The following is a 62,916-nucleotide window of genomic DNA, read 5'->3' as shown; positions in this document are numbered from 1 at the left end:
GAGTATGTCCATTACACTTACCTTGACATCTGAAATGATAATTACACTTCCTTTCATATGAAAAAAGGCCATTAAAGCTTTATAGGATAGGGAGTATCTCCTGTGCTTGTAGGGTTATATAACAAGAGAAATACAGGGATCTGGAAAATGAGTGACATCTGATATCCCCGGACAGAGCAGATCTGGCTTATTATGCCCATTAATGTAATAATAATGGGCTGAGTTCCAGCTTTCACAACCCGACATTACATTTTAGAAGAGTGCCTTTCAAAAGAGCCTCAAGCCATGATACAGAAACATTTAATTCTGAAATTCTGCACAATGACTCACACGGATTTTTTTTTTTTCATGCACCGATTCAATTTCCAAGCACTTTTCCTGACAAGGAGCCCTTATGCAATAGAGCTCATAACTCACAATCAACGATCAGTGAGAGGAGGAGATAGAATAAAACGCATTTTGGCATTGAGGGTTTCTCAAGACTCTTTGGCTGGAGAGGGTAAAAATGTCTATTTTTAATGGAAGGGTCAGACTGCGGGTCCTTTTGCGCAGGTGTCAGTGTGGGAGTCTGGCAGTGAGTCAGAGCAGGCTGTGGACCTGACGTGACTCATGAGGGCTGTGGGAGGCGGCTGTGCTCTGACTCCCCTCTCTCCTCTCCTCCCTCTCCCTGATGCAGTCCCCACGTGCAGGAAGACATCACTCCAACTCAGAGCCTGGGACTACCTGCACCATGACCATATAAGGAGAGGGGCTCTAAGCCACAGTCTGAGGAGAGGGGAGGGTGACAGACTGGTGACTGACATCACTTCCTGTAGAAGAACATCCATGATGTGAATAATGACCAATTCTCAAGATAAATCAATGAGGAAAGGAGAGAAAATATAAGTAATACAGGATACATAGTTCAATCCATAAGAAAATCTTTTCTCATTTCTTGTGAGGCACTTTCCAAGCAAGGAATTTGAACAAGCTTAAAACATCCAAAACAAGAATAAATATTTATTATTCTCATCACGCAAGTATTACATCAGCTTCCAAAAAGGTAAATAAAATCAAACAAGCTCATTCATGAGAAGTGTATATACATACTCTGAGCTGTATAAAATGAGAACAAATTATTGATTTTGGCTGAGTCTGCACCAATTTGTTTTTCAGCTGATGAGGCACATTCCTTATGGAGGCATTTTATTTACGGCAAATTCTCAGATAAATAAGACAATTTAGAAATACTGGCACAAAGCATTGAGGCAAGGCTAAAATATGCGAAATTTAAAATATGCATCAGACACAAGGCAGCTCTTAGTTCCAAATGCATGTATGATTGGGTCACATAAGTAAACTTGTAACAAAGATGCCTGGAAATGTTGGCTGCACAGCAAACAAGACAGTGTGTCATTGTTTTGCCTAGAACACACAGCACCCGATCCGGAGGGTCAGGCTGTCTCAGTAATGCGGGAATGCTATTCTCACTGCATGCCCACATCATAATTGCACCTCCTGGGTCAACAAGCCTTTAAAATGGCAGAAAATGTGTTGTGGAGATTGCTGGGGAACCACAAAATGTAAAAAAAAAAAACAGTGCATTGTGAACAGGGCTTTAACAGGGTGTACAGTAAAAAATTAAAATTGTGTGTATGGTTAGTGTTCAGAAGTTTTAAGTGCATTCAAACTTAAACCTAAGTTTACGGATATCTTTTGTGAGACAGTCAAAACCCACTCAACCAACTATTTAAAACAGTAATGGGTAATTCCAGACCGCTGCAGACACAGACATGGCTACCATTCAATTAACAACTGAGCCACACCTGGCACGAACAATGAGTTCACTTCCTTTCCACGTAATGACTTCAGTGCAGCAATTAAAAGCCGAGGCAGAACAAAAGCTAACAGGCCTCGGGACTAGAACAGCCCCTCCTCGACAGAACGTGGAAACAGCAAGCACAAGCAAAGGAAGACTCAGTACGCAGCGGAGTCTGCGTTCTCCTATGAGGCTGCATAGTAAACACAGAGCTGCTAAAAGATAAAACTTATCTATAGTTTGTCACAACAGCTTTTGAAGGGAATGCTTTGTCCGTGAACTCAGATTACTGCCACGGTCAACAGCTGCCAATTTTCTATGTCTTGGGGGGTGGGGAATTATCTTTAAAAATGATCCGAAAATGTGCCCTTCTTAAGTAACGGCCCTCAGAAACAGGGGGTGAGTTTCACAAAAAATGGCAAAGGTGTGCTCCGATAAAACACGGACCAGTGAAGAGGAATGGAGCCCAGAGAGAGAGAGAGAGAGAGAAACGCTTTGTCAGCTTTTTCTTCTTCGGTCTTATCGTTCGGTGAGTAAGATCATGGAATTCCTTCACGGACAATAGCTCTTTCTCACAGCGCTGTTGACCAGGAGCACATCTCATGAGTGCAAACTCACAATGAGAAGTCATCTGCTGTCCGCAGCTCAGATTGAAACAATAAAGGTGTGATAAATCTCCTGTCATGCTGTTTTCTGCAGGTTTCTTTGTGCAGATACACCGATACTCAGAAACAGACGTGCACAGATTTACCCCAGAATTTTTTTTTCTAGTTAAGTTTTTGAGAATAAGTAATGCACTTAACCTCTGGAAAACACCACAAAAAAGAAATCAAAACATTTCGGCTGTTGAAGCATATATGATAAATAAGAGAATATGATAAATAAATGAAGAATGTTTTCAAAGGCATTAAACGTCAGGTGCATTTAATTGCCGCGGGGCCTGAAACATTCAAAGTGTCTCGTTTTCTGTCTCCCGCATGGAGTGAGAACTAAATAATTCAGCTGAGGAGAGGGTCGTGCAGCTCCCTCAGACAGACACAAAGGTTCATTTACACAGAGTCTGGTGCTGAAACACATCAAAGAGACAAATCACAGCAGCTCAGAGCCTCCAGGAACATTCACTCATATAAGCACAAACACACACACACACACATAAACAGACACGCACACTGACACTGACATGCACTGTATACTATAAGCACTCGGTTGACTGAGATTTGTGAGATCTGATCTCATGCTTATGGAATTCTAATCAGCTTCCCTGCATTGATTCATCACTTTGTTTATATGCAGAAGTTATCTCCTTTCTGTGTGTGTGTGTGTGTACATGTGCGGTTAGATCTGGATAGGCAGAGATAAGCATTTCTCTCCTGCATCAATTCATCATATGCACATCATTGTGTATATTCAGGAGTTATCTCCTTTCTGTGTGTGTGTGAGAGAAAGTGTGTGAGTATATAAGTGTATGTGTGTGTGTGTGTGTGTGTACGTGTGGGTGTGTCTGGACATGCAGAAGAAGCATTTCTCTGTGTGCATGTGTGTTTTGTACACATGTGGGTGTGTCCAGGTATGCAAGTGTTAATTTATGTGTGCGCTTGTGTGTGTGTGTGTGTGTGTGTGTGTACATGTGCTGTTGAGTGTGGGGTATGCAAAAGAGTGTATTTATGAGAGTGGGTATGCAAAAGAGTGCATTTATATGTGCGAGTATGGCCGTGCGTGAGTGTGTGGTTACATGCGCGGGTAGGTGTGGGTATGCAGTATATCTCAGAGCACAAAGCCTTCTGGCTTAGACTTACTCATCATCACAAGCCCATTAACAGCGTGGTTATCAGCTCACCTCCACAGCACTTTTCAGTATACCTCTAAGCAGAGGCCATCACTGCTCCACTGATGTAACAGACACAGCAGACTGTCTTATCTGCAGAGAGGACTAACTAACCAGCTAGCATTCTGGGTACTGCAATGTTCTCCACCAAAAAAACCCACTCCCTGTGTCAATACAAATTCACGAGCAAACACACCCTTTACATACTATGCATGTGCTCTACATGTTACCCATGTCCACATGGTCTTATCTGTACTGAAAACTACTTAAAAAGAGCAGTGGGTCGAAAGCTCATTTCCAGTGTGACAGGCAGCAATACTTATGGACATCATTAGTGACGGGACAGCTGTTTGCAAGCGCTGTGGTTAGCGAGAGGCGTTCTGTTGATGACAGTGTGATTAAAAGAGCACACAGTAATCTTCACAGTGCCAATTAACTGCTCCCTGGCACATGGAAGGCTGGGTGAAGGGCTGTCATTGTGGCAGAATGTCTGCCCTCACTCTATAACTCATCATCAAATCACAACAAGCCTGGAACACACACTGCTTCAAAACCACACACATCCAACACCAGTGACATCCAGCTTTCTTAACACTTCGGGACAATGAAACCCCATCAGGGGTTTGCACATAAAAATGACAAAATTGTGTGTTTTACCACACTATGATAAAACTTGTCCAAGCATCAAAACATCAGGACTGCCCTCCTGGTATTTGCGAGGTAAGAAGTTCTCTACTATTTTCAAATGTCCAAAATCAATGTTTCATAACAGCCATGATTCAAAGTGCTCTGACACCTCCTCTTATTTCATGTGATCCCATCCTGAAGGCTTACTTCCTAACCTGCACAGACTGTAGTCAAATAAACATCCAACATTCATACAAAGCAGGACAACACATTCATTTACGGGTTCTTCAGTAAACACATATAGTGTCTTACTACTAACTGTATTGGATTTCGTAATGCCATTCATAACAATTCTAACATACCATTCAATAATTAGTAACATTCACAACACATTCACAAAATTCATTAGTCTATAATTATTTGGGAACCATGATTCATAATTATAATTTCTTGGGAACAATGATTCATAATTACATCCTATATCTGATGTAAACTTACATTGTGATCTCCAAGATCTGTTATGCCAGTCATAATGTGTGTAATTATAAATAATTTCAAACGGCTGCAAATGCTGTTATGTACTGTTTTGAATGCGGTTATGCAGCCTTATGTAGCACTGTGTAAGGCGATTACGCTTGTACACACAACTCCGCGAGTAAAGAGCAAAGGACAAAGGAAGAGAAATGTTTGCGGCCTAAGAGCCGATCAGGGTCCGGTTTAAACACTATCTGCAGAAAGTGTGAAAAATCTCTCCTGCTGCATTCCGAGGCATGAGCACAGTGGCCCCCTTGTCTGCGTCAGATGTGCTGTGACGCACGCCGCCAGATTAGCGGTTACGAGCGCACTGCCGCTTGCATTGTCTCGGTGCTCAGCTCTGAGAGGCACCCAACTGCAGTCGCGGGGCAGTTCTGTTCACAGCCCCCCGGGGCAAACGTTTAAGGCCCCCCACGTGTGCAAATCTTACCATTTGCATATCTAATCATTTCTTTGCGCTCAGAAGTGCCGTGCGTTCTTGCGTGCCCCTGCTGCCGTTAACGCGGGTTGTAAAGCTAATCTCTCTGCCGCAGTGTCGTCCAGTACCCCCCACCCACTGGCCTGGGATAATGGAATGACTGCGCAGCTCTCTGCCTGGAGGAAAATGCAGAGGTTTAAATATCACGACCATCTGCTTCCACATACTCCAGCGAGCGGATCTGGGTCAGCGTGGAGGGAAAACAAGATGTGCAAAGTTAACTCATTATCTGTGTGGGAAGCCGATGAGACGAACGGCAAAAACGGGTTTGCTGATTATCTCTGGATTAGTATCGCAGGAGCTGTGACCGTTCCAGTAGCTTTTCCGTTTCCCAGTTCTGGCACTTGGGAGATTTTCACTGTGGAGATATTGCTGCAGCTTTCAGAAAACAGGCTTTGTCAAGCTGCTTAATTAGTGTTAAGACTTCTTTGCAGGCTGCATATAAGACAAGCCATTTAATTTCATGAAAGATGAAACCTTGAGAAAAGCCCTCTGCAGTTTGCAAGCCTGCCGTTGGAATTGAGTGCAGCTTCAAAAACACACACACGCATACACACACTCACACACGCACACAAACACATGTATGCACACAAAAATGCATATATAGAGAAACACAACTCACAGAAACATAATACAGATGCAGCCATGTCCAAAGACACACACACACACACACACACACACACAGACACACAAACACACGTATGCATGCTTTCTCACAAAAATGCTAATACAGGGAAACGCAACATACACACAAAAATAATGCAGATGCAGCCGTGTCCGAAGAGACACACGCACGCACGCAGGCACACACGCACGCACACACACGAGTGCACACAAACGTGCACACACGCACGCACACACGCGCGCACACAAGCACGCACGCACACACGTACACACACACGTGCACACACGCACGCACACACGCGCGCACACACGCACACACACACACACACACACGCACACGCACACGCACACGCAAACACACACTCTGAGCTCTTTTGTCTCTGGCTCTCTGTGTGAGAGCGTGACGCGAGTGGGAGTGAGAGAGGGCCTGATGAATGAATCAGCTCTGCTGTGTTTTCTCGGTGACTACGTGCTGAGAAGTGCTGGAGCTGCTGCTGGCGGAGGACTGCAGAGAGCGGGGGGGGGCAAGGGGGGGGCGCCGCCGTGACGCTACGCACACCACCTCACATTGCCTTCCCTTTTTCCCCGGACTTTATCAAGGAGCGGAGATCCAGGAGCGCTCTCGAGCTCTTCTCTCTATTATTAGTGCCTCCATAAGTGCAACATTCGCACTCCTAAAATAGAGGCTGAAACGGGGCTCTGAGGCCCTCACCATCTGTGCAGGAAGATAGAAACTGAAAATGAAATGACAGGAGACAAAAGCTCAAATCAAGCCTATGAAATGACGCGACAGCTAAAGCTTTTTAAAACGGCAAACCGGCAATTTTCCGTTGTCATACTATCAAGAACGTGCAATCACTGCAGCTCACTGCCCAGTGCACCAGAACCTGAGAAAATGAGCTTTTAGGAGTGTGAGGGGATAAAAAAATCTAACAGCAACTTGGTCTGTGACTCAGACTCTGCATGAAAAATCTTGACATAAGGTCTGCAAAATGGACTCAGAGGCAGGTATCTTGCAGAGTGGCTTGCTGTGTCCCAAATACACTTCCAGCACGGCCATCCGCTCTGCTGACGGCTGCAGGAGGGAGCTCTGATTTTTATGCAGAGGACTGAACTGACCCGTGTCCTGATGACGCACAGAAACGTGAGACGGCGATAAAAACCACTGCAGTGGAACCACGGCATCGAGACTCGGCGAAGACCCCGCGTGGCGCCTGAGGATGAAAGTAGGGGGTGCTGCCTGGCGCTGATGGTTACTGACGCACCTCGTTCAGCGTCGTCATTAGGGCCTACACACTGTAGAGGGATGGTCAGGGCAGTAGGTGCTTGTGTTTTCACAACCGTGTCCACCTGTGTCCTTCACTGCAGCGTCAGCTGGCCTCCGAGGCTACCGGGGCCTGCAGTATGCCGGCTGGCCTGGAGGTGGCGCTGCAGAGCTCCTGGTCCTTCCTCCTCAGCTGCTGCTTGAGCACCTCGATCTCGTACTCCCTCCTCCTCAGCTTCTCCTGCAGGCTGGCCTTCTTAGCTGCAGCCTGTTGAGGGTACCGCAGACACTGAGAGTGAGGGAACTGTGTCAGAGGAAGGGGCAGAGCCACGTCACCTCAGTGGCAGCGTGGCAAAGCGCTCAGTGAGCTGGGCTTGTGACGTGAAGGTTGCGGGTTCGATTCTCAGGTCGTCCAGTTCAGCCTGAACTGCCTGCACTGCTTCAGTGAATACAAACGCCCATAAAAACGGATAATATCGAAAAATATAAGCCCTTACAAAATGTTCTGGATAAGGGTCTCTGTCACGCACATAAATGATGAAAATTACATAATGGATACTGATACATTACATAACGCTGAAAAAAATAAAACATTTAAGTGGACACTCACTCACTGGCCTGTTGCCGGTTATAGCATTAATCACGCAGCTTGGCAGGATTCCGTCAAGAGGAGGGATCAACCGACCCACGACAGAAACCACGCAGTGAGGCATCCCTCTCCATGGGGATTCCTGCCAATTACTTCCCTCTCTGAACAAGGAGCCCTGTGTGTGACTGGCAGTTCTGGAGGAGCCGTGATGCTGGTTTATGAATTATTCATGTGGAAAGTGAGGCTGCCAGTGCAGCTCTCAGAGGAGTACGGGTTTGAGAACGGCAACAGCACTCCCAGTGAAAAGCAGTGAGAGCCATTCCAGGTTTTAGGTGAAGCAGGTCAGTACAGTGAGTGGAGAGGGACTGTGTATGGTGCAATAACCTGCTTCTAGTAAGACCTGGAATATCTCAAAATGCATCAAGCGAGCAAATTCCTTTCCTGTGGCTTTAATAATAATGAAGACAGACAGTTTCTGTTTTTTTGTGTCTGCATGTAGCAGAGTTGCAGGGTGTGAAAACAATACTAATTAAAGATGAGGTGTGAGGAAAGGTCACCCAAGACAGAGAACAGTGGTGAACTTGTGGGAAATATAACATCAAGTTGTGTGTTAAATATGATGCACTTCACTGAAACTCTGCTTCCAAAGAATAGACCTTGAAAACCGACAGGACCCTCTAATGGGAGTTCATATAATAGGATGATCGCATCACTTAAAAAACTGATTGGTCAACTCCTCAGGGCTCGCAGTCTCAGTCTGTAATACTTAACACAGGCATTGCAAAACGTCGACAGCGAAGTAATCTCTCAGGAGCAGCTCTGGCCTAACATGCAGGGTAAGAGTGACAGTGATCGTCAGTGGTGGAATCATCCCGCCAGGAGGGAGTGAGCGAAGAGCTGGCCCAACCCCAGGGTTAGGTCACGCTTGGCCAGCATGCTGAGAGCGCGGCCTCGGCTCACCTTGTCTCGGATCTCGTCCTGGACGCAGCTGTGGGAGGGCGTTCTCGTGCTTCTCTTCTCCGGACGCTCCGCGCTCAGCGCCTGCAGGAGAGGGGACACCCGTCAACACCCCACACTCGACAAGAAGCACCGACAGCATGCCCTCACTACATCCACACGCCAAGACTTCCACGGACCACACCACTCTTTTAATGAGCTGCTGGCATTGATGAACTGTCAGTGCCTTGGCACTGTGACCAGCTCTCTGTCAGAGTACATTTCCAGAGTAAGGCTTTTCAGTGTTGTGCTTGAAAGTGTTGCTTCAAGAGATTAAAGAATCACTGCCCCCCCACTGCTGCACCACCACCACACCAGACGCAAAAGCTGCAGTAATGTGCATTTGTCATGTATAACACTGTCATGATGAAAAGTATTATTGAGGAAGTAAAATATAGTAGGCAGTGGGAAGGATCAGACTTGCTATCATGTATAAAGATTTCCATCCCATCGATTATCTTCAAATTTTCCTTTCCTTTGCGGATGAAAAATTTTGGTAATAAAAACGCAGACAAGTTTTATGCTGAAAAACTGCAGCAATCCCTCTCAGTACGACCTGCAAAACTCACGATTCACGACTCCTAAAGACCCGCTTCACACAGAAAGAGCTGGGCTGAGGGGCAGATCTGATTGGCTCTCTGTGTGACTGGATGAGGAGCTGCAGACTCTGGGCTCAGGGTGTTGCACTCTCCTGGCAGTCTGACAGCAGGATCTGTGATGTCTCTCTCAGGAATCCAGCTGGACCTGCACTGCCTGGCACTGAATGTTTTAATGCATCTGCACAATGTGGAAGAACACCTTTAGCCAGAACACATTTGTTCGCCTGGTGCACTTGAATTCCAGTTAAGAACATTCACTTTTGATTCAGTGGAATTCTGGCCAGATGAGTCATCTAAAGCTGTTTAACTGACATGCACATTTTGCCAAATAATAAAATAAAAATGGACTGTAAGAATATGTATGATATGGTATCCACTCAGCTTACACAAACACATATACACACACAAGCACACACACACACACACACTCACTCACACACGCGTATACACATATACTCACAGACACACTCTCACGTATACACATGTACTCACTTAAATGCACGCACGCACAAGCACAGCATGGCAAATGATTGTGCCCTTAATCTTACTGTACATTCCCCTAAGGTCAGGTTTTGCCAGTACTAATTAAGCCAAGACTAAACAGTGCTTTTAAATCCATTTTAAAATATTGATTGGAGCTGATGTGTCCTTAGAGGCTAGTGAACTGTGTTGTGCACCAACATAAATCTTTCCCTTTGATTAATGAGCATCGTCGTGAGGTTGGCCCATTGTGTTATGCAAGGAGGCACGGCCTCTCTTACGGAACAAACAACACAACAGCAGGATGAGAAAGTAAACTTTTTTTTACAATATCGTGCTGGCAGCCTTATAAACGCCATATCCACTGCAGCGGAACTACAGACCAGGAACAATAACCAGGGGTTTAAGCACAAACCCCACAGGTCCCAGAGTTTTTCAGTTGTCTTTCCAAAATCAGAGCCCTGGCCCTTGAAATTAGTTTCCTACGGACTCCAGTGTCCCCTCTTAGCTCAGGGGTATTAGCGAGGCTAGAGGTGACACTAGTGGTCTCCCTGTGCCCCAAACAGAGAATAAGGAGAGTAGGCTTTGTGAGCAACCCATGAGGAAACATCTGCGTCAGAACCACTAGACTCTTCTCCAAATTCAACTTCATGAGCTGGAATGTTCAGTTTAGGTCATGATCTCATTAAATCACAAAATAACCTAAGGTTGTTACATTTTTACAAACAATATCCATTGCATAACAAAAAATCTTGTCTTATGACACTGGCCTCAAGCCACAAAGACTTCAAGATACCATAAAAGAGTTGGTATGTTACTTTCAGAATGTGTGTTTTCACCAGGTAATAAAAATGTAATCAGATCCCATCCTTTTAATCTTTCTCTTCAGAACAGAACTGTGACTTCTTAACATGAGCCAAAGGGTTTTTTTCTCCTATGAAGAGATAATTTAAGCTTCAACCTGACACCTAACAAGATACCATTAATGTCCCCTGAGGCACTATGAGTTTAATTAAAGAGTAGAAGATTGTGGGAGTGTTCTCCTCAATAAAATACTTAGACTACAACCCTTTCAGCGCACAGGGCACAGGAAATGTCTGGGGACAAACACAATCATAAAACACTCCTACGCTAATTCTAGGCTTATCACATAATTCAGAGCCAGCCATAAATGGCTGTTTCAAAAAAGAAATAGGTAGGAATTGGTAAGAAGAAGAAATAGTAGAAATAGGTAAGAAATATGTAGATGATTTTGATTTTGCTGTTAAATCCATACAACACAGCCTGAGAGAGGGGGCTCCGAGCAATGATGCGCATTTGACACGGTCCCCTGCCACACACACACACACACACACACACACACACACACAAACACACACAAACACGCACACACTGTGACCCCAGGTAAGGTCTGTCACCTTGCGCTCCTTGACTGCTCTGTTGAGGCCTATCTCCTGCTCCAGACGGGCTTGTGTGCGCCGCAGGGCCTCACGAAGCAGGGAGCTTTCCTGACACTCCGTCTGCAGCTCTGCCCTCAGGGAGTCCAGTTTGGCCTGCAGCTGCTGGCCTGCTGCCTGGCTCTCCCTGTGTGGGGGAGAGAGAGATGAGGACTACACTGTTCATTTCAGTCGGGGATCATTTATTCAGAAAAACATCACCCTAACACCAGCCAATGCTCAAAACTACAAATGAATTACAGGAAGGAGTCTGGTAAGTTTGCACTTTGGCAAATTGGTATCTTCCAAATGCATCAGTTTGACAATCATTTATTAGGTTCTCCTAGACAGCTAAAATGTTTAAAAATCTAACATGGCAATCTCTTGAGATCATTTAAACTTTTAAAAGATACTTTCATATGCAGACATCTTAGTACTAAAGTCCACAGGCTACTTTTTAAAGATACACATAAAAAGATGACAAGAAAAAAAAAACACTCAAAAAAGTCCCATGGGGTTTAGTTAGAGGAAGTGATTCTGGAATATGGCAGGGTCCCAGTGAATATCACCAACAGGCTGCAGGTACTTCCCCATCACACTTCATCACATGCAGTTACACATCAAACTGCCAAAACAAAGTGCACCTGTGGCGTTTCATTTACAGTTGCGTTTTCCCATAACCAGAATCACACAGTAGATGTGATAAGGTGGTGGATCTAACAGTCAGTCTGCAAAACAACAAATGTGTTCCTAACCTGGTCATGTAGAAAACACCATGTGATGAGACAAAACCAGGCGGCAGTGTAGCATAGTGTAGTGTAGCATAGTGGTTAAGGAACAGGACTCGTAACCAAAAGGTTTGGCGGTTCGATCCCCGCTGGGACACTGCTGTTGTACCCTTGGGCAAGGTACTTAACCCACAATTGCCTCAGTAAATATCCAGCTGTATAAATGGATAACATTGTAAAGAATTGTAACCTATATAAGTCGCTTTGGATAAAAGCGTCTGCTAAATGAATAAATGTAAATGTAAAATATCACACACAGCTAGGGATGGAGCAGATAATGAAAAGTCAGACGGGCACAGTGTGGTAGGTGTAGAAGACACCACAGACTATCATGAAATAGGCAATGTACGTCTTTTTCAGCCATTTAAAACTGCCTGTTGGTGTGGAGGGCATATTGACAGTGTAAATATGTGTAACAGGTGCTTAGCACAGCAGGTATAAAATGACTGGACAGAGGATGGGCTCTTAGTCATAATACAGTAAGACAGAGCAGCAGGGTCACGGCTGCAGGTACGGGCTGCGCGGAGCAGAGGAGGGTGTAACCTGTACCTCAGAGTGCACATGTCCTTCTGGTACTCCTGCAGCAGCTGCTCTCTACGCCGGGCCTGGCTCTGGAGCAGGCCCAGACGGGCCTGCAGCAGGCCCTGGTCCCTCTGCCGGTGGGAGGCCAGCTTCTCCCTCTCGTCCTGGGGCAGGTGCTTCAGGGAGGCGCAGCCCGAGAGCTGGCCCTCCCCCAGCTCCAGGGCCTCACACAGCGCCCTGGCCAGGTCCAGGTACTGAGCGCAGAGGAGGCAGCATCAGGACGTGTCTCAGAAAAGAGTGTGGAACAACAGCAGCCTACCCCCCCCCCCCCAAACTGCGTCAAACTCACTGTTCTCTCACTCAGGTCCAGGGCATCAGACAGGTCCAGTCGGGCTGTGTGCTCCAAGGTGTCTTCAGCCAGAGATCCGCAGAGAAGGGGGCCAGACTGCAGTATCAAGACCACAACATTCAACCCATCACACTCTTTCTCAAGCTCAGTGTATGCACTGAGATACTGTGCTGAAAGGATGTTGGATGCGGCAGTGTAGCGTAGTAGTTAAGGAGCAAGACTCGTAACCAAAAAGTTGCAGGTTCGATTCCCCGCTGGGGCACTGCTGCTGTATCCTTGGGCAAGGTACTTAACCCACAATTGCCTCAGTAAACATCCAGCTGTATAAATGGATAACATTAAAAAAAAAAATAAAAAAAAACTGTAACCAATTTAAGTCCCTCTGGATAAGAGCGTCTGCTAAATTACAATAATGTCATGTAACGTATTGTAGGTCATAGTACCATAGAGTTGATGGTCCCTCTTTGCGCTATGGCCTTCTGGGCCCTCAGCTCACACAGCTCCCTCCTCATCAGCGCCACCTGCTGGATGCACAGTTCTGGGGAGGACACTGTGGGAGAAATGAGGGGATTGTTTCTGGGAAAGTTCTACAGAATAGCCTGAGAAACGCAGATTGCAAATGACATTATCAGGAAATGACGCTATTCTAATGATTCTCTTCTGACTAAAGATCTTGGAAAAGCATGTATTTACATGCGTTCGGATTATAATGCTATATGCTCCTAATCAGTACGTTGACAAGGGTCTGGATCTGAAGCTTGATTTGCTCATTCATGCCACAGCCATCCGATGTCTGGCTCACTCACTCATGGGTGCCGTCTGCTCCAGGGCTTTGACCCTAGCCCTCAGCTCGGCCAGTGCTTCCTGCTGACGCTGGATCACTTCCTCATGCCTGTGACCTCTGCACTTTGACCCCTGGTCTGCCAAATCAGCAGCAGCCGCCGCCAAGGCTGCTTCACCCTGTGGAAAACAGAGAGGACACGGGAATGATCACTGTCTCCTCAAAAAAAAAACCAAAAAAAAAAAAAAACGCTGAACTCATGAAATGAGTCACGGACGTTTGGATTAATAAATCAGACAGTGATGGGCTGGCGGTGGTGAGGACAGCACTGACATCACTCAGAATCTCTCCAAGTTCCATTGTGACATCAGTCAGCGGCCTTCCAAGTTCCACAGCACCGACTGCAGCTGGCAGGAGCTGTGACATCATTAGTTAAAGAGTTTTTCTCGGAATGGGGTCAGGGATTTTGGCAGATGTGGAGAATATCCTCACATCTTCCATGACTCTGCACATGTGTATCGCTTTGTTCTGGTTGGGCCGGAGGCCACAAAGGATGCCTTTCACTCTCTGAGGATTGACTTGAATGTCCCTCCCTGCTCCTTATTAAGCATGTCACACAGCCAAAACTACGGTATAAAGAAAGCTACAGCAAAACAGCAGCTTCAGCATTATATTTATGCCATGGTAAGACGGAACTGTAAGTCCTTCTTCATAAATACTCTGGTTATTTATAAAGGATTAGGTTGCCAGTGCCCTTCCAAACAATGCTGCCACAGTGTTTCTGGAGAGCTAATGTGTATGCCATATATGTGCTCACACCAAATACCCTGTCCTTATTGGTCCAACTAGTTCATCAGAGATAAATTAACTGGAAAGTCAGTATGCTCAAATGTATTTCTCAGTATAGGCGGCCAAGTAATATTTGACAACAGGGAAATGTACAATCTTCAGCTGCAACGTATCATTTAAGCATAAAATGACATCCAATTAAATGATTGGCCTAATCGAGTTAGACCAAGAGCCAACATTCGTGTCAACCCTCCACGTAATGAGGCTGACACCCCTGGAAAATTTCAAAAACATCAGGAGTACGGGATACTCCTCTCTGAACATGCATCCTCCCTGCGATCCGCATGGTGCATGTTCAAAGCAGCACTCAGCACAATGACCATCTTCAAGGGCTTTCTGCCACATCAGTGAATGCAGGTACGTCTCTTTGCCACTTCATCTGGTGCTAAATATAGCAAAAGCATTTTCACCGCATTATATGCGTCTGATGCAGGAGTAGGAGAGACAGACCGCGGAGTGGCTAAAGTGCACTTTATGAAAGGAAAGCTGGCGGTCTGGCTCTGGAAAGGTCCACTACACGTATTATCTCAGGGAGATAGAAAAGAGATGTTGCCCTGGAGATTTCAGCCCCCTCTCAGTACTTTCCACACCTCAAACCTCTCATAAGATCTGGATTTAATCTAACCTCAAGGTTATTTGTCCTTAACTTCAAGTGCCTCATTAAAGCCAAGAGTACATTCTCTCAATCCTTACTGAACACTGATTTTCATTAACAACAGTGGCTGGGATGTTGTGTGTGTGCATCTTACTACTTGAACTTTAAGGTCAACGTGCATGGCAGTTCTGGGTCATAACGAGTCAGAAATGGTTGTGTAATGCAAGCGGCTTCCGCAGTTATGTCACTGGAGGCCGTGACAGTGAGGCTCACTCTCTCCCACTTATGATGTCATAGTAGAGCGAGTCACGCCCCCAGGGTCTATTCACAGAGCTCTACAGCTCTCTTGCCCACCTTCATGCTGCATATCATATGCCGGTTCTAGAGGCCTGCCTTTGAACCTTTCCTTTGTGTGAAACTGTTCACAACGCTGAAATGCTAAAGATTTGGAGGGAGGGAGAGAGAACGACTGCATTCGGCTCAGAGGAGTTTCGGTCACCACCACATCACCGAGATATGAGGATATTATCCTTTTCTTCGTAACAAAGGAGACGGATGAAAATGACATATCAGAAATCCTTTGATCCCATATCTTTTGTAAGTCTTGAAATGTAATAAAATATTTTGTCTGATTCCAATCAAAGCAAATCATTATGAGTTCTGTATTTTATTAGGAAACGACCCGATCATGTCACCTATGCGTGTGAAAACTGGTGCAGTAACCAGAAAGAGGCAGAGTATATTTTCTGCACATCATACAGTGCGAGACAGGAAATTTTCCCGATTTTATGAGCCTTTGGGGAAACCCCAGTGTACTTTTAGATAAAAATGACACAGAAAAACAAAGTGGTATTCCGAAAGAGAAACAACATGCCTGTCCCTTTCTGTTCAAGGGACTAAAAATATGCAGGCGTACCGCAGTAAAGAACATACCTTATGCTTGACTGGGTATGATTGACTCGGATTAATATGTCGTGAACTTGTACCTTATGGGACACACACGTCACCGCTGTCAACAGCTTACAAAGAGATGACTGAGTGTTCAGCATGCTTTTCTGACAACAGTGAGATGCCCCACGGCCATTTCTGCATGTTTCTCTGACAGCAGCGATGGGTGGCTTAAAGCCATTTCTACAGCACTCTTTCTGACACATTAAACCTACAGGAACAGAGCAGCAGGAAGTCATTAGACCATCACGAGGAATTACTCTGCAGGCCCTCCACTGTCCTGTGGATCCTTCCATTTCACTTTCGGCCGACAATTCTCGAATCCACTTACAACTGCAAGGCCAGGAAAAGCCAGCTGGGCAAAGAAGCTTCAGCCCTCTGGTTATGTGGAGGGAACCTCAGAAAGGGTCTAGCACACGAGGCTGGTCACTCCCAATACTTCACCAAGCCCTGAGCTTGAGTCTGTGTTTGTTATGTGAGAAAAGGACATTTGGATGTGGATTTCTCTCAGTGCCCTGCTGACCTGTGTGCTTGCTGGTGTCTGGATGAGGGCGGGGCTGTGGTCAGCCTGTTCCTCCCTCTCTTTCTCAGCCTGGACACGCCTCTGCAGCTCCTCCTGACACTGCCTGTCAGTATAAAACACAAACACACACACACACACACACACACACACACACACACACACAAACACACACACACACACAAACGCACATACACAAACACACACACACACACACACAAAAACACACACACACACAAAAACACACACACACACACACACAAACGCACATACACAAACACACACACACACACACACACACACACACACACACACACACACACACAAGCACACATACACACACACACAAAAACACACACACACACACACACACAAACGCACATACACACACACACACACACACACACAAACACACACACAAACGCACATACACAAACACACACAAACACACATACACGTACACGCACATACAACACAAACATACATATTTATGCGCACACACATGCAAGAATTCACATGCATACACACATGCATGCACACACATGCACGCATACACACACACAGAGACACACACACACACACACACACACACTGCTTAATTTCACATAAACTATACACTAGGCAAACAAGCAAATGCTAACAATGGCAAAGGTGACTGACTAACCAACCACATCGCAGTTAAATAACCGCTGCTATTGCTGAATGATTACACTACCTGCTCTATGTAAATATACAGCATGTAATAAGAGGGAAAATGCTGAGAATATACTCTGAATTTCGAGCCAAGTGTGAAATTGTATTAATCTCAACCATCTTCGTTTACCTACTTCAGTTTGTCAGTTTGATTAATTCCATCTCTAACACTGGATGAGCTGAATGAGTACCAGTTGTGTGTGTGTGTGTGTGTGTGTGTGTGTGTGTGTGTGCGCGTGTGTGTGTGTGTGTGTGTGTGTGTGCGTGAAAGAGAGAGACACACACATACTGTAGCATATGCAATCTAAGGTAATGATGTTGAGTCAGTAACACAGGGATCAGTACTTGTGTTACACCAGAATGTGGCATGAAGGCAGAATCATTGAAGAGCTTCTGCTCTAATGCTGGCTATAGAACAAAACAGCTCTTACCCTCACCACCACTATCAGCTTAACTGAATGCTCACCTACAGCTGCGTGCTAAATCATGGCAAATAAAGACAAATTAAACTTCATGGTGTCATTATGCTGTAAGTTTCACTGTGGCTGTTTGGACATTATATGAGGGGCTTGCTGGTGAAGTTACCTGAGCTCCTCCCTCACTCTCTGAAGCTCCTCCCCTTTCTGGTCCACCAGCTGTGACATCTGGGCCAGCTTCTGGGTGAGCATGCTCAGTTCGACCTTCTGATTGACCAGCAGGGCCCTGTGCTGTTCCAGCTCCACCTTCTGCTGTTCGCTAAGCTCCCCTGCACACGCGACCAGTAAAAACACACTGGCAAACACACTTACAATACAGTTTGCGTGTGGGAGGCAAATCACAGCGAGAGCACTGCTGAGCTGACGTTTGGATGCACAGAAACATAAATTATGGATGCAAAAAGAATCTATTGGTTTTTCTTAACAGAGTATTTTGTCGCATGCCATAAAAATCTTCTCCCTTCAAACAACGGTTGATTTTAAGACGGCAAATTAAATCAAGGACCTTAACAGTGTCATCAGAACTATTGTACACTAATATCCATTTGTTCTTCCATGTATGGTTTTATATTTGAGTTTTCCACACAGACATTACACAGCCTTTAGATTCAATGCTATTTTCTACAATGTTAAAGTGAAAGAGGACCTTAATGAATCTAAAACAAGTGAAAGATCTGCAGTCTCTCATTCCATATTCCAAAGCTGCATCTGAACCTGAAACCTCCAGGGACACAGAACTAATCTGCTGATTCCTTGACAGTGTGAAGGTGTGGGCGACAGAGTGGGGGCGGCAGTGTAGCATAGTGGTTAAGGAGCAGGACTCGTAACCGAAAGGTTGCCGGTTCGATCCCCGCTGGGACATGCTGCTGTACCCTTGGGCAAGGTACTTAACCCACAACTGCCTCAGTAAATATCCAGCTGATGACATTGTAAAGAACTGTAACCTATGTAAGTCGCTTTGGATAAAAGCGTCTGCTAAATGAATAAATGTAAATGAAGGAACCTGTCATGTCAGACATCCGGGCGTTGGCTACGGCCAGGTCGCGGCTCAGCGCGGCGATGACGTCTCCCTGGGCAACAACCTCCTCCTGTGCCTTGGCCAGCTCAGCCCTATAGGGAGACAAAAGGGGGGGGGGTCCATTTACCCACAAACCACAGGGTGTCTGGATCCTGTCAAACCCTGACCACTGAGACACCAGAGGCGCCGGGAGGAGGGCTAATGATTGGCTGCATGCGAGGAGTTAAATAAACCTGTTCCTATGGCAGACATGCACACGCCTCGCTGTACTTCACTTCATAAATTCACCGGGTCTTCGTTTTCTGCCTCTGTGACTAGCTCTGTTTTCACACTGGTATATCTCTGATTTGACATTTCAATAGATTGCATATTTAGCAAATATTCTCAATGCTCAAATATTTCCATCATACTTCCTATCAATATCAAAACTGTACGGAAACTTCCTTTGTACAGTGCTAGAGTACAGAAAGAGCTACAGGTTGCATAAAACATTCATTCATAAACTTGGCCATCTTGCCAACTGACACAGATAGTCATAGGCTGTAGTGTGTCACCATCCATATCATAAGTGACATTACCATGTCATTCTGATTTGTTGTGTTACAGTAATCACCTCAAACTTGGATGGCGGCACAATATAACCTACGGCAACCTACAGTGGTTGGCACGAGCGTTCATGAATACTGACACAGTGTTCATAAAAGTGTTTTGCAGAGCTTGTGAAGGATTCCACTTAACCTTTAACTGAAGTCAACTGAGAAATCTTTCCTCATTTACAGCAATGGCCTCTCGATGTGAGCATTCACATCATTCTTATGCAGATCCCTGCACAGAAATTGCTGCCAAATGTGTCTGACTACCTTGAGCGTGAGGGCCGCTGTATGGTTTGACATTAGCCACGTTTATTAGCTCAGAATACGCGCTTGTCCAGCACCCCACTGTGGCACTGGCTTTCCTGCTGTGCTTGCTTAGACTTTGCCCACATTCGCTGTTTATTCTGTGAATCAGAAATTTCACAGCATGGCAGCACGCAGGCAGCCGAGATGGTTTTTACTGTTACCTCTCCATCTGAGGAGCAGAGGGACGGCTCTCAGAGAAGTATTCCTCACTGTGGTGTGATTCACTGAGTCTCCCAGAGTCCTCCGAGGTCAAATCCGTAATGAAAACAATAACGAGCTGATCTATAGCCTGTCTCCTTTGTTCAGCGTTGAGAGGTAAAGCGTGCCAGGTACCACGGGCACTAAATTCAAGCCTGCGGTTCGGTCTAAAAATAACTTGTTTTTTTCCTCCTGGAGAATAAAGATAAGATTAAAAAAATAGCCTTCTGGCACAAAGAAGAGTTGAGTAGGATGACTGTTGTCATCAGATCTTGCAGAAAAAAACACCTCTCTGAAAGTACCACGCAATATGTGTTTTCTTGCAGTTTGAAACCCCCTCACGTGTTTTGGAGATGATATGAAATGGATTGAAACAAGTTGTGATAAGGCTTGCACACTGACTCAAACAACAACTGCATAAAAAATGTTTCTCCAAAAAGAAAAAAGATAAGAACAAAGACACTCAATCAGGCCCTACATCAAGGATCCACCCAGAAATTCGTTGTTAAAAAAGGAGACAATTTAGATGGAAACTACGCCTTTTGCCTCAGAGCCAGTCAGCTTGACCGGTGCACAGCTCGATTCAGACGGAATTTCACAGTGAGGTCCTGTCTCCGACAGATTTACAGTAAGGGCTATTATATAATAACCAGGACTTGAATAATTCACGTTTTCTCTTTAATCCATTATTCATGGGGAAATCACAGACAGGGGATTGCAGGATACACGTGAGCCCAGGGACCCAGACTGACACCACTCTGCTCTGTCAGGGGAGGAATCCAGCTGCTTATGCTAATCTCCTCATTAAAAAGAATCAAACAGCGGAGCACTGTCTCTCCGTTTGATATTTAAATAAATGTCCTTGCATGAAGATGGATGTCTTCAAAGAGGACTGTAATACATTTTTTAACCTTTGTAGTTAAGAGATAGGTTCTGAATGAAATCTGATCATCTTATGTTGGGTGATAGTGTGGGGTGGTAATTAAAAAACTGGGCTGGTAACCAGAAGTTTGCTGGTTTAGATCCTGGAACATTGGAACATGTCAGACAATGTTGTTGAGTACACCTGAGCAAGGTGTCTTACCTGAATCGCTGGAACGGGTACATGCATAACATGTAAAATGAGCACATCACCCTACTGTCAATGAGGGTGTGAGTTAAAAAAAATACACATAATGGGATGAATGGTCTTTGATCCAGGTGGGGCTCTGTACCTGAGCAGGGTGACATTCTCCTCCAGGGCCACCACTTCAGGGTCTCTGATTGGCTGAGGCGGGATGGGACCTGGCTCAGGTGTACTGCCCTCTAGCTTCTTCTCCATCTCTACAGAGCATTTACAGAAACACAACACAAGGTATACACAGTGCTGTGCAGACAGACTTATAGGGCACTCATGCCTTACCCTTAGGAAAACCACGATTACCAAAACTATCAAGATTATCATTTAACATCTAATTGCTTTACATAATTAGGAGTTCAGTAAAATGAGAATGAGGGAGAGAGCTACATCTATAAAGTAGGACTGCCCTCTAGGAACAAACTGTGGAACTACCGGACATTCCTGAGATAAAAAAATCTGTGATCTATCATCACATTGTCATGAAGTTTCCAACTTTTTGGTGTTTATAAGAGTACACATGTGCTATATAACTCAAATACACAACAAATACAGGCATGACAAATCATGCCTCAGAGCCAATCCTCAGCTTGACCGATGCACAGCTAGATTCAGACGGAATTTCACAGTGAGGCCCTGTCTGTGACAGGTTTACAGTATGACTATTATATAATAACCAAGCGTTGAATAATTTATGTTTTTCTTTCAACCATTATTCATGGGAAAATAACAATTTTGAACAAATCAATGATCTTTAAAGCATGAAACAACTCACCAACAACTTAACAACTCAACAACTCTTAATTTAGCACATAACAAAACCCCAAAACATCAATTTCCAGTCTGTAATAATCACTCATTTGCTGTGCTGCTCTGCAAGTTTCTGTTTTGCAGTATTGACTTCTATGCCTCTGTGCTCTTGATGCCCCCAGTGTCACGCCAACTCCTAAAAGTGCCCCCCCCCCCTCGCCCTGTCCCCCCCACCCCACACCCCCTGCCCTGCCCCTCCAACCCCCCCCACCCCTCGCCCAGTTCCCCCCCCCTCAACCTGTCCCCCCCACCCCACCCCCTCTGCCCTGCCCCTCCAACCCCCCCCCCCATCCCTCGCCCAGTCCCCCCCCCCCCCCCCCCCCTCGCCCTGCCCACCCCACCGCACACCCCCTGCCCTGCCCCTCCTGCCCCGCCCCCTGCCCCTCCCATCCTCACCTGTCAGCTTCTCCTTCAGCATGTCCCTCTCCTCCTCCCCCTCCCTCATGTGCTGCGTCACCCTGGCCAGCCGCTGGTCCAGGTCCACGATGGTGTGGGCGTGCTGGCGGACCTGCTCCCGGTACTCCGCCTCCTGCACACGGTAACGCCCCCTCTCCATCTCCGCCCCCTTCTGCTCCGCCTCCTCCACCCTGGCCTGCCACTGCACCTCCTTGGCCTGGGTCTCCTCCCGCAGGGCAGCCTGGGGAGGCGTGACGAGGTACACATTCCAGCTACCCACAATGCACCCTCTCATCAGTCTCTCACTAACACATTTGTTGCGGCAGTGTAGCATAATGGTTAAGGAGCAAAGCTCATAACTGAAAGGTTGCTGGTTCAATTCCCTGCTGGAGCACTGCTGCTGTACCCTTAGGCAAGGTACTTACCCCACAATTGCCTCTGTAAACATCCAGCCATATAAATGGATAACAAAAATGGTAACCGATAAGTTGCTCTGGAGCGTGTAATATAATTAACATTTACATTTATTCACTTTTACCCAAAGCGACTTACAAGTGAGGCAGAGTACAGCACAAGCAAAATGGCCATATAAGGAGTCAACAATATTAGAAGTGCTGCATGACCAAGTTTCAATAGCTGGCCAGTCAAGGTACAAGCTAGTAGAGATGAAACCATAGATGTGGATTATTTTTAAGGAAAACAAAGATTAAGACATAAGAAAGTGCTTTAGGTGGTATTGTTTCAGCAAGTGCTGGGGTTTCATCCCAAGATGTTACAAATATGCTGGTCATTAAAACAAACCAAAAACACTTGAGAGTAGATGAATAAAAAAGAACCGCTTAAGTCAAGCAGAGTTCAGACTGCAGTTAGACTGAATCTGGGCCTCAGACCCAGTGGGCTCCAAGCTGGAGCTGATGTATGGAAGACCTCCACCCCCCCCCATCCCCTCACCTCCGCTCCTCTAACCAGATCCAGCTCCCTCCTCGCCTCCTCCAGCTGGAGCTGCAGTTCCTCCTCCTGGCCACGGGCTTCCACACCCTGCGGTTTTGGGATCAAACCGTTATCCCGCTATCCTTTCCAAAACCAGACCGCTGGATCTTCGTAATGCCCTCTAATGCTCTGCTACTGTTCTGGATTTGCTTCTTATCCAAACACGCCGATTCTGATATTGACACAATACCGTGTGTAACAGATGCTTATCACTGACGGCGCGTTTGAGTGGGTGTGCATTACTGGCGTGGTGGTAAGTCAACAGTGTAGAATCCGTATCCTGGATCTGCAAACTGCACAACAGATGAACCCCGACAGGCACATTCCTCTGGGCCTCCAGAAGTAGCATCAAATCAGACACTTTCAGCCTCTGTCATCACCTCACACCTCTAGTTTCAAATGTCTTCGTGTTAATGAAATAACAGCGATGAGTAGTGAAGTTTTTGTGTTTGTGTGCGTGCGTGTGTGTGTGAACGCATGTGTGTGTGTATGTGTGTATGTATGTGTGTGTGTGTGTGTTGGTGTGCATGTGCGTGCATGTGTGTTTGTGTGTGCGTGTGTGTGTATGTGTGCGTGTCTGTGTGTGTGTGTGTGTGTGTGTGAGCGTGTGTGTGTGCATGCGTGCGTGTGTGTGCATGTGCGTGCATGTGTGTTTGTGTGTGCGCGTGTGTGTATGTGTGCGTGTGTGTGTGTGAGCGTGTGTGTGTGCATGCGTGCGTGTGTGTGCATGTGCGTGCATGTGTGTTTGTGTGTGCACGTGTGTGTATGTGTGTGTGTGTGTGAGTGTGTGAGCATGTGTGTGTTTGTGCGTGAGCGTGGGTCCTCACCTGCTGTCTCTGCTGCTCCAGCTCCTCCCTCATGGCACTCAGCTGGTCCTGCAGCTCTTTAATCTTCGCCTCCTTGCTCTGGACCAGGGCATCCTGACCTCCCTCTACCTCCTGCAGCTTTGCCTGCACGGACACACTTACCCAATCACACACCCTGAAAAACTCTGCGCAGCTGGGTAACATTACCTTACCGCACACACAGTCTTCTGCCTCTCCAAGTGTCTTATGGCAAAAAAACAGCTTCAAATAAGTTACGCCAAATGACCTTATTCAGACCTTATTCAACTTCATACACATTACAATTTACACATGATTCATGTATACAGCAGGAAAATTGAGTTTAAGAACCTTACTACTTTCTGCAACTACTTTTACTACTTTCTGGTTACACAGTCCACAGCTATGCCCTATATTCACTGCAGACAGAGTGGTGGGAGGGTGGTCCTACCTGCAGGGCTCTGAGCTCCACCTCACGCTCCTGGCTCTGATTCCACAGGGCTCTGATGCCACCAGGGGCTCCTGCTTCACAGCAACACAAAGACAAGAACATGGAGCTCCCTGCACACAGCAACACACACACACTGCAGCAAACACACGCACACACACACACATGCACACACACACATTGCAGCAAACACACACACACACACACACACACACACACACACACACAGACACACACACACATGCACACATTCACACACACACACACACACACACACACACACACAAACTGCAGCAAACACATGCACACACACACACACACACACTGCAATAACCACACACACACACGCACACATACACACAGCATGTTCCTCACCACATACAGTTCACACTACACAAAATGCAGAAATCACAAGGAGCAGGATATGGACTGGTAATAAAGGTGACCTTCTCAGAGCTGCACTACCATCAAAGATTCTTAATAATTACAAGACAAAATGCTGTGAACTTGACAGTGAATCTAAGTGAATTTAAACAGTGTCCTCAATACCTTAGGCACTCCATGACAGGAGCACACAGGGCCTAACTGGCCTAGCAATTAACAGCCTAGGGTACCATCTTACCTTCAGCAAAGTCCGACATATCTATCCCAGCATCCTGCAGGGCCTGTGCGACTTCCTGTAGCCGTGCCAGCTGGCCGCCCAGCATGGAGAGGGCAGCAGACTGTACCCAGGTCAGTGACGGGGGAACAGACTGACCCTGCAGAGTGGAGATCTCGCTCTGGAGGGCAGGAGCTGAGCGTGCTTCCTGCAAGCGAGTCTGGAGGACAGACAGGAGACCACAGAGCACATTGGCCAATGGTTCACTCTATAAACGCATGGTAGTAATGTACCTCTTCATACTGTTCCACTACTATCCTCACCCCCCCAACACCTGCTACTTCTTGCATTTGATGTTAATTGCATGTGTAGTACTATGATGTATTATGAATTTGTGTTCTAGGAACTGTTGTATTGTAGTATACTTGGCTTTTGTCAGAGTGCACAAGTTAACTTGAATAGTGTTCTGCTCACACTCACTGGACTGGGAGTGTTGTCAGCCTGGTCTGACACTGTTGCTCATTTAAATTGAATGGATGCACTTCTGTTCTATTGTGCTGGAAGTTGCTCTGGATAAGAGCGTCTCCTAAATGCATGTAATATAATGTAATGTATGCCATCATGGTTGAGGTTAGTGTAGGGAAAGTGGAATTTCACAACCCTGCAAATGCATGGAGTTGTAGTTACCTCAGTGAGTGACTAATAGTATTTTTCTATGGAGAAAATGTCTTTTTATGGGTTAACACAAGTCAGTGATTGACAGCATATGTTAGCTCCACCCATGATGGGACTCCCATCTCAGGCTGAGTTTTGCTGCATGCCATGGCCTCACACTCAGAGCGAGGCTGTGAAATGTGAAATATGTGAGGTGTCTTGGTGTCAGTGTAGAGGGCCTACCGTGCACTCCTCCAGCATGGTCCTCAGTCTCCCTGCCTCTTCAGCTGCCCTGTCCTGATCCGCTGAGCCTTCCTTCAGCTGCTCCTCCAGCTCCTGCACCCTGGCCCGCAGCGCCTCCCTCTCCTCCACCACCTCCTTCTTCTGCTCCTCCAGCTCTCCCAGCCTGGTCCCCAACGCCTCCTTCTCCTCGATAATTTCTGTCATCTGGTCTATCACCTGCAGAGGGCGACAGATACTCGGTCTAGAGTCTGGATCTCCGGAACACTTCAAAAACAGCCTCTTCAGTATCAAGCGCTTTAGGATCAAGCTACTGCAGGTTATTATGGACAAGACTGTCCATAAAAGCAACCTGCTTTGTGCTTTAATGGCACATACTTTTTGGCTCATCTCCTTGAGAGTATTATTTTTTCAGGGATGCTTCATACAATTCCAGCTCTGGAGGTACAAAAATCCAGAAGGTTTTAGACTTCCCTTTAAATTAGAAAATAATTTGCAGTTGGAGCATCAAATGAAATTACTCCATAGCATAAAATCAACCCGGATTAATCCATAAAAGGCTGTAACCACAAGAAGACCCTGCATCAACAAAGACTCGTTTTAAATGGACGTGTGATGTCACCGATTGTGATCACGGAGCTGTTGCGGTGACTGACCTCCTGGTCTGACACAGTGTCCTGTGGAGGGGAGACCCCAGGGGCAGAGTAGGTGGCCTGGATGATTCTGCTCCGGAGGCGTTCCAGCTGGGGAGACGGAGAGCATTCACGGCTACTCCACCATTCTGTGACACAGCTTCTACACAGCACTGTGGACTACAGGACAGCGTGCGGAAGACTGGGTATTCAGTGGTCTCACCCGTGCCTGAGTGCGCTCCAGCTCCACCCTGCTCCTCTGCTCCCTCTGGTGGCCGTTCTGCAGCTGCTGTTTGCACGCCTCCATCTCGGCTTGCACTGAGACGAGCCTCTAGGGGGCAGTGTAATCCCACAGGAGCAGTCAGCACCATTAAAGAAAGACTAGGCCCCTGAACAAATGTATTCTAAGTTGTTTCTCGCCTTGTAATTTAATGGGTAATTAAATGAAATCTACAAAACTGTCTCAGGGGCAGAGAATTCTGCTTTCATTCCTCTCTTTTTACCCACGTTCTTTTTACTCTGTTCAACTTCCCCTCTCCAGTGAATTAGATATGAACAGACACTTGAATGCAAAGCCTATATTTTTGCTAATTTACTGTATTCACTGTACTTTAATTTTACCTTATTTATGAGCTCTCCTCTCTGCCCAGTGTGCTCAATGATGTTGTTCAGTTCAACGAGAAATATACTTGGCAAAATACGTGCTAGGGTTTGTATGAAACATGAATTGCAGTGGTGGTTGTGAATTCACGATTTTCAAATTGGTTTGTTTTATTACTTACTAAAAATCAAGGGCTCTTCAGTGTGGAGCCCTGCTTCAGTAGAAGTGTGGAGCAACACATACTTTTATAATATTGTAGCATGATAAAATGACACTTACTGTGTAGTGGCAACTGTTTACACACTCAGTTTCACGGAGATGCAAATATAATTATTGTACTATAACTAGTAAAAAAAATGAGAGGGTAAATTATGCTTGGAGTTTGCAAATCAGAAAATATTTGATCTTTCCAGTAGATGAGGGTGTATTTATGCAAACAGTATCTGAAAGAGATTATTAGAACCCCTACAATGAAAACTAGAAGACTGGGTAATAAGACAGACAGTCACAGACACAGCGTACAGGGGGAATGCGTGTGGCTGTCAGTAGATGGAGTGTTTGACCTGTAATTGATGAAAGTGACCTGTAATTGATGAAGTCGCTCTGGATAAGAGGGTCTGCTAAATGCCGATAATGTGATGTAATAATGTTTGGTGTGCGTGCGTGTGTGAGGGCCAGACCTGCCGTTCCTCGCCCAGCCTGCTCTTCAGCGAGTCCCGCTCCGCACCCTGCCTCTGCAGCTCCGTCTGCCGCTCCGTCAGGGTCTGCTCCAGCTTCTCCGCCCTCTGCCGGCACACACACAGCGACACCACGTCAGCCCCTCCTCCGCCGCCGTCAGGTCATAAAGTCCGTGACGGACTGCACCTTCACGGCTGGCATTTCCGGAGGGTCAGCGGCGGAATGGACGCACCCACCTTCCTCAGGGCGATGATGTCATTCTCACGCGCCTGCAGCTCCTCCTGGTGACTCTTATTCTCTCTCGTCCTGGAAAACTATGCGGCAGAAAGAAAAGAGCAGGGTGTCATTTCTAAACCAACAAAGGTTTAAACCAGTTGGAAAATTCAGATAGATCTTAGCATGAATTGCTTTGTGTGCCTGATGTTGGCAATGGTGGATTTGGTGCCGTGTGACATCATTTATCAGTGATCAGCTGATCCATTGAAGGGACATTTTTGATTGGCCCATTTAGACTGCATGATGGGAGGGTCATTATAAGGTTAGATCACTGGGAGAGAGGCTGCTTCAGAGGGCCGGGGCACCTTGGCTGACAGGGCTCCCAGCTGTGCATCCTTGTGCCGGATGTCCTGTCGCAGCTTATCCACCTCGGCGGCCAGTTTGAGAGCCTGCTTCTCCCGGGCCGACAGGTCTCTCTGCAGGCTGGTCGCCAGACCTGAGGGACAGGGGACAAAGACAAAGAAAACGTGTCAAAGGGACACGATGATGTCACAAAGAAATAAGGTGTCAAAGTTGCACAATGATGTCACAAAGAAATAAAGTGTCAAAGGGGCACGATGATGTCACAAAGAAATAAAGTGTCAAAGGGGCATGATGATGTCACAAAACGCCTGCGCCCTCTCATAACCCACGCAGACTGGGCTGTACCTGAAGACATGCTGCTGTCCTTCTTCAGCTTCTCCACCTGAGTCCTCAGATTGGCGATCTTCAGGTCCCGTTCCGCCAGCGAGTGTTTGAACACCTCACTCGACCCGTTCTGCAGCTCTACCATCTACAGGCACGAAGTTTAACTTTAGACAAAAGTACATACAAAAAGGCAAGCATCCTGGATCAAGGGTCGCCCCATGAGTAACATCCTACATAAAAATAATGGCAGACAGAAAATACACAATCAATCTCCATGCTGTAATATTAAAATTTATGTGCACGACAAATCTGCTAATTCTATGGGTAAATTTCACATTGTTATATACAATCTGGCAAAGAGAAAAAGGGGGATATTATTCTCTTGGCCATGCAGACACATTTCAAATGAAATCCTGAGCAATTTACATATCATATAATTTGTACATATTGTAATCCTGGATATTTACCGAAGCTACTATTTACCCTTCAGTACCCCACCCACAGGTATAATAGCTGTGAATCAACCTTTGGGTTATGAGGCCTATATCATTAGCACTGCAGTATATATATATATATATACATATCTACAACATGTACATACTCATTCAGCTCATTCTTTTTTATATAATATACATACATACATACACACACACACCCACACATTTATATATAGCATACATACGTACATGGTGTTGATGGTCTTACGCATTTGTGACTGAAACACTTCCAGAACATGACTGAAACACTGGCTGAGTGTGTGGTTGCCAGGTGCCGCACTCCCCACCTGCTCTTTCAGCTGCTGGATCTGCTCCTTCTTCTCACCGACGTCCCTCTCCAGGCTGCGCAGCTTGCTGCTGATCTCGGGATCGACGCGGTTCAGCGCCACCTGGTGGCGGAGGGCGGACACCTCGTCCCGCAGCCCCGCGATCACCCCGTCTTTCCGCCACGACTCGCCCTCGAACACCGCCAGGCGGCTGACCTCGTCCCCCAGCCTCAGGATCCTCTCCTCCTGATGGGGACACACGGGACACACACACACACAGGAAGGCCCAAATTCACTGATCCTGGATCAGATTTAAGGTCATGCAGGCAGGGGGTTCCCAAACTTTTACCCAGACCATTTACCCTTTATCCAGGTCTTTCAACCCTTTTCATGCCACCATTACATTATTGTCATTTAGCAAATGATCTTATCCAGAGCGACTTAATAGGATACAGTTTTATCCATTTATACAGCTGGATATTTACTGAAGCAATTCTGGGTTAAACACCTTGCCCATGGGTACGGCAGCAGTGCCCTAGGGGGAAATGGAGCCAGAGACCTTTCAGTTATGAGCCTTGCTCCTTACGGCTATGCTACACTACGGCCCTAGCAACACGCATTAGCATAAAGCTGCTGCTAGTACCCTATTAATATGTGTAGCCTTAACTTCTTAGACTGTAAGGAAGTGTTGTAACAGAAATTAAATGAAAAATGTCTTCCTTGTACCAAAGGCATGCATTTCTCTGAGTTTACTCCAAATTCATCCATTGCTTTTTCAGTTATTGTGTTCACAGGAAGACAAAGAGCGAGACAAGCAAACAAACACGGCTGATCTCATAGCCTCCTCCACCTAGCAGTGGCAGAGATCATACAGTATTGTCAACCAATAACAGTCCACCTTCTCCTGTAGCAGGTGCTGCAGAGTTTGAGCGTTCTGTGATGTCACTGTGCTTCTATGCGAGCGCGCTGCTCCGGAATTCCCACTCCCACTTCCTGCAATACAATAAACAGGAACTGCAGGGGCCACCCAGGAATACCCACACGTAACAGGCAGAATTCATTAGTGAAGTAAGTGGTGGAAACAAGAATGCTACCTGGTCTGACAGAGGGGACCTCCGGCTCAGTGGAGTGACCCAGCCCTGCCCTCTTGGCTCCTGCGCTGACTGGTCGGGCCTTGCTGGGGGGGCGAGGGGCGGTAGGCCCCCCCTGTATCCAGGCCATGCTGGTGGAAGGCTGGCCGGGCAGGAGGGGGAGCTGGGAGGGCATGTTAGGGGGGGCAGACACTGGACTGGAGTCCTCAATCAGCTGCAGTGGGGTCTGCCAGGCTACCCGCTGGTTCACAGGAGGACATGACACCTGGGGTTAAATGCACACACACGCGCACACACACACAAAGACACAGTCGTGAATACGGCTTTTGTTTTCCTAGACAGATTGATTCTGAGAGTCAAATGAGAGAATGACAGAATAACATTAAGATGTGTGCAGGGATGGCCATTGCTTAAAGTTACATTACATTACATTATTGGCATTTAGCAGATGCTCTTATACATAGGAAGTTACATTTTCTACATGTTATACATTTATACAACCGGATATTTTACTGAGGCAATCGCGAGTTGGTTGCCTTGCCAAGGGGTACAGCAGTGTTGCCTCGGTGGGGAATCAGGCCAACAGCCTTTCGGTTATGAGCCCTGCTCTTTACTGCTACGCTACACTGCCGCCCCCTCCCAGTGTAAATGAACAGAAGGAGAAATGGTACCGGGGAGGCGGTGTCCACCGCCAGCTGATACGCGGGCCCGCCGTAGCCGAAATGCAGCTCGTCGCCCGGGGCCAGACGCACGGCGGCATTGTGGATGCGGCAGCCGTTGACGAAGGTGCCGTGGGTGGAGTTCAGGTCGTGCAGCACGAAGCAGCGGTCGGCTTCGCTGTGCTCGATCAGGGCATGGTGCTCTTCCACACCCCCGTTCTGGCAAAAACCCACAAAAAAAGTGAACACTTCCCAAAAATAGCTAAAATAAATTATTACTGACATGCTAATTAGTTCTCACCCCGGATGGCTTCCTTATGATTTACATGTTATCCCCTTACACAGATAGATGTTCAGTTCATTTAGTTATTTAGTTCAAAGGCAATTCACTTTAAGCTTCTGCGTGATTGCAAGTTAAGTTTTTTGCAGTAACGACTAGGCCCTACTGCCAAGTAATGCTTTTGTTGAGGGGCCTCCAAGTGTCACAGACTTCGTCTGGCTGGTCAGATAACGGTGAAGACGCACTACCTGCAAGCACAGGTCCGAATCCTCATGCTTTCCCACTGTTGTAGTTTTGGGCTGGAGTTTAAACACCCATCCTAAGGTTTTTAGGTATCCCCTCATGGCCGTAGCCAACCTGTTAAGCAAAACAGTTTATGGTTTCTAAAAAACCAGTACACTTTCACAACAGCACGTCCATATATTTTGTTTGCATCTTCAATTTAAAAAGCTGAGCTCGACTCAAGTGTTCTAGGCAATGAAAGGTGACAAGTAGGCTGCTCTTTAATCTGCCGTGTAACGATTCCTTATTGACGTGACTGCACACGGCTCATGCAATTTCATTTAAAAGACGAAGATTCTGGACTTCATACAACTGCAGCAGTTATCCACATACGCCGGGACTGCAGTCTTTGTTCTTGAAAGTGTTTCACAGTTTAAAACGATAACATTTCGTTTGAAAAGCGAGACAGAAAGAACGTTTCGTTTTCACCATCTTGTTTACAACACACAAATTCCCATTTCTAACAAAAACCTCTACCACGTCTATCCGCTGAGTATTTCCTGAGGCAAAACAACACAGCAAGTCTTTACGTTTGTATTTGCCAGAGAATAACTTACAAATACGTCTTTCTCTCCCCCACTTCCTCTGATGGACACCTCCAGTCCTTTTAGGAATTGTATATGAGCACCATGGTAACGAACCAAGCTCCGCCTTAAGCGGCTAATTCACGTTTGAAAAGCACCGTATGCTGGGCCCGCTGAATACGTGTCTGACTCATCTCCGGTGGGTGTCTCATATTCTTTGTTTATATTATGCAGAACACATAACCCCAAATTAAGATACACCAATACTTAGACTTGCCATTTTTCCCCACACAATTCAGCAACATAGCAGTTGTCATAATGGTATCGGTTTTAAATCTGGATATTTTGTCATATATTTAAAGTGTTTAAATAAAATGTTGGTCGGCCACTGTATTTCAGTATTTATGAATATTTGACTTAATCGTAGTCTCTATGTAATATTTCACCCAATGATTTGGATTGTTTGCTTAAGGAGACAGGTGGGCGTGGTATTACGATAGCTGCTTGGGAACCCCATAAACACTAAATGTTAATGCACGAAAGACCCGCATGGCTTTGTGGCACCGCACTGGACTTTGGCATCAAGTCACACCTACGTTTCCACAAAAAAAAATTAGTTAAACTCAGTAGCTTTGTTGACTATCAGTAATTGTATACACATTTTTATACTTACACAAACTTATATTGTGATTATTGTAATGCCTCATGAATTATTTCCAGTAGCAACTGCAAGCTCACTTTGCAGCAGTATACCCAATAGCTAGAACTTAAGCTGCGTTGACTGTTTAAATTGATTGATCCAGTTGGGGGGGGGGGGGTTAATACGAGGTTCCAGTGTGGCAGAATGAACCTGAGCCTGTAACATGCAGGTTGAGCACCCAGGTGAGACAGGTATCTGACCTGGATTGCTGTGGCCGTGTTTCCCAACCCTGCTCCTGGAGGCACACTGTCCTGCATATCTTCTATGTATCCTTCCTGCTTGACTAAATCAGGTGTGCTCAGCTAATCAAAAGTGCCACTGATGAGTTCAGTCAGGTAGGTAGAGCAGGGATAGATAGAAGATATGCAGGACGGTGTGCCTTCAGGAGCAGGGTTGGGAAACGCTGGCTGTGGTACCTATATCCTGCTATCTAACAAGGTAATATATAAAGTTATTTATATTAAATAAAGATAAGTAAAGATATATAAACCACCAAGGATTAAAGCCTCAGATATGAAGGTAAATAATGTGACAGCAGTAGTGTTGATACTGTCCCGGTTTTAGATATGTGTGCTATATATGTTTCATCTCAAATTACAGCTGGGTGCTTTCATATAGAACTGTAACCTGATGTGAATTGTTTGTTCGTCTACCTTCATTCATTAAAACAGAGGATTTAACAGATGACAGCTTCCTGACATTCATTTCAGAGGGATTAAGCAAGTTCTTCTGTCAACTAAACCTCACATTGGTTATATTATTCTTAGGTGTATCTGGTCTTATACTCTTGCCATTCTCTATAATTTAAAGGGGCCTCTTTGTTGGCCTGATCTGTCATTGAGTATAACCAGGTCCTTTTACAGCTCAAACAACTTTCTGCACATGGACAATAATTTACAGGATTTTTAGGAAATAATCTTCAAGCATGTTAATGTTTCACACATTATTAGAAAAGTCTTCTGCTGTTTTCACTTCCATGTTGTTTGAGGTAATGTGCATGTTTTATAGGGAGGTGTAGCAAAGGGCGAGAGCCGCATGGTTGGTACCCCCGTAGACCCAGGGTTCAAGGTCGGGTGGGGTGACTGCTCTTGCTCTTTGCTACAAATGGTGTCAGAAGTGGGATGGCTGGCTGCGAGGCCATCAGAGGCGTGCCCGGTGTGTGAGCCGTATGAGGGACCCCCAGGTTCAGTTGACCCCGGTGTGTGAAGGACCCCAGAGATGGGTGAAGCACTGGTGAGTGGGGCACCCTGGGATGGGAGAAGTACGGCAAGAGAATGCGTGAGGGACGCCATGGTGCGTGAAGCGCATGGGTGCGCTTCCCGAAGGGGAGGGCAGTGTGACGGAGTGCCATCACTATGGTTGAGTATGTGCTCTGACTGCCATACCAACGAGCCTGGCTCTTTGGCGTCGCGGTCAAAGTCGTATTTTTGGTACCCCGTAGACCCGGGTTCAAGGCCGGGTGGGGTGACTGCTCTTGCCCTTTGCTACAGGAGGATCACGAGAAGGTTTTTCTCATAGGTGCTTGGAAACTGCAACTCTTGAGGACAAAGCTAGATAACAGAGCCATGTTGTTCTTACGTGCACAGTACCTGTGGGCTTCTCATACACTGAACCAAAGGAAACACATTCACATGTGAAATAGTCTAGATTATTTTATTGTCACTATTTCATAACACCTGAACAGCTTTCTCTCATTAATCAGCTATGAAATGATCAAGTCCACATTTTAGTTGGTGGTCATGACCTGTGGAAAAAAATTCCATAATTAAAAAATAGTCACAATCACATAACAATATAATGTTTTTTAATTGCCATCTATAAGGGCATCTATTAAATAAAATAAATGAATAAAGTAGTGCATAAATAAATGATTCAATTAACAGTATACATTAAGTAGCGGCTCGTGCTTTCAAAATCAATTAGTAAAAGATGTCTTCTGTACTAATTGCTCAGTCAGAGTGAAGCACTGTAATCAGTACTGTACAGGAGTGTATGGAGCGGGCTCGGTGGAAAAAATAGAGAGCGGTGCAAGTGCAATCCACGGGGGTGCACAAAAAGTCATAAATACTGTGTAGGCATTGGGATATAAGGAGACAACTGGGGATGCACTGAGGTCTGTCTGGGGGTGCAATGTACCCCTAAGCACCCCCATAGCACCAGACCTGGACAGAGGGTGAGCCAGTGAGAAGCTGCAGTATGCTCAGTAGGTGTGTCAGGGTGTGGGCAGAGCATGTCAGAGGTGGGGGCACACTCACGTTGTTGATCCAGGAGATGTAGGCGCTGACACGGGTGAAGACGGAGGGCTTCTTGTAGTAGTTGCAGCCCATGCTGGAGCCGAAGCTCACGACGCCGTGAACGTCCCAGGAGCCGTCGGGATTCTGGCAGTTCAGGGGGCCGCCGGAATCACCCTGTGCCACAGGAGCAGCGCCGGGTCAGTTTTTGGGATCTGCGTGCACGTTACTCACTCACCCAGGGGGAGGGCTGGGGATTGCGGGGAGGCGGGACTCACATTGCAGCTGGCCAGCTGACCGTCACCTCCGGCGCAGATCATGCTCTGGGTGACCAGGCTGCCCCACCAGTCGGACTTGCTGCAGGTGGAGTAGCTGACCACGGGGAGAAGAGCCTGCTGCAGGACATCAGCCAGGGGTCCGTTGGCTGGGGAGATGCACAGAGGCACAAAGGCCGGGGAGGTTATCACTGACCGCCCACACCTAACCCTACCGCAGGCGGCTGTGCATCTCAGCTCACACATGCATGCAGGCTCAGCGCCCGGAGAAAATACAGAGGGGTGCAAGTGTAATCCCTGAGGGGGTGCACGAAAAATCATAAAAAGTCATAAATACTATGTAGGCATCCGGCTATAAGGAGACAACTGGGGGTGCACTGAAGTCCATCTGGGGCTGCAGTGCACCCCTAAGCACCCCAATAGGGCCTGCATACATGTACATTAACATTTAGGCAGTCAGCAATCGTTCTTATCCAGAGTGACTGGAAAAGCAAAATTACAAGGCCATAAGAACATGCAGGAAATGACAGACCACATCTTAGCATGCAACGGTCTGTCACATCTTGCTATAATAAATAGAGCCACAGTCTTTGTTGGATGGCTCTGCTATCGAGACCACTATGGGAAGCTCAGTCACCTGAGAGTCTTTTCTGCTACTCTGTATATATGTCCTAATGTCACAACCATAAAAAAAGAGGGTAGAGGTAACTCAGAATCGGGGTACAGGCTATCAGAAACTCACTCCAGAGGCGTCCCCAGCCGGTGACGTAGCAGGGTGCATTGTGGGGCAGAACATAGCCGGAGTCGGGAAGACAGGCGGGCATGACGCTGTCGCTCAAAGAGACGGGGCTCTGCAGCTTGATCAGGGCGATGTCATTGCTGTGGAACACAGAACACAGGAATCAGGGTGATGTCATTGCTGTGGAACACAGAACACAGGAATCAGGGTGATGTCATTGCTGTGGAACACACAGAACACAGGAATCAGGGTGATGTCATTGCTGTGGAAGACATGCAATGCATTGACATTGACATTTACGTTTATTCATTTGGCAGACGCTTTTATCAAAAGCAACTTACAAGTAAGGCAGAGTACAACATGAACAAAACACCATAAGGAGTCAACAATATTAGAGGCACTGCATGGCCAGGCTTCAATGTTTGGCCAGACGGGGTACAAGGTAGCTGGGAGATGACAAGAAGTCTGTCTGCCAAGATCTGTGCATGCTGGTGTAAACTCACATTTGCTTGTTAGGTTGTCCTCTCACACGGTGCACTCCTTTCCCATTGTACAGAATCAATGACCAGAATTAAACAGCTTAAAGCTGTCAGCCAGTTACGGCCAACTGAAGAACTTAGTGCCAGAGAGCACTCTGTATTATCACACTGCTTCCTTCAATAGTACAGTAGAGCACCTTATGTAAAACTAGTTTCAAACCCATCAAGTGATCTTCTGTTCTTACAGATCTCGGACACACTATAGACTTGATCAGTGCAACACAGAGAATGCGAGACCAGAACCAACCGGATTCTGTAGGAGTCCCAGTTCTCGTGGACGATGATCTTAGAAGGGCTGATGGCGATGGAGCCGGGCTCGTTGTTAGTATTCAGGCTGTGCTTGCCCAGGTAGACTCTGTAGGTGTTGCGGCTGCTGCTTGGCCAGAAAGGAGAGAACAAACACAAGAGTCAGGAGGTTATGGGAAGATTATGGGATTTTAGCAGCGGAGCATCAGAACTCATAGTACAGATCGCTTTTCCACACAGAGTACAATTTATGAATGTTATATGAACCATCTATATATTATACATATATATGTGTATGTTTTTATTTTGTCTATAGTCAGGAACCACTTCTTTCGCACACCTGATGCAGTGGGCAGCGGTGAGGACCCAGGTGGAGGAGATCAGAGTGCCACCACAGGTGTGGTAGAAGTTTCCGTTGCTGCTCCTGTACTGGAGAGACACCTGGGGGGTGGAAGGGGAAAACAGAAACAGCGGGGTCACAGTAGTATCGCCTCATCCCGGTCAGGGACGGCAAGCACGCGTAACAACAGGACAGCGGAAGCAGTAGCACTCACCTGCCAGGGCCAGCTGTTGGGCCTGACATCGTCACCACCAACCACCCTGGTCACCACAGGGGGAAAGGTGGGCAGCCCACAACCGTAGGCTGTGGGGAAAACACACACACACACACACACACACATAGCAGTGTCAGAAGTCTGAACAATTTGGCTGGAATATCTGCTTCATGTTAAATACATCTGATCTGGAGAGCCTTGGTTTGGGACCCTTCCTTTAGTCAAATCTTTTTAGTTTGTAAATCCTTGTCTAACTACACAACACAATCATTTTGAAATAAACATCATTCCTTTTGTAAAGTGTCAGCCAGAGCAATGACAGCATAATGGAAACTTTTATGCACAAAAGATAGAAAAAAAGAAAACTCGTACAACATTGCACAAATATCCACATTTTAAGAAAGTGTGGATTAATCCAGTCCCCTGCTTACCACCAGCAACAAGGAAAGCCAAGATCACAAGCTTCATGACGACTGTCTTCAGCATGGAATGGCAAGAGCAGCTTCCTTATATACCCTAAGAATGGAGCACAAAAATTTCCTGAGAAAATTAACAAAGCCTCCCCCTGTCAGGTGCATTATCTGGCTTACCTTAGCCTTGGAGATAAACATCCTAAAATATATGTCTTTATCTCTTAGTATTCAGCAGGTTTGTGGGAAGTTCACAGGTGTTAGACTTTTAGGTGTCCAGAGTTTCACCAAAGAACCGGAGTGCACCGTTCACAAATTTGGAAAACGTGAATACAGTTTTTGACAGTTACAATTAATTTACTAAAAGTTTTAAAGAAAATGTGACAAGAGCAAAAATAATTCGTATTGACCACTTTTAGATTTCAAAGAAAAAGAGAAAGCAAGAAGCAGGCCTCTTAACAGTTTCTGAATCACACACTTCATTGGATGTGTTGCTTATAATATTTGTCGCGTCATATGCCTTGACCATGATGAATGGTCAAGGCATATAACGTTGTCGATTTCTCTGAGATATAAAATTCACACAAAGGTAACACCTTGCACTGAATCATAATCTATGACATTTCTCTGAAAGAGGGACTGAACAGAGACTGCCACTATTTTTAGCCTGTTGTAAGTACTAGTTGAAGATGGTGCTAAAATATACAGAAAGAATACGGAACACAGGTATCGGACCAACTGAAATTTACTTTAAACATTTACTTTACTTATAACTTCTTCAAGCCAACCAAATTTTGCATGTACACATGAGTCAATTGGTTATTTATATAATATGGCCTTTCCTCTTTAGGAAGTAAAAGGAATTTAATTTGGAAAATTAAACAAATTAAAAACTTAAAAATCAACACAAATTAACTCTGTTACTGTTCAGTGATGCAGTTTTAGGATGTTTTTTTTTTCTAAATTATTTTGTTTTCCTTAACTTTTACTCACAGTATAAATCAAATGTTACTTAAGGATAAATTTAGATTATTCCAGTCCATAGTATAGTATTAGTTTATTTGAACAAAACTGTTGATACAAAGACATTCAGCATTTAGACAGTAGTGGGAAAATAAAGGTACAAATCATATGGTATGTCTCACCCTCACTGATTGGTTAATATTTATACAGTGTATGAAGTTGAGATATGAAGATGAGGCTATTTTTATGTAGCTGGCCGAAGCATTCTTTTTATCTTTTTTTCCAAATGGGCATATGCAATATTTCCCAGAAATCCGGTAAATATCATCACTTATACCCTGTATGTATAAAACCTGTGCCCTGAGACAGTGGCACAACTCTAAGATACAGACATGATGAAGTTTGTGGTCCTTGCCGTGCTGGTGGTTGGTGGTAAGTTAGAACAGACTTCCTAATGCGTTATAAATCTGTGAACAAATCTTTTCCTGCTTTCCTGTTTTGTGTTGGATCGTACAATGATGCACTGGAAAAAGTAACTCATTGTAAATTTGGGAAAAAATGATCTATTTATAGCAAATTTATGTCTTACAGGGAAGTGAGCAAAACTAATTTTACTTGTCAATGAATTTACTCAATTTTGAGTTGATTTTGCGTTTTCACTCAAAAGATTACTTGTGGGTCTGCAGTATAGAGGTGTAACAGTGCTGTGTGTGTATGTGTGCGTTTCCTCCAGCCTATGGGTGTGGGCTGCCCACTTTCCCCCCTGTGGTGACCCGGGTAGTCGGAGGCGTGGACGTCAGGCCTCACAGCTGGCCCTGGCAGGTGGGGGCGGCTCACTTTGTCCACGTTTACCACGCACACCGCGGACACGACTTTCACCGATGATCAATCAATCTCTTACAAAAGTGTATTACTGCTGCAGTAAAATAAAAGGATCATGTAATAATTTGGTCCTTTCTATCATGCAGTATATGTTATTTTGTCACGTGACATAATCCCTTTGGCTTGTGAGCGTCGCAGTAATATGCCTCCTTAATCCATCAATCAGACTTCACTTAATGTGGCCCCCTCTGCTAGTAATTGTCACAGAGAGCTTTCACATAAAGTGGATTGAAAAAGACAAGCAATTACATAATTATAACAGAGAACTAATCAGATAGAGTGATAGTATTAAGAACAATGAGATGTCCAGGATGTGCTGATTTGTGAACAGAGAGATTTCCTAATGGAACACTAGAGCACCTATTCATTTGCTATGCTTAGGCTAATATAATGAATTTAAGATTTGCTCCTAAGAGAGTGAAAAAAAACCCTTGCAGTGAATTAGCTTGTGAGGAAATAAGCACTAAATTTCCAATATAGGCCCCTGAAAGGCGACCAAAGAAAGGGCAAATTCACTTGTTAATTCAGTTCAGCGGTCGTACCGATGAGGGTTGAGTGAAAAACGCTGACGGCTGGTTGTTTTCACCTTTCCCTCCTGGCCTCAGATCTCCCTCCAGTACACCAAGGACAACGCGTGGTACCACACCTGCGGAGGAACGCTGATCTCCAGCAACTGGGTCCTCACCGCTGCCCACTGCATCAGGTACACAGGAGGGGAGTGACGCTACCTCGCCGTCATCATTACAACCGACATTATCCATCATTACAATCAACATTATCCATCATTACAATCGACATTACCCATCATTACAATCGACATTACCCATCATTACAATCGACATTACCCATCATTACAATCGACATTATCCATTTACTGAAGGTGGCAGCATAGGATAGCGATTAAGGAGCAGGACTGATGACCAAAATGTTTATTTTACTAGCACCCTCAACCAGGGAAACCTCAGCTTTCAAACATCAGGCATATTACCCATTTACATAGCTGGATATTAACACTGAATAGCAATGGCAACTGCAATTCTGTAAAACTGAAACACTAAAAAATGGCATGAAAACAGTACCGAAAATTTTTCCCTACAAGCGAGGAACCTTTGGTTACAAATCCAGTCATCACATTTCCTCACCATCCCTACATATGCTATGAGAAAAAAAAAAACAAAACAAAAAAAAAAAACACTTAAGCAGCCTCACATTTTACATTCTGGGAAAATGGATTTTGGGATGTTAATTTATTCATACCACTTCAGTTTGTAACGGGCCACAGTCACTCAGTGAGAGGAAGAGGAAGTGCTTCACTTGGCCACAGTCACTCAGTGAGAGGAAGAGGAAGTGCTTCACTTGGCCACAGTCACTCAGTGAGAGGAAGAGAAAGTGCTTCACTTGGCCACAGTCACTCAGTGAAAGGAAGAGAAAGTGCTTCACTTGGCCACAGTCACTCAGCGAGAGGAAGAGAAAGTGCTTCACTTGCGCATCTGACCGTCCGTGTGCCCCCCCCGTCCCCGTCCCCCCCTACCCCCGTCCCCCTGCAGCAGCAGCAGGACCTACAGAGTGGCGTTGGGCAAGCACAACCTGAAGGAGACCGAAGAGGGGTCTCTGGCCATCCCCGCCAGCAAGATCATCGTCCACGAGAAATGGAGCTCCTTCTTCATCCGGTACGAACCTCAGTGAAAGATGTAGCATAACATAATATCCTTTCGCTTATGAGATAACGCATGCTTTTGAGTGTCTGTGCCTTCCACAGCAATAAATACAAATACAAATACAAATACAAACGGGAAAATGATGTAAGGTGAGTAATGGTAGACAGGTGAGTAATGGTACTGATTTGATAGTTATTTTTTCCATGAAAAAATTAAAATAACGAACAGTATGACCCTGTACTAAGAAGCTATAATGGGACACAGTATGACGTTTTTCATGTATGCAGAGTTAAACGACACAGGTCATATGTAATACGCATAATAACCATTTGTCTTCACATAGTTCTACATGTAGGAAGTACGAGTTTTTTCTTGTCATTTTTCTTCATATAATGTAGTGTAATGGGATAACACAACCGACACCCATTTAACTGCAGACATATTATAATGTGAAGTTTTTGTTAGGGAGATGTCACCGCTGTTGATGAGGACCCATTTGATTGAAACATTGTTCTGTTAAACACTTTCTGGGCTCTCTACAGCAATGACATTGCCCTGGTGAAGCTGGAGACTCCCGTGACCTACAGCGACACCATCATGGCTGCTTGTCTTCCCACAGCTGGATTCATCCTGCCCCACGACGAGCCCTGCTACGTCACTGGCTGGGGACGCCTCTACAGTGAGTCACCGCCCGCTGCCGCACCCCCGATTCCACGAACACCCCAAGCCTCATCTCATTCCACTGAAGCGCCCTTCAGCACCAGACTTCATCTTCCCGTTTCTACATCAGTTAAAGCAAAGCGAAATGACTATGCATCCGGTGTGCAACAGACCCCAAGACAGTCAATCTACAGCAGCAGCGGGCTGTGGCCTGCTGTGTTCTCTGAGGATGTGATAGAGAGGCAGAACACAGCAGAGCAGTCAGCAGTGACCTGCGCTTAAGTGCCTTAAGTACCATTCAGTATACATGAGTTTCCATCAGGGTCTGTGGAGAGTGTAGAGGTTGCTTTTGATGTGGACACAGGGGTATTGATCTTTAGCTTAAGAGTCCAGTGAAGGGATCACACACATGGCTATGAGAATGAGGTCGTTGACCCTCCCATTTGAACATCATGAACAGGGGCCGTGAACAGCTGACACGGACAGGAAGTGTAGAATAGAATTTTTTAAACGGAACCAGTTTATCTAGGTTCAGTTAATTGCACTGTCTGAAAATTCCCTTCCCGAATCTTCAGTTAATTATTTCCTTAGCAGATGCCTGTATCCAGGGTAGCACACATCCCCCATAAAATCCACTTTCGCAAACACATTTTTACTCACCCAATCCAAGGTCAAGTACTTCGCTCAAGGACACATTCACAGCTTACAACGTGGGAACTGAACCCGTGGCTCCCTGGAAGTGGAGTCAGGTTCTCTGTCACCACTCAGCCACGCTGTATCCACCCGGTAATGTAAGTGTGCCCTGCTTTGCTCCAGCCGGCGGCCCCATCGCTGACATCCTGCAGCAGGCCCTCCTCCCTGTCGTTGACCACGCCACCTGCACCAAGCCCGACTGGTGGGGCAGCCAGGTGAAGGACACCATGGTGTGTGCCGGCGGAGACGGCGTCGTGTCCGGCTGCAACGTGAGTCCCCGCACCTGCGTCCCACCTGTCCCCACATTTCCCCACCCTGCAGCTGCATCGCCCGGTGACGCACCAGGCGCCATCGCTGCTATGCGATTAGGACCTGCGTTTCTTTATGGTCATTTTAAGCACCATGTGTCTGCTTGTATCACATTGGTTGTGTGCTGTTGGTTTAGTATTTTTCACCTCATGCTTAATCACTGCTTTGTTACTTGTTCTGTACTTGCACCGCTGTTCCTGCAGCCCTGTATCACGTGGTACCAAGATGCGCACTAAATATACCTCTCCTGATAGCCTTGCTAGTCAGTCTGGACAAGAGTGTCCACCCAAAACACATAAATGTATTGTATTATTATAATAATACAAATACCACTTCTAATATGTTGCTAATAAAGCAGATATTTGCAGTTTGGGAGTCTGGTAATTCAGACACACTAAGGCTTAAGCTGCTGGACTGCATCCCTGCAGTGTCAGTCCTCTGTGAGGCCCTTTCCCCATCTCTGCCTAACGATGTCCCTTTATGCTGGACGCAGGGGGACTCCGGTGGCCCTCTGAACTGCCAGGCCCCTGATGGCTCCTGGGAGGTCAACGGCATCGTGAGTTTCGGCTCCGGCCTGTCCTGCAACTTTCCCAAGAAGCCCACCGTCTTCACCCAAGTCAGCTCCTACATCGACTGGATCAGCACCGTGAGTACCGAGCCCCCTTCTGAGCATGACTCATGCCCCCGAGCGGCGTGGCGGATCAGCTGCTGCCCAGCGCTGAACCTCAGCCAAACGCCAGCGAACAAAAGAACCAAATTGCTGCTTAAAGCTTATTCCCCCGGCAGCCTTTCCCATAATTACAGTCATTACGTTTAAACAGCACGCTAATAGTCGGTTAAGGCTTTGGCTGCAGAGCTTAAAACGCCGGAAGAGCAACATCACAAAAAAAGCCAAAAACACTCCAACCCACTGAACGCTCTGTTAGCTCCCTTTACACAGATGCAATTACCTTTCCGGCATTCAAATCGAGCTGAACCCTCGGACCAGGACGGCACGAAAAACAGTAGCAACCGGTCACACATTGCTGTTGGGTGACCTCAGTGTCCCTGTGTGCCCAAACTCAATTAATATTGTGCTTTTTCTGCTGTTTCCACAGACCATGGCCAGCAACTAAGGAGATACAGAACCTCAGTTCTACACTTGCATACAACCATGTACTAGAAAAACCAACAATAAACTTCTCAACAAACACTGTGGGGAGAGTTCTGTGATCTTCCCTGTTGGTGGACAGTGCACCATTTCATAAAATGGGCACACATTCATGCATTTGCTGATCAAACCCTCAAATGTATCAAGCCAATGGCATATATGAATAACATACAACACAAAAGCATTACGTGACAATTCCACAATTCTTGCACTTTGGGGAGGATTTAAACAACACTGAGTTTCCCTCAGACTTCAAACCAGTAAATTCGACAAAAGCATAGGCTTGAGTTATTTTGTGTGATTCTGGTTATCAAACCAGAATGCTGTGGCATATGATCAGCAATGATAAGACACAACTGTCCCTGAAACCAAAGGTAGACTCAAGCCATTTATTTTCTGCCAGACATCTGTTTGATGCAAATTTCCACAGCTAGGGTAAGATGGCAGCAAGAAAGACACAGCTGCATAGTGACAAAGGTTACCTTGCAAGTTACCTACCATAGCAAAAATTCCTATAACACAGCATTGGCAATTCTAACATAATTGTCAAAACACCATCATTTCAAGGCAACCCGGTTCACATCAACTGTTGCACTTTTCTATCTAGTTAAAGGAATCTGTGTCCCTTCAATCTGTTCATGTACGCTAACGCTGGTTTAATGTTATGGCACGCTGTAAAGGGTTACTTAAGGCCAATGGCTCTTGTCATCCAGTGTATCATTTACTTCATAAAGTTTCAGCCAAATGATCTGTCCCCTGCATAGAGAGGTGTATAGTAACACCATACCCTGCAAAGTGACTCAGAGTATCATTTTCCTCCTTCGAATGCACACACCCTATTCTTTCATTTGAAAAAGATTCACTGCGATTTATCTCTTTTAAACTCGTTTCCGCACACTGTGAAAAAAGGACACACGGTTACTGAAATTAACCGAAAACTACCGATTAAAATGTCTTGAGAAATTCATACAGATGGACGTTAGACACAAACGTTACACTAGAGGGCAGCAAATGGCAACCGAATGTTTTTTTTCCCTTTCACAGAGTATCTGGCAACCACTATGACGCATGTGCCTTGCTTTGACGCATTTAAGAGCGAGAATCATGCCTGCGAAAACACCGAAACGCATTTTTATTTCAAGTGTTCAAGTGTTGCTCATGAGGACCTCGAGGTTGTAAATACACTACAGAGGGCACAATTTTATGGCTTTCACCAAACACACCGTAGGAATCCACAATTCATGAAAAGAACAGTGCAGAGCAAACACAGTAAGAAACATGGAAAATGCAAGCGTTGTCAGGCATCGGCCTTTAACAGAGAATGTAAATGAGTGGGGCATATGCACTTCAATGCTTTCCCAAGTCCGGCTCATTTACTAGATGAAGCCTAGCGGCTCCCCTGGTAGAACCTAAAGCTCAACGGTGTCGGAATTTTCTATGTAAAAGCCACCTTAGGGCTGACAGATTACGCCTTCTTTCATGAGATTTGTCCAATATGAGCTTCACTTCAATAAAATCATATACATGCATATATCTATATATATGGACATATGCATATGCATGTATAGATGTATGCATGCACGCACACACACACACACACACACACACACTAACATGCATATGCATATATAGGTATATGAATGCATACATACTGACACACACACATATGTATAATTACAATGCAAGTTACTGGTCGTCATGAATATGAAACGTGCAAAAACATGCCATGATGTTGCCTGGATAGTCATTCAACTGTCAAACGGAGAAATCAGAATGCAGACAAGAGTAAAATTTCCATTTTATTTCTCACAATTTCAAAAGAGGAGCATTTCTTAAAAAAACACTTTCAAAATAAATACACCTTATTCAATACTGATTTGCATTATAAAACAGTCTCATGCACATTACCAGTAATTCCTCCAGTCGTGAATACCTCCATTTGTGCCGTTTAAGCCACCTGGATCCACTAGTTCAATGATTCCTGTGAGGCAGATCTCAAGAGACCAAGAGTTCAGCATTATCAACAAACAGTGGTTTAGCATGTTGAGCCTAAACACTAAATACTTTCCCATTCCCAAAAAACAGGAGTCTAAGTTTAATAAAAAAGACATATAAACCAAAAAAGGCATAAAAGTTGTGATCACAGGGCAGAGAATACAGTCTTTCAGCTTGGAATGCAAGGCGATCTCTGACTACTTTCTTTCTTTTCTGCCTTATATGCTTTTCTCCCATTTGGCTGGTCTTACTTGACTGAATCATAAAAAAAAAAAAAAAACAATTCAAGACTGGTTATGTATCTTTTAGCCCATTCCTTGTTTCCAGTTAATATTTAGGGATTTTTAACATGTTGCTACAACAAAATAACTAAAGGACTATTGAAGATCTTTGTAACTACACAGGAATTGTTTTAGAAAGGAAGTTTGGGCCATGTAATAACAAATGTTCTCCTTAATCTAACTACAACACTACCTACACCTCATACCTTATTATACATGTGGAGTTTAAACGTTTGCTTGCTTGCAATCACTTAGTTCTTTTTATGTTACCATGTATGTAACAATCATATAACCCACAATGCAAAATGTGACCAAATACCATTCAACACAATAATAAACAATATCAACAATGGAAGAGGCAGGAATATAGTGTATGCAATGTATACAAGTCCAAACAATACTTAAAGTTTCTAAACGCTTACACCAAACAGGATTCTGAGTGCCATCTTTGTTTTGCAGCAAAAACATAACCACTGACTAATCAAACTACAGCTTTGCTTGTGCCATATTCACTCTACAGAGCAAAATGTTGCGAAAAAGAAAGGTACTTTCAGGAACATCTCCAAATCCTGTTTATTCTTCCAGCACTTATTCAAAAAGATATGTAGGACAGAGATGTTTAAAATCCCTTTTGTTTAGGACTGCAGCTGGGATTGAGCTTGAGGTCATTCTTTTGTGTGATGATGTATACATATTTTGTCAGTGATTTTGGGGGGGGGGGGGTGCTCTTGGAATCGAGTTAATAAGGCGACGCGGACTGAAGACAATCAACAGGAGAACGGCTTTCAGAGCATGAAGACGCTTCAGGGTGAATCCGTGGCGTGGGAGAGTGGGAGATTTCCTCTCCAACGAGCTCTCTGTCCCGTGCTTCCCTGTAAAGACAGAAATCACAGTGCAGGGATTCAGCGGTCGGGGTGGGGGGGACAGCGACCGCAGCGAGAGCAGGACTCCCTTTCTTCCTGCCTGCAGCTGGGCAGTCAAAGGGCTCCTCTGTGCTCTCAGCTATGGGGCGGCCACGTCCGCCCGGGGAGACTCCCCGAAACACGCAGCTGCCTCCAGAATCTGTGGCCTTTGTCCCGGCTCCCCAGCTGAAGAGCCCACCCTGTATGGAGTCTTCTCCTCTTCTGGCTGTGGTCGGCTGCCTTCCTCCAGAGGCGCCGGGAACACAGCTGGTTCCGAAAACTACAGCCTCGCAGAGAAACATCCCGCCCTACAGAACCAGTCGGCAATTCTGACAATATAACCTAAACACACGTCGGTCAGTTTGACTGGCTTCCCCATTCATGAAATGAAATGCAGTGTCTCCCATTGGTAACCGTGTGGTCCCTCGTATTTCACTCAGATCCGAAAAGGCAGAATCTGCACGAGGCACTGAAGTTGGAGACGTGCCAAATTGAAGCACCCACTTAACTGAGCGTCTGCCTTTTTGCAGTAACTGCTTCTTTTATGAGCAGTCTCTCTTAGTTGTCGCAGACTTTTTTCTTAAGTGACAAGTTCTTTTGATGAACGAATTATCTAATGAAATGATCGCTGCCACAACCGCCAAAACAATTAGACACAATTGGAAAAGGTCTCCGCTCTCGCAGTTCCGGGAGACTTGCCTCTGAGTGCTTCACTAAACTGTCAGATTCATTATTGATAGTGAGTGCAAAGGGGAATGCACACAGAGACTCAATTTACACCATGAGGTTCCCGATCACAAAGGACAGCACCGCCCCCTCTTTAACAAAAGTGTTTTTTAATGTGTGCCTTCATTCATTATCTGGCCCATATCTTGAGAACTGAAAAAAAAGAGTAATAGGAGTATCCATTTCTCTTCCGCTCCTCTGCCCGGCTCCTTGGACGATAGCAGTTTGAAGCAAGAAATGTTTAAGTTGGCAGAGGTGTCCAGTCCAGACCAAAGTGACATCAGCAGGTCAAAGGTTAATCCCTCCCTCCGCCTGACTGCTGGGACGGAGAGTCCGCAGCCGGGCCTACAGGAGGAGCTTCGCGCCATTCAGCTGAACACGAGCAGACCGAGGCCCCAAAGAGCATTTCCCTCTCTGGCCTGTGGGAGGCGCTCTCAGAGCTCAGGCATTTTGTCCTCGTACTGCGGCGGGGGTGTGAGGGGCTCAATGCTCAGCACACCGGCCTGCGGAGGGTTCTTGAGGTGTAGCTTCTCGGACTTGATGCGCCTCACCTTGAGGGGGCGGAGCTTGAGGCTGAGGCCGTTGTGGCGGCCGGGCGGGGCAGCGGCAGCAGCAGCGGCAGCGGGGGCGGGGGGAGGCTGCGGGTCGCCGGTGGGGGCTGGTGGGGGATATGGGGGCTCCCCCTGCCCCTCGTTCTCATGCCGCAGGCCGTCCACCAGGTCCTCGTAGGACGGCAGCTGGGAGGAGCTGTTACGCAGGTTACTCTGCCTCACAGGATACTGCCCGCTGCCCACTGCCTCCTCGTAGGTGGGCACGTCATACCTGGCGGTATTCTCCTCCACCCTGCACAGAAACATACACACTGTCTTCATACACCCATTTATTCAAAATAACACCCATGATGCCACAGTTCTTAGCCTTATATATGATCATAGAATAGGGTATAGAATAGGCATCCTTGTATATCTGATGGTTTCACACCACAGAACTCTGATATTGCACTGACCTTAGGAGTTGTAGAGACTCAAAACCAGCTCCTTTAAATTCATTTTTTGAAATGCAAAGTGACTATGACTTCATTTGTCAGGCCTTGACCACAAAATAAAGGAAATGATGTAATCCTCATCCAGTTCCCTTAATGCTACTTTGTTATACTGACAACTCTAGAAGAGCTAAAGATCATCTTAATGTTTGGTGTGGAGTTAAGGTGTTTGCTTCTGCACAGCTTTAAGATCAGTGATGACAGTCATAATACCTGGAAGGGGAAGCAAGAATATTTTATGAGGAGGAACTCAAGAGGCACACAAACAGCCAACATATGAGTATGAGTATATGAGATCCCATGATATGCAGCACCACGTGATCCAAGCTGATGTTCGGAGAACGTTTATGAGCTCCTGGGAGTTCCCATCTCATAGATGAAGCTCAGTTACTCAACCTTTTATTTGCCATCTTCAGATTTACAGTAGCATGGCGAAATTCACAGGGGAGAATTTAAGATGCCTTCATGTGAATTACCCCCGGACAAGGACAGGTATAGTCTAAAGGTTGGATGTCAATTCCCATGAACAAGTTTGACTTCAAAGCAAGCATGTGCTCTGTAATATTTGCACATAAGATAGGCTTATATGACTGTCAAACAATATAAAAACAATTAGCCTTCTCTAATTAGCCAAGGTATCACTGGTACATTGACATGATTGGTTGGGTGCTGTAGGTCACCAATAATAAAATGAAATGTGTTTTTTCAGTGACGTTGCTCCCAAACGTGGTGCTTTATTGTGCAAACACACATATGTTTCCACCACACTGGTCTTCCTGACAATCTCATAGTGTAATACTACCAATAATGAGCAGTATCTTACTCAGGGAATACAGACGCTTTCCATGTACTTGAGTTCTGCTGTCACAACAGTATCAACCACAGAATTTCCCAACGTGATCAAGCAAATGCTGGATATCAGTTTTGGCTGGGAAAATCTACACAGGTGTGCCTCTGATTTGGTATTGCATAAGCTGTTTGCAAATGTAGTAAAAATGATTCAGCATATCTGGTGCTGAGGCATTTGCCAACACAATAACAAAATGCAGAAACCATAAAAGCAAGTTAAACGGTCCCATTTTCTACTAATTAAACATCTTAGTGAAAACAGTGTCAAAGGGCCAGAGGATCATGAAGTGTCACAGAGAATACCTGCATCTTCAGTGAGGGACAACAGAGCCGCAACAAAGAGCCAACAGACACCTCATTCTATTCCCATTTATTCAACATCCATGCAATGTGTTACCACACAAGCACAACCTCCTGCCAAGCCACCAATACACAGCTTTTATTTCACAAAGGAGCAAATTGCGCCCCCCAGAATTTACCTACTTGTGTTTATTTCGATTCCTCTAATTTTGTGCTGATTTCCTGATGAAATGCAGCTCACGTTAACAGGTACGGTACAGACACAAACAGAGGTAAAACAATGATTAACGGGTGAGACACCCTTTGCAGACAGTACTACTGTGGAGCAGAACTGGTATGCGTTGTGTGCATTGGCTGGAACTCCCCTCGGGCAGAGGGGTGAGTGTTGTAATCTAGCAGCTATTTAAAGAATGCTGTGGTGTTTTCTGTGGTGTGTTCTTACTTGTTTTTAGCACTTTAGATACCGCTACAACACTCAAGAACTAAAGGCTGTTATCGATAGTCGATATTACGATAATCCTACTGCTCCATTTCACTTGGGTACTTTGAGCACCAAAAGTGTAGTCAAAAGTGTATTCATTTTTGTCACTCTGTACAAATTTATCAAATAAATTTTATCCTTTCCATCATTCCAATGTGATAATTTCAGGGCTGTGTCTGAGTTTTCCATCTTTCACAAACAACAAACTGAAAATGTCATTTAAGCAATGCAAAAACATGAAGCATAATTCACAGTGCCCTGTTAATAAAAACATATTCCATATAAGGAACACCTTGGTGACTGAGTAGACACCCAACTGCATGAAGTGTGCAGAAGAGAAAGTGGGTGGGATCATTTTACAAAATAATGTAACCAACCAAAACATAATCCAGATAAATGGTTGTGAGTAGGATTCCTATGTATTTTGGGAGCACAGAGATGTTAAATAATTTGTATGGATATATATAGTGTAAGGGCAGACACTACTGTCAGTTGAAGTTCTAAATTTGTAAATTCACAAATAAGAAACTTGTCATTTAGAAACTTATGAAGAGTCTGTGAAAACTTAATACGTGACCTTTTTTCTTGAGGATCAAAATAGTTCTGAGGAACAGTACAAACACCACCTGTGTTTTTCATTAAAATTCATGACCGATGGTCCAGTTAGAGATGGGAATTTAAAAACAAGGAGACTTAATGACCTTGACCTTTAGTGACACTGAGGCCTAGAAATTCAAAGTTTTGGGGGTAAAAAATCAGGACAACATGTGTCAGGTTTTATCAAATTCATGCATAATGCCTGAATTATTACAACAAACAAACAAACAAAAATCATCAAGAAGCACTGTGACATTGACCTTTCACCTAGGAACCTGAAAATTTATTCTGGGGATGAACACGCTTAAAAAAAAAAAAAAAGTCATCAAAATCTACATAAAACTGGAAAATGTTATTGCAAATGTTAACTGGAAACCACTTTTAAGTCAAGCCAAGACAAGATCTTAGTGTGTATGTATGTAGAGAGAGAAAGAGAAGGACAGGTGGATCTACTGCTCTGGATAAGAATGTGTGCCACACTGTAAATGTTTATCTGATTTCTGTGTGTTGAAGCGGAGAACTGCACAGCCCCCCTCAGTCAGACTGACAGAGTGGAAAAGTACCGCGGCGGCAGAGTGGATGGCAGGAAAGGCGGAGCGGCCGCACTCACGTTTCCCCTTCCTGTGCGCTGCCGGCGCGCTGGCGGAACTGCGCGTCCAGCGCCTCCGTCTCCAGCCGCTGCTGCCTGTGCTTGCTCCTCACGCCCAGGCAGATGGACAGCAGCAGCGTGGCCACGCCCGCCCCCACCAGGACGAACGCCACCGTCGACGTCTTCCCCTTGGTGTCCTCGATGCCGGGCTTCGACCCGCCGCTGCTGCTGTTCCCCGCCGCGTCCGACGGCACCACGCTCCACACGATCATGACGATGCCCAGCGCCACCAGGCCCACGCCCAGCGCGCACAGGGCGTACTGGGAGCCCGAGTTATTGCTGTTGTCGCTGGCGGAGCCGGGGGACGGGCGGCCGCTCCCTGCGCCCGGCTGCCCGCTGGAGCACATGCTCCGGCCTCTCTCTCCGCTCTCAGTCTGCAGCAAAATCAGGGAGGAAGGAGCACTTAAAATCAATATTCACAGAAAACCAACAAACCAGAAAAAAAATAGTATTAACACAAAAATCTAAACACGTCAACAAATGCTCGAGAACCGGGCGAGTGTCCCACTTTAGAGGGAGCTGAAAACTTTTGAGAGCGATTATGAAACATGTCCCCTAGAAAGAGGCCAATGCAGTCAGAGATAAGCGCGGGTTATAAGCGATTTCACATGCTTCTTTAGAACCTGGTTTAAAATTCTGAAAGGATGCTGCTGGCACCAGAGCATCCAGAGGGAGCCCAGACGTGCTGATCGAAGCATTATTTTCTTTGGTTTGGAAACACTGCTCCCAGAGGGGAGAGTGTGCACCCATACACAGCAGGGCCCCGAGGCTGAGAGTCTCCCGCATTGCTCCAGGCAGAGAGAGCCTCTTGGCCTTTGTGGAGTTTACTCTACTCTCATACTTACTCTACAATCCATTACTGTGATCTTTAAATTCAGAATCAAAATGAGTCTGATCTTTAGAGAAAACAGACACATCTTGTCCAATCCTAAACACCTTGAAAGAGCCATGAGGATTTTTTTTATCATAGCAAAGTGACACAGTATTACAGAACCCAGCACATTGCCATGATGATCACCCAGCCACAAACACTAGGAAAACCAACACTGTGCATGAACACCTTTACATGTCCTACTACTGTACTATGAGAAAAAGCAACCCAGAGAAAGTGCCTGGTCAGAGGTACAAAACATTTGTAAGTCTTCCTTCTGAGAGGCATTTATTTGCTGTGTGCCTGATGCATCCAATTAGACACTATCCCTGGGGTTCCGCTTCAAATGCCTATTGACCTTTTCCAGAAATTAATCTCCAGCTCCAAGCAGATGCACATCTCAAATGAACAATGTAAGACAGACAACTGATAATTTATCTATGTGCCCTTTAAACAATCCACACTTTTTAAAACTACACTCTCCATTGATATTTATGACTAATTTCAACTTCGGGCTAAAAATTCTAGAAACTAGACTTTTATTTTTTTATAATAAGATATAAAGCATGTTTTTTTTAATGTTGTTGATCCCCATAAGGCTATGATATCCGATTCACTGGAGTTAAAGTCCACGCATTGCATTACTGAGCACCGCTGACACACACTAGCTTTTTATTACTTTAATAGCGGTCATAAATTAAATCAATCATAAGGAACTCTTAATTCTGCCCACTTCGAAAGTGCCACGCCAGCAGAGGTGTATAAAATGCAGTTCTTAGGCATGGTGTACAGTCTTGCTAACTGGCCTGTTAATTGTTAATGGCTGTCAGACCAGTACATGCGTGGGGGGGGCAGAGGCCCATGAAGCTCAGACTCCCTGCAGACATGGGGCTGACCAAGCATCAACCCGCAGATATTCAACTGTAAACTTCTTTCATTTGTTACAAGAACAAGAAGTCAAGGAACCGCGCCAGGACATTTTAGGTCAGGCAATCAAAACAGTGAAAAAAAAAAAAAAAAACCTGTGAGTGACCTGGGCAGCTCCCAGGGTGCCAACCGGCAGAGTTACTACCCCCATTACTATGACAACAAGGCCGACAGCACGTATCCTGTGATTAACTGGTGATTTGAGACCCTCTGAACGAGGTCAACAACACTGGGGATTCTGTAGTGTTGCAGGCCTCAGACTCCGCTCAGAGACCTCACCACACTGTGGTCTCCTGGTGAGTCATCAACCCCAGATAAACTAAACAATGAATAAAGAATAACAGCACTCTGATTCCTCACTGCGGCTAGGCTTACACAATTTTCAAAATGGGATATTTTCCATGGTAATTTTCATTTTTTAACTTGAAAAGTAAAACTGAACTTTGCTACATTGCTTGAACATTTTTAACATTCTTTGCTCTTAGTGCTGCATCATTGGTGGCATTCTTGACATATGACTTCGCACATCAACTGCAAATGCACACTCTCCTTATATCTTTGTTTTATGGAGAAAAATAAAGAGGTATGAACTATGAAACAACCAACATGACACCTTGCAATTTCATGAGTACAACTGTTTATTTTTAATTGAACTACGTTTGAAATTATGATGTATTGTTAATACCCACAATAAACTGAAGGTACGCGTTTAGATTTGCACGGATATGACCCCATTCAACAAATTACATCATTTTTCTGTGTACCAACTCCTTGCAATGTTGTTGTCAGCATATGCAAATATGGCTAAGAAATGCATACAAATATAGTGCTAAATTTACATACAATTCATCCTGTATGCTTATTAGTGTTCTTGCTTTGCTTAGCAATTACGACCATCAGAATGTATACTGAACAGCCATTATGTATAATGAGCAAATTTGCATCATATTAAAAAAAAGAACAGCTTGACTCATTATAGACTTCTGACAAATAGCATGAAAATATTATATTTAGATTATTTTACATGTTATTACAACATCAAAAAATGACCTCATCCCTAAGATGAATAGCAGTTGCCGGTAGATAGCTGGAAGCTTTCTGTGAGAAAAGCTTAATCTGTCCATTGATTCTCCATTGCTGCTACAGGGTATCTAATCACCCATCTAAGATGTTAGAACTTAGGACATGTTTGTTAATGGAACTTTCTCAGTAAAAAGAGCTGGTTGACCAGGAATTAGGGAATTGTTTAATTATTAGGAGTCACCCTTTATTAATAATTTTAAAAGTGGGCCTGATCCAAACTGAGCAGTATGGTCACATGTGTGGGATTAAAAAAAGACACCAAGACAAAGTTCCGGTGTAAAATTTCCAAGGAAAATTTTGCAATTCACCGGCAATTTTCCCCCAAATTGTAACCCTACCCGCTGCACAATTAAATTTTAATGTGAATACCTCTAACCCTTTTGTATACCTCTCTCAGACACATAGCACCACAGATCACACCTAACCAACTGCCATGAACAGTGATAGGGACCTCCACTCCCATTTCCTGTCCCGCCTTATCACCATCCCCCACCCACTCGCAGCCCTGAGAGCATAAACAGAATCTCCACACCTCCTACCTCATCAATATGACAGGCTGGCTGACTCAATGACTCAATAATCACTCATATCAATTAATCAATTAATCAATTAATCAATTAATCAATCACTCATCACTCATGTCTATTCCAACACACTTACATTTTTGCAAGTCACAAGGGGATATCTTTTCCCTTTAAATCTCACTGGTTTTGTTTTTATTTCCTTCTGGATATAGTGCTCCATATAGAGCTCTGTGATAGTCTGATTGTGAAGGGTGCTATATCAGATAAAAGTTGAGTTTGTGAAATATACAGGCCATAAATGCATTCTTGGCAGTGTAATGAACGTTCCTCTTCCCGTCACACATACCAGTCAGTGAGGAGCGAGACGTAGCTCCCACTTCTGAGAAACACTTCGCAAATCACAGCCAGCAACACTGACACGTTTAATGACACGGTGATTCACCGCTTTGATAAACGCCACTTCACAACAAGAGGACACAACTCCCCGCTTCTCTGGTTAAACATACGTAAATGTTCAGTTTACAGTTTGCAGTGGAATCGGCCAACTTTGCCAAGGCTTTGGCTCTTTCGCAACAAAGGGGCGGTTAGACATTGAGCGTCTGCAGGTTACGATTACAGGTAGCAATGAGGCATGCTGCCTCGTGCCACACCTGGTGCTAATTCCGTTACCTGAAACCTGAGAGCTGGGAGCCGAGCAGGAGGTCTCTCTCCTGAAAAAGACAGAACTGACCAGGAGCATCATCATGTCAGACCTCCACAAACTCTGCCGAAAGTTACACCAAGATGCAATCAACCACAGAGAACATCAGACAAATAGCCAACAATGTTTGTGCAGTATCTAAACAAGGGTATGCACTGATAGTTCATTTTATTCGAGTATTTGTGTTTTTTTTAATGATCATAGCCAGGATCTTATTTATATTTGGATAACTGTGCGCTCAGTTCTCTTTGACAATGCATTATTTTTCTTCTGGAAGATGGGGTGGGCAGAAATATAAGAGAAATATTTCAGAAATGTTATGATTTTAAAATCTGAAAGGTATGAAAGAAGCACTGACTGGCAGGGACCCACTTGCTCATGTGCTGCTGGTGGAATTCCGAGGCCCAACTGTCAACAACGTTATCCTCATCATCAGCGCATGAGGGGTGGAGGTCTGTTAAGACACTGAAGCCTACTTCAAAGAGAAAAAAAAAAAAAACTCTCGGGGAAAACATTTGCCCTCTCTGGGTGGCGAAATAGGAAGGCATCCAGAATCTCATTTAATAAGACTCAGCTGACCGGCTGAAACTGCACTCGAATCCCTGCAAGGCTCACTTTTAAAGATGCACTGACAGTAGAGAAATGGTGCCGCACCCTATGACTGAGGGCTGGATGAGCAGGGCAGAGAGGGCAGAGAGGGTGAACAGAAAACCGCAGGTCTGAACGTGCCGTGATACAAGGCAGGGGTGAGACACCGAAACCTGGCTCACAGATGGGACTCAAGGAATGGTGGTGCCGACACAAAAACAATAAAGAATTACACATAGGAAGACATCAACGGCACAAACATCAGCCTTCCGACTATGCGAAATAATGTCCAAAAAGTTACGCAAAAAGTATCCTTCTCAAATTTGCCACACTTTCATGATGTCTGAAAACCCTGGCAAAAAACCCACATATCATTACATTATTGCCATTTAGCAGATGCTATTATCCAGAGCGAATTACATTGGTTAGTTTGTTACCCATTTATGCAGCTGGATATTTTCTTAGGCAATTGTGGGTTAAGTACCTTGCTCAAGGGTACAGCAGCAGTCCTGTTCATTATCCACTATGCTACACTGCCGCCCATCATAAGTAGATAGAAGCAAGGCTTGTGACCGAAAGGTTGCTGGCTCGAATCCCTGTTGGGGCACTGCTATTGTACCCTTTGGAAAAGTACTTACCCCACCGTTGCCTCAGTAAATATCCAGCCGTATAAATGGATAAAACCTATGTAAGTCACTCTGGATGAGAGCATCTGCTAGATGACAATAGCGTAATGTAATAATGTGATGCTCTTTCCCCCCTTTATGACACCATATTGCAGAATAACTAATTGCACATTACGCTGGACACACTGTTACTCTGTAGTCCTACAGCACCACTGTAGTGAGACAAATGAAACCCTTTGATATGCCTCCACCCAGCCAATGGCTATTTTTTGCACTACAAATCCCATGGTGCACCACAGTGAAGTGGTGACTGATTGGGGGACAAGCAGCACTCCACTGATGTCACATGAGCAACTCACAGGTGCCTGATGGGTTGCAGGTTCCCTGAGGGTGGTGTTTCTGGTCACTGTTGGCTGATGGCATGGCTGGGATCAAACCTGGGCTGTAGGGCATGGCCTACTCTTGAGATGAGCGCCATGCTGAATGAACCGCTTTTATGATCCAAAGTGCAACTGGCTTTCCTAGCTTGCCTCTCTGAGTAATCCACAGACAGCAGCACAAGAACGCTTATGCTTGTCCTACACTGATCCCTTTTTTTTTTTTAAATCAGTTAAAATCTCATTTCTTTGACCTGTCTCTGAGTCCTGATGCCAATTTTAGATAAGGAACCAGACCTTCGCATCAAAGTAAGAATTCTGACAGATACTGGCTGAACAGCAAGCCATCACTACCAGTGTGATTGAAAGAATGAACACAGATGGGAGAATGTCTCCGCTTTGAAGATTACAGGAAGTCTTTCTTTGCATTGTGACCCCTGTGTCTATGCAATTTCAAAAACTACAGCAAACAAAATTAGATATGTATACCAACAAAGCCTTCTTGTCTTGCCAGTCTTGACCTCTGTCAAATGCTAGTAATTGCCCCATGTGTATAGTTATATGGTGAGAAAACAGTCATAGATACAGCCAAATATAGGCACAAAACTTTTAAATAGGTAGGATCCTCTTCCAGTCTGGAACATGATATTATCAGTAAAGGGGTAAGAGGCTTAGTTTGTACTGAAGCTGCGCTGACCCCAAGACCCCATCCATTCTCAGCTGAGGCTCAGCAACCGATAGCCTGCTCATTAAGAATGCTGACGTTCACACCAACCATGGTTTTTTCCCTGTTTAGCGCCTAATCATTTTGTGGCATGTCTCACAGCTGTTTTTCAGCACGTGCTAAAAGATGACTATGATCAATGCCTCATTCCTGTGGTGCGTTCCTACATGACAAAAGAACTCAAGTGTATCAAACACACACAACAAACCAGTGGGTATCATTACCTAGCATTTGGGCTTGTTGATCTGCCGGCATTATTTTTATTTGTTTGACTGGCAGACACACTAATCCCAGGTGGCTTAAATATTATAGAGCTGGATACTACCTGAGGCAACTCATCTTAAGCACCTTGCTCATGAGTACAATGCCAATGCCCCACCTGGGATTTTGGTGACAAGTCCCGGCCTTTAACCACCTCACCACATGGCTGCCCATGGGCGCAACGGTGCAACCTTCCATGAAAAACCAACATCTCTTTGACCTTGTCTAACATCTCTTATCATCCTTTGAAGTCACAAAAGCCCTTTTGAATCCACACACCCACACAACCTTCAGCAATGCAACGTCACCCGTGCAGGAGACTTGGAGAGCTGAACGGGCCTTGCAGAATGTCACTGGCCAAAACTTACGAAAGACCCGGCACATAAGGGCTCTGACTTTGACCTCACATGAAGCCTGCAGACATTCCAAAACGTCACCCGTAAAAAATTACAGGAGATGTGGATACAGCCCACAACTGGAATAAGAAAGTCTACAGCGTGTCCCTGCAGTAACCTACTGTTTAACATACGTGAGGATTCAATGTGCAGTAAATATGTGACAGATAACATGGCAATGCACACCACTACTCTTTAACTGGATGTTTTTCACCTGAGGTACACGCACCCCCCAAGGTATTTCAGAGGGTTGTGAGATGTAATAAAGCTGAAGGGACAAATAACACTAATGATAAAGGAGAAACTGAATTATAGCCTCAGCATAATACAGGTACACTTCCAAAAAAGGCTTAAAATCTCTTCAGAAAGTAATGTCCAGGCTTTGACATCTTAGCTGTTGATCTAAATGAGCCACATGAAATTAAATTTAAAAATTGGGTGGACTATGGGCTGACAACATAGGCAAAGCATGTGGACTGTCAGTGAAAAGAGACAAAGGAAGTAATCATGTGATACTTAAAGGGCCCACATATCATGCCACAACATGTTTATAATGCAAGTGGTTTTCAGAAACATGTGACTGGCATGTGGTTATCCCCAAAACAAAGCACTTTCAAAACAGTGATAAAAATGTTCAGAATAAAAATTATTTTTTTTCTCTGCAACATATAAATGAAAGGGACTCTTTATATATGTTTCACTGTGACTTCATCTGAAAGAGACTTCAACACTAGGCAATCATCACGTCTTTTAATTAAGTCACTAAGTCAAGGGTAACTCACTGAGATAGATAAAGTAGGCTATTCAATAAGCTAGGGGGGTAATAGCCCCTAACATACAATTTTATGCACAACAATCTTGTATTAACGTACGTGCGGAGTGTGCAGCAAAGCAGAAGACTGAATCACACGTTTTTATCTCACACCTCCAATAGCTCCCGTCAAAATACATTCCAAATGTGTTCACTGTGCAGCATAAATTGCCTACATGGAATCCTCCATACACAACGTTATTTTGACAGCTGCTTTACCGAACTCTGCTCAGGATTATCACGTATAATTACACCCACTTGCATTCCATCCTCACACACCTCTAATTAATTTATGTAGAACATATTTCGACCCCTTTTCTAATCTGTTAGAAAAACTAAAAGTAGTAAAAACTACTTTTTATTTTAACATCAAATTCACTATGAATTCATTTAAAAACTAATCATTTTCTGATAACGGACGTCAATCACACCGGGCTAAGCCATAACCGTATCCCTCCCAGAAAGTTATTTCCGCCCACAACATTGGTATCTGCACATGTAGTAGCAGGTTTTGGGAAACAAACAGTTTCAGTGATCGTTTCCTCTCTTACCGGGACGAAAAAAAAGCCCCTCTCCCTCGCTTCCATAATTTAGCATGGAAAATTACCCTTCATGAATTCAGTAACATCGCAATCTTGTGAAAGCTGTCATATGAAGATATACAGTAACAGCCTTCGTTACAACAGAAGGGTTTGTATAGGATATTTTTATAAGACTCGTGACTCCCACGTCTGCAAAAATCCCTATCGTCAGACTGACACTAACTTTTGGTGCACTATTCATACAACATTAAGATAGTCCTCTGTTTACCGATTAGCAATCAGGGATGGTAGCCTAAGTTAAGTGGTTACCCTACTGTACAGACAAAACTATCATGCGCTACACCTTTGGGGAACTTTTAATATAGAATAAGGACAGAAGGTGGAAGTGACGACAATGCACATGTAAAATAACTTTATGCACTTGACATTAAAACCTCATACGCCTAGGCTTGGTGAGGAGGCTACAATACCTTAAATTTCATATTGTAGCCAGCTCCTACAACCTCATCGGGAACGTCAGGCAAAACTTTTGAGAGCACAACCACTAGAGAGTTAAGAGCACTTGGAAAACATCTTAGCCCCTCCGACCGCACCCCTTTTTTAAGAAACAAGACCCTTTCTTACTTGGTTAGTTCCACGTTGCGGAATGTTAACGCAAATGGGGCCATGCAGTGAGTAATGTATACATAGAGTGTCTGCGGTTATGGATAAAATATGTCTACATTATCTGAGGCGATGAGATTGCCTTACCTGAGACTGTCTGGCTTGCGTTTCAGCTTTCCTGGGCTTTCATTTCGAACACAGTATCCATGCCAATGTTTTTCTTTTTTTTCGTAAACGGTCAAGAGTTGCTATGTATCCTACACGCACATGCAACTTACCGAAACTTGAATACCCCTGTTATCCCCTATTATGACCAAATCTACGATTAAGCCTCTTAACGACGTGGATCTGACTGTGCCAGAAACTCCAGAAACTTTGTCCAAATTCTGTCCAACTAGCGGAGGAATGAATCTTTCTTTACACTCATACTAAAGTGTTAACGGTTTCCCCAAGGTCTTAGTGTACGTGGAGTACGCGTTCCGCCTTCCTCTTGGTATGCGCACAGAGGAAGCGCCGTGCGAAATATCGCTGCTGAGTCAAGCGTGACCAAGCATCGCCAAACGCATTTCCGCAATTAGACTGCATCCTTGAGTAGATAATTTTTACAGCACAACATAAGGCAATCGTCATGACATTGTTGTAAGAAAGCCACTGCGATGAAATTTCCACACACAAGCTGATAAGCGTTAAATTTCTGTATTGACGTATACTCGTGTACAGCACACATATAAATTCGTCCCCCTTCAGTATGGTTATTATCTTCCCATTGTTCTGGAATAATATAACACCAGTCACGCTTTCCTGTCTGGCTGTAAATATGTTCTCTTACGCCAGTCACGTGATTATCCAATTGGTGGCATTTAAAATCTCAATGGAGAAAGTACACGTCATTCGTTTGTCATGCCCTTTGGAATGTATGTGGTATCAGGGCTACACTATTCGAATGGCGTATCCTGCAGTAAACGTATCAAAAGGGTTAATGACATCATCCTCTTCAGTCAAGACAACAGAGAGTAAATCCTTTAGCCAAAAAAAAAAAAAAACTGTGCTGTGTGTTTGTAGGGTCATGGGTCAGATCCCTGCTTGGACCACACCAGTTTGTCTGTGAGTCATAAAGAAGAATGATTACTCCAAACAATATGAATACAGTAGCTTTATTGTCCTGAACACGCAATGTATCAGAGAGGTTACTGTCATCTGTGTTATTGCGTTTGTTTAGACAATTTACTGAGGGAATCAGTGAGAACATGCTTAATATGATATTGAGTGTGATCACACTGATTAGGCTACACACATTAATACTCAGGTTAGCATCATTATTCTGTAAATGACTTTATTCAAAATGTTCAGTTGCAATATACCTCAACACCCACTGCGCACTTATTTCATTGATTCTGCATTCAGACTTGATTAGCAGAGACAGTGCAGTAATCAAAGTTACTCGATGAATAAATACATGCTTATTAGCGGCAATCATTTTAAGCTGTTGTTAGCTTATTTGTGTTAAATAAAAGCATATGCGAGTTGATGAAATGCATACTCGTGAAGTAACCATACCCTTCATTCACACATCAAACACAACTGATAACGATGAACACAATTTCGCAGTCTCCCAAAATTCAAAAGACTGGTTTAAGCCTGCAAGGCACTTTGTCCTTAACTTTGAGTAACAAACAG

At 45.0% G+C, this 62,916-nt stretch overlaps 4 protein-coding genes across 4 annotated transcripts; 1 reads left to right on the top strand and 3 right to left on the bottom strand.

Annotated features, from left to right (window-relative positions):
• Positions 1–7,256: 7,256 nt before the first annotated feature.
• fhad1 (forkhead-associated (FHA) phosphopeptide binding domain 1) lies at positions 7,257–31,914 on the bottom strand. Its single transcript, XM_036532676.1, has 27 exons — positions 31,819–31,914; positions 31,303–31,509; positions 30,635–30,872; positions 30,439–30,533; positions 29,562–29,786; positions 28,799–28,922; positions 28,456–28,586; positions 28,111–28,188; positions 27,877–27,981; positions 26,620–26,706; positions 25,967–26,182; positions 25,094–25,289; positions 24,475–24,545; positions 24,027–24,149; positions 23,161–23,247; positions 22,237–22,450; positions 21,101–21,209; positions 18,775–18,881; positions 17,881–18,040; positions 16,606–16,708; positions 13,716–13,869; positions 13,353–13,459; positions 12,910–13,005; positions 12,588–12,814; positions 11,233–11,398; positions 8,700–8,780; positions 7,257–7,418 (listed from the first exon to the last, which is right to left on the bottom strand). The coding sequence occupies exons 1-27, from the start codon at positions 31,912–31,914 to the stop codon at positions 7,257–7,259; spliced, it is 3,765 nt and encodes a 1,254-aa protein (XP_036388569.1).
• A 2,811-nt stretch (positions 31,915–34,725) lies between these two features.
• Positions 34,726–38,137, bottom strand: LOC118780528 (chymotrypsin-like elastase family member 2A). Its single transcript, XM_036533073.1, has 8 exons — positions 38,092–38,137; positions 37,661–37,749; positions 37,447–37,547; positions 37,108–37,233; positions 36,325–36,461; positions 35,586–35,731; positions 35,332–35,484; positions 34,726–34,820 (listed from the first exon to the last, which is right to left on the bottom strand). The coding sequence occupies exons 1-8, from the start codon at positions 38,126–38,128 to the stop codon at positions 34,803–34,805; spliced, it is 807 nt and encodes a 268-aa protein (XP_036388966.1). The 5' UTR covers positions 38,129–38,137; the 3' UTR covers positions 34,726–34,802.
• Positions 38,138–39,425: 1,288 nt separating this feature from the next.
• Positions 39,426–44,404, top strand: ela2l (elastase 2 like). The gene is made up of 8 exons (XM_036533117.1): positions 39,426–39,465; positions 39,767–39,855; positions 40,521–40,618; positions 41,463–41,585; positions 42,116–42,252; positions 43,050–43,195; positions 43,729–43,881; positions 44,333–44,404. Exons 1-8 carry the CDS (start codon positions 39,426–39,428, stop codon positions 44,348–44,350), a joined length of 804 nt encoding a protein of 267 aa, XP_036389010.1. The 3' UTR covers positions 44,351–44,404.
• Positions 44,405–47,380: 2,976 nt separating this feature from the next.
• Positions 47,381–61,714, bottom strand: tmem51a (transmembrane protein 51a). Its single transcript, XM_036534032.1, has 3 exons — positions 61,387–61,714; positions 52,169–52,581; positions 47,381–49,132 (listed from the first exon to the last, which is right to left on the bottom strand). The coding sequence occupies exons 2-3, from the start codon at positions 52,552–52,554 to the stop codon at positions 48,724–48,726; spliced, it is 795 nt and encodes a 264-aa protein (XP_036389925.1). The 5' UTR covers positions 52,555–52,581; positions 61,387–61,714; the 3' UTR covers positions 47,381–48,723.
• Positions 61,715–62,916: the final 1,202 nt, after the last annotated feature.

The sequence above is a fragment of the Megalops cyprinoides genome, chromosome 7 (genome assembly GCF_013368585.1).
Source record: "Megalops cyprinoides isolate fMegCyp1 chromosome 7, fMegCyp1.pri, whole genome shotgun sequence".
NCBI classification, from domain to species: domain Eukaryota; kingdom Metazoa; phylum Chordata; class Actinopteri; order Elopiformes; family Megalopidae; genus Megalops; species Megalops cyprinoides.
This window is presented reverse-complemented; position numbering and strand designations above follow the sequence as displayed.

What these genes read in the sequence shown, in the direction of transcription:
- fhad1 (XM_036532676.1), bottom strand. Translation starts at nt 31,914, where the DNA reads ATGAGGGGATACCTAAAAACCTTAGGATGGGTGTTTAAACTCCAGCCC. An exon ending in TGGAGCAGCAGAGACAGCAG is followed by an intron (nt 23,248 to 24,026) that starts GTGAGGACCCAC and finishes CCAAAACCGCAG; the next exon opens with GGTGTGGAAGCCCGTGGCCA. An exon ending in GAGCAGTCAAGGAGCGCAAG is followed by an intron (nt 8,781 to 11,232) that starts GTGACAGACCTT and finishes CCTCTCCTGCAG; the next exon opens with GCGCTGAGCGCGGAGCGTCC.
- ela2l (XM_036533117.1), top strand. Translation starts at nt 39,426, where the DNA reads ATGATGAAGTTTGTGGTCCTTGCCGTGCTGGTGGTTGGTG. An exon ending in TGCCGTGCTGGTGGTTGGTG is followed by an intron (nt 39,466 to 39,766) that starts GTAAGTTAGAAC and finishes CGTTTCCTCCAG; the next exon opens with CCTATGGGTGTGGGCTGCCC. An exon ending in ACCGCTGCCCACTGCATCAG is followed by an intron (nt 40,619 to 41,462) that starts GTACACAGGAGG and finishes GTCCCCCTGCAG; the next exon opens with CAGCAGCAGGACCTACAGAG.
- LOC118780528 (XM_036533073.1), bottom strand. Translation starts at nt 38,128, where the DNA reads ATGAAGCTTGTGATCTTGGCTTTCCTTGTTGCTGGTG. An exon ending in ACCGCTGCCCACTGCATCAG is followed by an intron (nt 37,234 to 37,446) that starts GTGTGCGAAAGA and finishes CTGGCCAAGCAG; the next exon opens with CAGCCGCAACACCTACAGAG. An exon ending in CGGCTGGGGACGCCTCTGGA is followed by an intron (nt 35,732 to 36,324) that starts GTGAGTTTCTGA and finishes GCATCTCCCCAG; the next exon opens with CCAACGGACCCCTGGCTGAT.
- tmem51a (XM_036534032.1), bottom strand. Translation starts at nt 52,554, where the DNA reads ATGTGCTCCAGCGGGCAGCCGGGCGCAGGGAGCGGCCGCCCGTCCCCC. An exon ending in AGCGCACAGGAAGGGGAAAC is followed by an intron (nt 49,133 to 52,168) that starts GTGAGTGCGGCC and finishes GTTTCTGTGCAG; the next exon opens with GGTGGAGGAGAATACCGCCA.